This window comes from Euleptes europaea, chromosome 18 (genome assembly GCF_029931775.1).
Source record: "Euleptes europaea isolate rEulEur1 chromosome 18, rEulEur1.hap1, whole genome shotgun sequence".
Taxonomy (NCBI): Eukaryota; Metazoa; Chordata; class Lepidosauria; order Squamata; family Sphaerodactylidae; genus Euleptes; species Euleptes europaea.
Window position 1 is genome coordinate 42,628,586 of NC_079329.1, and position 71,817 is coordinate 42,700,402.

General features: G+C 47.0%; 1 protein-coding gene across 1 annotated transcript; it reads right to left on the bottom strand.

The window, feature by feature from the left end:
* Positions 1-1,488: 1,488 nt before the first annotated feature.
* On the bottom strand, positions 1,489-48,098 carry LOC130490938 (zinc finger matrin-type protein 1-like). Its single transcript, XM_056864740.1, has 7 exons — positions 48,011-48,098; positions 29,160-29,266; positions 26,522-26,626; positions 26,070-26,238; positions 25,384-25,647; positions 23,838-23,937; positions 1,489-2,281 (listed from the first exon to the last, which is right to left on the bottom strand). The coding sequence occupies exons 1-7, from the start codon at positions 48,096-48,098 to the stop codon at positions 1,489-1,491; spliced, it is 1,626 nt and encodes a 541-aa protein (XP_056720718.1).
* Positions 48,099-71,817: the final 23,719 nt, after the last annotated feature.

The following is a 71,817-nucleotide window of genomic DNA, read 5'->3' on the forward strand; positions in this document are numbered from 1 at the left end:
CCTGGTTGCCCCGGTCAAGTGGCGGAGGGAAAACAAGCGGAAACTGAATCCAGACTAAACAGAAATTATTCTGATTGGGAAGGTAGAGGCTGTGGAGGGGTCTGTTTTGTCAGCATTAGTCCAACACCATCTAGTGTGTTTAAGGCTTTTACTGGATCCTGCACTGTTTCAGGGTCACCAAGCACAAAGAGTACTTTGAAATGCAATGGTGGGAACTGGTTCATCACCGGCTGTGCCACCCACACCAATCCAGGCTCTTGAAACTTCCAGGCTGGGCAACTGCGACTGACTTCCCCTTCAGGCTGCCCTTGAAAATGATTTGGAATCTTCAGCTGGTTTCCAATTTGGCTGCTTATCCTGAAACAGTTTCACAGGCTACCCATTTGCTTCCAAGACCAATTTAATCTACTAGGATTGACCTTCAAGCCCTATATGATTTGTGACCTGCCTACTTGAAAGACTGTTTTCCCCGATATAAACCTGTGCTCCACCTCTGGCTCGCCCCAAACCTCCCACTGGGGTCTATACGGCAGTGGCTCCGGCTCTCTGGAATCCTGTGCTGGAAGAAGGAAGGAGGGAGGATCCTTCCCTTGCCCCAATTCTGCAGGCTTTTGATGGACATGAGTCTTGGGGGGAAGGAACATATTAAGTCTATGGAAAATCTGAGGCGTGACTACTGATGTTTTAAGTTGTAGGAAGTTTTTAATTTGCTATCTTGTTGCTACCTTTGCCTTATTTTGTAAACCACCTTGAATTTATGGTGGAAAAGGTGAGATAAAAATGTTTAAATAAGGACCCAAGGTGACATTATGTTCCAATGCAGTTGTTTACCATACATATCTGTATGGTACTTAGAAAACAATTGTAGAAAACTGTCCAAATGGAACAGTAAAGCATAGAGTTAAAGATTATTTCAATTTCCCCAAATCAAAGAAATACAAATTTCCTTCAACAGATGATCTCTGCCTTGAAACAGATTGCTGTAACAACCAAACAAGGTTGCTTGCTTGAAACAGTTGTCCCTTGAGCGTGTGCTGCAGAGTCCCTTCCACGTGTGGTTGCCCAGATTGTCTCTCCAAGCAGTTCCCAGGTTCTTTCAGGAGGGACAGAGATCCACCTAACCAAAGCTACAGAAGAGATGCTGAACCAGAAGTTGAGTCATGGTGACGTTTTACACTCTGGGTAGATCTATTTGAATAACTTAATTTTTACTTATATCTCATTTTCCATTGTGAGACTGAATGAGAAAACAACTGTAAACAAGAACTAGAACAGACCCAACCCCTCCCCCTTCACAGTAATGTTTAAAGCTTTCAGTGACTAGAGATACCTGCACACCTGTACACCTGTACAAATTTTTAAATGTTGGTGAAATGCTAACCCTTCAACGTGCTTTATGGCACACCAGGAGCAGCACTGTAAAAGACTGGCTTTTTAAAGCACATATGCAGCAAATGCCTTTAGTTCAGGTTACAAATGAGCACCAAGTCAGAATCCTAGGACCGACTCATTCCACAGTATCTCCTCATCTATTGGTCCACCGGCTTCTCCCTCCTTTTTCTCTTTCTTGTGTTTTCTACTCTCCTTTTCAGAAAAACCACCTTTATTTCCTTTGTCTTTGCCATGCTTTGATTTCACCTCAGCGGAATCTGCAGTATCTTTTCTTTGATTTTGCTTCTCACTGCCCTTTCTCAAGCACATTTCGTCTTTATAGTACCGTTTCCTTTTGGGCTTTTGAAGGTGCTGGCAAGGGTTCTCTTCTCCATCTTCAGCATATTCCTTCTTGTTTTTCTTTGTCTTTTGACTTTCCCTGGAATAGTTGGGGCTCCTGCCTAAAAACATGAGTCTTTCATCAGATGACCAGTCATTATCATCATGTTTGCAGGTGGTCAACTGAGACCCTTGCTTTTCTGAGCAATGTTCTATACTCAACTGAGACAGAGGTACATTCTCTAGTTTCAGTGGATTCTCAAGAGTTGATGACCAACATGGCAATCTCTTTTCAACAGTGTCTGAAGGGGTACATGTTTCTGCAAAAAAAATGGAATGCTGGTCTGGTTCATACATATGTGAAAACTGATCTTGGTCAAACACAGGGGTCTCCTCCTGACCATTTAAGGCTTCAAGCTCTTCCCTTTGGAATTCCTTCTCTGGCTTTCTAAAATTAGTTTTTGGTTCCAATCCTCTTGCTTTTTGCACTTTAATGTAATCTGCCAGTTCATCCTGGAAAGAAAGATATGTTTTCTTGGCTTTCTTCATCAGACTGACTATCATGGCTTCTCTACAAGAATACAAGATGAAAGAAAATGTTGAAAGAAAAAAAATGAAAGAATTGATAAAAACAACAACAACAAAATATATGAACCAATTCAAATGACCAATGAGTTTTGTGGCAAACTGATATATGAGTAACTTCAGTTTCACTTGCCAAGACTTATTGAATTTTAATGGTGTTTAAATTTTTAGGATTTCAGCCTCAGCCAACCGAGAAATGGACCTTTTATCTTTACAGAACATACCTAAGACCTTAATATACAGGAGCTTAATTACACAGGTACTGCCAGATTCTGTTTTCAGTTTGCTGTGGTGCTGTTTGGTACCATTCTACCCAAGCTAGGGCACCACCACACAGTGCCCATGTAGTTAGCTCTGTGGCCGTGCTCCAGGAAGTACCATCAGAGCTTTCCTCAGAACAGGCCATTCCCATCAACATCTCCCCGGGAGAGGGTAGGAGCCAGCTCATAGGAACTCCCTTGAGCTGCACGGCTCCTCTCCCAGCAGGAAATGGGAGAAACGGGAGTGGAAAGTTAATTGTTAAGAAATTCAAATTCAACTTTCAACATCACTTTGTTTTTAAAATGCACCCCCCCAAACAACAACATAAAGGCTTTCACTTTCAGCAAATCCCAGAAGGAACAGCCTCAGCGAACTGCAGGAGAGCTGCTGCTAGGAAGGGTCTTGCTGTGCTATCCATGCCCCACTGCCAGTGTGGCACAGTGGTTAGAACAGGGGTCTACAACATTTTGGAGCCTGTGGGCAGCGTTGGCCTTTTGAGAGGGAGTGGTGAGTGCCGCTGCAAAATGGCTGCTGTAGGAAGCAGAGCCAATTCCAGTAGCTCTAGTGTTGCCACCTCTGGATTGGGAAATCCCTTCAGATGTTGGGGGCAGAGCCCAGGAAGGATGGGGTTTGGGGAAGGGAGGAATGTAGAGGGGTATAGTGCCATAGAACCCACCTCCCAAGGCAGCCATTTTCTCCAGAGGAACTGATTTCTGTTATCTAAAGCCAAGTCATAATTCTGAGAAATCTCCAACCCCCACAGGTGGGTGAAGAGCTTTCCTCTTTGCTTTGCAAAAGAATTGAATGGCAACTATGCTGAATGCATGAAGCTGCCTTATTCAGAGTCAAGCCATTGATCTGTCAAGCCTAGAACTGTGCGTATTTCATTGGAAGGACGTTCCAGCCCCTGGGAGGACAGCAAGCTTGGAGGAGGGGGTGGGACATCTCCACTCCGGCACCAATCTGGACTGTAAGATTAGAACAAAGCTCCCCCTCTGCTCTGCAAAAGCAGCTCATGGCTGAGGTCTGGCAGGTCACAGACTCCGCTCTTTCACTTTATCCCTCCCTGCCTCATTTGAGCCCATGAGGCACTCTCAAGGTCAGAAGAGTCTCTGCCCTGATTCTTGGTGGCATTCATGTTCACATTTCTCTCAGGCTTCCTATATCAATAAGCCTTTTGGGGAGGTTTTAAACCCCCCCTTTAAAACATTGATAAAAGTTTTTTTCTCAAAGAAAAGAAGGAATAAAAAGAAATGAAGGGATGTCTGGGAGGAAGAGAGGAAGGAAAGCGGAATAAAAAGGAAAGTATGAGGCAAAAAGAGAAGGGAGAATAAAAAGAAGGGAAGCATCAGGGATGGAGAGAGGAGGGGAAAAGGCATTTCCAGACGCCCCGGTGCCAGTCCTCCCCACCCTCCAGTGGCCATGGCCACTCCTGCAGCCATCAACAGTAAGTAGCCTGTTCATTTACATGAGAGTAGCCAGAATAATAGAACCGTAGAGTTGGAAGGGGCCATACACACCAAGCCCCTGCTCAATGTAGGATCAGCCTAGAGCAGGGGTGGGGAACGTCAGGCCCAGGGGCCGTATAAGGCCCGCGAAATCATTTGGTCTGGCCCTTCATGGGTCCTGCTTATCTCCAGCTCAGAAGGATGCTGCCCTGCCTGAATCTCTTGGGCCCAGCTGGGGATGGCAGAGCTCAAAAGCAAGTCACTCTACGTGGCAGACACTTCAAGCCATCTCCGGTGGTGCCTCTTGGCTAAATGTTTGACCAAATATAGCAGGCCAATTTTTAAGTTGATAATTTTGTATGGCTCACGAATGATGTCATAAATATCCAAATGGCCCTTGGCAGAAAAAAGGTTCCCCACCCCTGGCCTAGAGCATCCCTGACAAGTGTTTGTCCAGCCTCTGCTTAATGACTGCCAGGGAGGGGGGAGCTCACCACTTAGGTAGCTGACTCCACTGTCAAACAACTCTTACTGTAAATTTCCTCCCCTAATATCCAGTTGGTACCTTTCTGCCCATAATTTAAAGCTGTCATTGCAAGTCCTATCATCTGCTATCAACAGGAACAGCTCCGTGCTCTAAGTGAGGGGCCTTCAAAAACTTAAAGAGAGCAATCCTGTCCCCCTTCAACCTCCTCTTCTACAGACTAAACATTCCCAACTCCCTCAGCCTTTCCTCATAGGGCTTGGTCTCCAGTAACAAGCCCTGCTGTACAACAACCCCACCCACCTTCTGAAGTTTGGCTGGCATCAGAAGTACTGATGGGCATCATGCTGTTCAGGACCCCTGGGTTAGAATGACAGATTTGTAATGGACTGTAGATCTTCCCACTGCCTTTGACTCAGTTGACAGAGACAGACTTTGGCATAAACTGGCAGATACCAACATTGACAAACACCTTTTGCTCCAGAAAAGGTAACTTCATAGCAACTTGTCCTCTAAAATCAGAGTTGGAATCCCTGACTGATATTATTGTCGTAGTTACAGGCATGAAACAGGGCTGTGTTCTGGTCCCCCTTTTCAATCTTTAATGACATCATTAAGAGGCTCTCAGGTGCTGACTTTTTTCCTCCTTGCCTCAGCTCATGGAAAATATCATCTCTTTTATATGCAGATGACATGGTCCTATTCCCCATAACCTGAATTGGGCTGAGAAGGTCGCTGTCAAGACTCAGTGACTATTGCAAGGAAGAACGTGGTCTATAGATAATTTCCCAGTCAACCAATGGCAAACTTTTAAATACCTGGGAATCACATTTAGTGATACACTTTATTGGAAGGCCCACCTAGAATTTACAAAAGCCACAGCCCTCCTGCCAATGGGCACCAACTTAAAATTCTATCATACCAAAGGGGGCTAACCTGATAGATCTGGTAATAAAGGTATTCCAGAGCAAGTTGATTGCACAGCTCCTATATGGCTTTGAGGTATGGGATTGGAATGATGCTCTTGTAGCTAATCTGGAGGGAATCCAAAATCTGTTTTTGAAAAATATCCTAGCTCTACCTCCTAATACTCCTGGCTGCCTTTTATTGAGAGTGGAAACAGTCTTCCTTCCTTACGGACACGTGCTCACAAAGCCCTGTTTAATTATTGGTACAAACTGAAGAGAGCTCCAGTCAGCCAGCTCCCAGGTACTTATTTCGCATTAAGCCTAAAAGATCCCATATGGTCATCCAACGGCAATAGAATCCTTCAATTGTATGATTTGCCAGATGTTGTTCGAGGGGCTTCCCAAGAGGACTTCAATTTATAGGCCCAGATTTATAGGATAGATGCAGTATCTGACAGGCAAGTAATTCTAGGATCCAAACGTTTACCTTGGTATATATGAATAAAAGTAGATCATTCCAGGGCACACTGCCCGTCTATTATTACATTCTTTAAATTACATTCAGCTTTTATATCAATCGGTTTTCAAACAATGCAGCTATGCTCGAAGGGCGATGTTCCCAGTGACCAGTTGCCCAGCGTATATGTATTTGTGGAGGTTCAGAAGACCTATGCCATCATATGCTGGTTTGCCCTTTATATCTCGCTCCAAGACAAAAATTTGTAGGGACAATTTTGGCCAAGTTAGATCACCTGCCCTGAGGGGCACAACAAAAGCAGAGCAGTAATTCCTCTTTTGGTTGATCCCTCCCTGCCTTTCTTACGATGCAGCACAACAGGGTGGTTGTGGAGTCGATAAAGACATGGGTCTTTCTGACTCCCAAAGCAAATAACAGTCTAGGATTGATACTGTGGTTACTGAATGACTGGCGGGTGGTTCTTTTCACCCTGGTGTGATGCAGCAGCAAGTGGCTGTTTCTACTGTTCCACACACACACCCTTCTCCATTTGTTAGACTGAGCGAAAAGACAGAAGAAAAAGACAAGATATGGCTAAATACAGAACGAGAAGGGAAAGCTGAGGCAAGAGAGTCTTTGTGGGGAAAGAATGCTATGAGAACAGAACAGCATTTTGGATAATCAACAATCAACTTGACTGCATGAGACCTCATGACAGGGAAAAGTTAGTTGTCCATATTATTGTGACATTACTGACTTACATTCAGCATATAGAGAGAACCTTTTCATCACCACGATCTCTGTCTGATTTACGGAGTTGAGTAGACAGTGTCTCTTAATATGTAAAGGGTACCCCTTCACCACTCAATCACAGAGATCACCCTATTCACCTCCAGAAAAACCCGGAAGTGATGTCGGTGCGTCCAGCGGGGATGCGTGCATGTGCATTGCGCACCGTGGTCGCAGCCCTGCAAAACTCTCGCCAGTGGAGCTACAGGGCCTGGCAAGCCTACCTGTGGGTAACAGCAATTATACTTGCAACAAGTATAAGTTGGTAGCCCTACTGTAAGAGAAGATACAGGAACCTGAGCCACGCTTGTCCACACTCCATTTTGTAAAGGAAGGTGAAGAGTTCATGGACAGGATGCATGAAGCATTCTTTAGTGGGCAACAGGAGGAGGAGAGAAAGGTATCTAAAAAAACCAAGGAGCAACCAACACAGCAGTAGGGTGAATGGAAGAATGTGAACCACAGGAGCAGGAAAACCAGGAGTCATTCTGATCCTCTGTTGCTAAGCAATAGTTCCAGGATCTCCCCACAGATATTGATTCTGGACAACTAACCCCCCCAACCCCCAAAGCTTAAAGGAAATTTCTCAGGCCCCTGTGGATGAGAGGGCTCGAGCTTCCTCTCACCAATATAGGAAGAGGCATGATCTGGTAATTGAGGATTCCCTACTGAGAGGGGTAGAGTCTAAAGTATGCTGACCAGACTTGTCATCTCCAGAGGTCTACCAGGTGCACGCATCCAGGATGTGACAGACAGGGTAGGAAGACTCATCAAGCCCACAGATTATTACCCTTCCTTGCTCATTCATGTGGGATTAAATGATATTGTCCAACACAGCCCAGAATGTACTAAAAGAGACTATGCAGCTTTGGGTAAGAAGGTGAAGGACCTTGGGGCGCAGGTTGAATTTTTGTCAGTTATTCCTGTCGAAGGTCATGGCTTAGGAAGGCAAAGAAGAATACTGCAAATTAATGACTGTCTGCATAGATGGTTTGGATTTTTGGACCGTGGCTTATGCTTTCGAGATGAAGCTCTTCTATTGGGAGATTCTTAGCAACTCACGAGGGTAGGAAAAAATTGGTGAAAGCCTTGCAAACCTGATAAGGAGAGCGAGACAAAAACTTAAAGCCTAGTATGATGACAAGATGGGAACAATAAAGATTTGAGGGGAGTGGCACGTATGCAAGGAAACATTAACTTATGGATAAGTACAGAAACAAAAACCTCGGGGCACATAAACCATGGATACCTGTCTCTATACTAATGCACAGAGTATGGGAAACAAGCAGGGGGAACTCAAAGTCCTAATACAGGAAGAGGATTTTGACCTAATAGGCTTTACTGAAACTTGGTGGGATATCACTCATGATTGGAATATTGTCAGGCCTGCTTTCCACAGCTCTAAGCAGCCTGTCAGACTCTGACCGTTTTAGTTTCGATTCTACCAGGTGCCTCTCAAGGCCAAACTGCTAGCTGCTGCATTCCTGTTCCAGTGCTATCTCCCGTGGGAACGACTCCTCAGTGGAAGGGGGGCCGCCTTGACCTGTTGTGACTAATACTTTCCCTTATAGGCCTACCCCATGCTCCCAATTGCCATTCGTGCCAATGTACCTGTAAGCTCTGCAATACCTGTGTGTTTTCCATTAAATCAGCTCTCTTTTAGACTCTGTCTCTGGATGCTGTTTGTGGGACTACCATGGGACAAGTGCTCACATTTTGGCATGAATCCCTTCTCTGTTTTTCCCTGCCTGGCTGGAGCCCTGGAGGGTTCGCCGGGGCCTCGGATTGGAGCAGGAGTCGTGCTCTCGAATGAATTGCCTGTGGCTGGAGTCCCGGAGGGTTCGCCTAGGCCCCAGGTGGGAGCAGAGGCGCCGCTCCCCGGGTGGAGGGTTTCAGACTGAAACCCTGGAGGGTCCTGAACCTTGGTACCCTCCGTTGGAACCGTCGGACGAGTACCCTGACGACCCTTCTTTGCTAGATGACATCCTTGCTGAGGTGCTGCGAACGGATGCTGAGGTCAATTGCCTGATTGTACTCCTCCGAGCTCAATGGTGTCGTCTAGCTGACACGACCCCCTGGACAGACCCCGACGCAGACCGCAGTGCCCAGCACGAACTCCGCGTACTGGACGGCTTGGTGGAGGAAGTTCGACTGGCGCAAGAGGATTTAGTAACTTTGACCCGTTTGCTAGCGGGGTTCACTATACATGAAGAACAACCCAACCAGAACCAGTAGCGGCCCCAATCTGCCCCGTTCTACCCCGATCCATGGCGGGATCACGGGCGGAGGAGACTCGGGCCCCAACCGCTCCTGATGCCAACTTGTGCCTGAAAGAAGCATGGGATGTAGCGGCCCGAACAGCCTTACTGTTTCTGGGGCTGACCTCAGCTACAGCCACGGTGGCTGACCTCACGAAACTTTTAACCCCTGGGTTTGGAGCAGATGCTGCTCTGGCAGTTCGGGTTCAACCGTTATTGGACCTAACAAATTCCTCTGATCTCCTTCTGCTTTTGGAGAACGAAGCTCTCCTGATTGTCACTACGGCGATTGCCACCAAGCTCGAGGCTGACCAAGTGCTCGCAGACCGACAACGGGCCGAGGAACAGTTGCGGGCTGCAGATGCGGCGGCTCGGGCGCGGGCTGCGCAAGAAGAGGAGCAACGTTTGGCAGATGTTCGAGCCCGCACGCTCACAGACGAGAGTCCCAAAGACAGCACCGACTTTGGATTCATCCCCTTATTTTCTCCGAGTTTTGGTCCATATCGCGACACGCAACGCGCACGTCGCCATGCAGGTCGCTTCACTGAGCCGGACTTCTCGAATGAGGAAGACCTATATAGTGAGGAACCTCACTGGGCTACTGATCTCCGAGTCAGTCAATCCCGACGTATGGAGGGGGCTGGGGACGAAATGCGCCTCTTGAGGGACCAAAATCGGGACTTGAATGATCGTGTGGCCCGTCTGCAGGGCCAAATGGAACGGTTGCTTAGTGATAATGACCGTTTGCAACAAGCTCTAACAGCCCAGCCGGCCCAACCAGCGCCAGCCCAGCCGGGTCAACCAGCGCCAGCCCAGCTGGGTCAACCAGCGCCAGCCCAGCCGGGTCAACCAGCGCCAGCCCAGCCAGGCCAACCTGCGCCAGCCCAGCCGGCCCAATCAGCGCCAGCCCAGCCGGCCCAACCAGCACCAGCCCAGCCGGCCCAACCAGCGCCAGCCCAGCCAGGGGCGCCGGTCCCTGGAGCTCTGTTTCCGCTGCCTCCAGGGTAGCCGCCTGCCCCGCTACCTATACAATGGAAGCAGCCTCGACTGAAGGTAACCTACAACGGCGCGGTCGAATCCCTACCCTGTTTCCTGCATCATGTAGACAGTTACATGAGGGAACAAGGACAGTTCTTCCCCACTGAAGACAGTCGTGTTCGATTCGTTGCCTCTCTGTTAACAGGGAAAGCGGCCGATTGGATGGTCCTCCAGTTTGACACTCGGGCCCGATCCATTCGCTCTCTCAACAATTTCATGTTTGCCCTGCGGAGGCGGTTCGAGGATCCCTTCTTGGGAGAAAGGGCCAAAGCCGAACTCCTGCAACTCTGGCAAGGCTCTACTCCCGTTCGGGAATTCGCAGATGAGTTCCAACGACTTGCTAGTAAAATCGTGGATTGGCCTGAAGCCACCTGAATACATTACTTCCGAGAAGCTCTACACCCTGACATTTTGAACTGGGCGTACATGCAACGGGACCCCGACACCCTGGAAGATTGGATTTTACTGGCAGAGGAGGTGGAAAGCCGCCGTCAATTTATATCTCTGGTCCAACGCCGGACCAGAGAGGGGAGTAGTCATCAAAAATCTCCTCCTAAAGTTGCAGCCCCCACCCCACGGAGACCAACGCGGCCCACGCAGGACCGCGAATCCCGGTTCCAAAGAGGAGCCTGTCTCGTTTGCGGAACCATGGGCCACTTTGCTGCCGCCTGCCCGCTTCGACCAGACCGGTTGGTCCCTTCTCAGCAAGATGGACCGCCCCGGAATCGGGGGCGACCTCAGCGCAGAGGCACCGCGGCCAACCGTAGCTCTGCTCCTGGACGGACCGCGCCATCAGCTCTCCACGTCGGAGAAGCGCCCCTCGACCCTGCACCAATGAACCCATCAAGGTTCCGGATTACAAGTGCCCCACTGGGGGACAATTCGCCGTCTTCGGATGAGGACATAGGCTTGGACTCCCCGGCTTTGAATCTCGAATCTCCTCTGGATCTGTCAAAAAACGGGCAGGGTCTGCGGTGAGAGGAGCAACACCGCGGACCCTCACAGCTATTCCTGCAAAACCCAACGCTCCGGTGAAGGTGAGTGAGGTCGAAGAGACTGTATATGTGGACGTAGTGTTACAATGCCATCAAGGCGGCCCCCCTTCCACTGAGGAGTCGTTCCCAGGGGAGATAGCACTGGAACAGGAATGCAGCAGCTAGCAGTTTGGCCTTGAGAGGCACCTGGTAGAATTGAAACTAAAATGGTCAGAGTCTGACAGGCTGCTTAGAGCTGTGGAAAGCAGGCCTGACATTATTAGGATTGAGGGGTACAACTTGTTTAAAAGGGATAGACAGATAAGGAAGGGGGAAGAGTAGATGTATGTCAAAGATGTATATACATGAGGAAATACATGAATCTGACATGGAAATTCAGTCAAGAGTCTATGGGTAAAAATAAAAGAAGAAATAACAGTGATATTATTATTGGGATCTGCTATCAACCACCAAACTAGGCAGAGAACTTGGATGAGACAGTCCTAGACCAGATTACAAAGTTCTCAAAGAGACAGAACACAGTGGTCATGGGAGATTTCAATTACCCAGATATCTGTTGGAAGTCCAACTCTGCTAAATATGCAAGATCCAATAAATTCCTGACTTGTCTTGCTGACAACTTCATTTTCCAGAAAGTGGAGAGGGAAACAAGGGGGTCTGCTATCTTGGACTTGATTCTCACCAACAGGAACGACCTGGTTGATGAGATTAAAATAGTGGGCACCCTGGGTAGTAGTGACCCTGTAATTTTTGAATTTACAATCTTGGGGGAAGGAAAAGCTGTACGTAGTCAGACATATAGGTAGGACTTTAGGAAAGCAAATTTTAACAAACTTAAACTTATGCTGGGTAGAATCTCCTGGTCAGAAATACTTAAGGAGAAGCGAGTTCAAGAGGGGTGGGAGTTTTTTAAAAACTGAAATACTGACGGCACAATCACAAATTATTCCTATGAGAAGGAAAAATGGGAGGAGCCTAAAGATGCCAGGGTGGCTCCATAAACATCTTTTTAAAGATTTGAGAAATAAAAGTCTCATTTAGGAAGTGGAAGGAGGGCATTATAACCAAAGATGGATATAAACAAATAACCAGTGCTTACAGGGAGAGTGTTAGGAAAGCTAAAGCACAGTATGAGCTTAGGCTAGTGAGAGATGCTAAACACAACAAAAAAGGGTTCTTTTCCTATATTCAGAGTAAGAAAAAGAACAAGGACATGATAAGCCCATTGCGGGGACCAGAAAGTGAAATTGTAACAGGAGATGAAGAGAGGGTAGAACTGCTCAATTCCTCAGGGCCAGATGAATTGCATCCAAGGTTACTCAAAGAACTTGCAGATGTAATTTCTGAGCCTCTGTCCATTATTTTTTAGAATTCTTGGAGAACAGGTGAGGTACTAGAAGATTGGAGGCAGGCAAATGTTGTCCCCATCTTCAAGAAAGGGAAAAAGGAGGATCTGGGCAACTACCAATCTGTCAGCTTGACATCAACACATGGATTAAGAAAGGATGGATCTGATTACTAAGAGTCAGCACAGGTTTCTCAAGAACAACTCATGTCGCACTAACCTTATCACTTTTTTATTTTTATTTTTTAGAAAGTTACTACCTTGCTGGATCAGGGGAATGCTGTAGACATAGTTTACCTTGATTTTAGTAATGCTTTTGAGAAGGTTCCACATAATATTCTTGTTGACAAATTGAGAAAATATGGTTTAGATCTGTAACTGGTTGACAGATTGCACCCAAAGAGTGCTTGTTAATGGTTCTTCATCCACTTGGAGAGGAGTGACTACTGGAGTGCCTCAGGGATCTGTCTTGGGCCCTGTGCTGGATGAAGGAATAAAGGGGATGCTTATTAAATTTGCAGACAATACAAAATTGAGAGGGGTAGCAATTATGGCAGAAGACAAAGCCAGGATATAGGATGATCTTGACAGGCTAGAGAATTGGGCTAAAACCAGTGAAATGTATTTCAACAGAGACAAATGTAAAGTTCTGCATTTAGGTAGGAAAAATGAAATGCATAATTATAGGATGGGGGAGACTTGTCTGAGCAGTAGTGTGTGCGAAAAGGATCTAGGTATCTTAATGGATCAAACACTGAACATGAGTCAGCAATGTGATGCGGTAGCTAAAAAGGCAAATGCGACCTTGGGCTGTATCAACAGAAGTATAGTGTTCAGATCACGCGAAGTGATGGTATCACTTTACTCTGCTCTGATGAGACCTCACCTAGAGTATTATGTTCAGTTTTGGGCACCACAATTTAAGAAGGTTTTCGTGCCTTGTGTGGGCAACCAATGGGCAACGGGGGGTGGGGGGTTGAGCAGCTATTTAAGTTAGTTTCAAGATTTCTGAAAGCTGGTCCCTCCTTCACTCCCTGTGAAACAATGGGGGACTAGTTCATCAGTCACAAAACCTAGTTTAATTCTGTTACTTACGTCTTCATTTTGGGTGCTGCTAGAAAATATTATTTACAGTTTTTCCAAAGGGGCCTTTAGATTTGTTCCCCAGCATGAGGCTGCGCTGTAGGGGGACCGGAGGGGGCAGCTCTTCTGCCCTTATTTTAGCCACATCAGTGGAGTAGAAATTATGAAAGAGTTGCACTCTGCTGATCACTCTGCTTCCTATTAGAACCTCCTTCAGAAGTGGTCCAAAATAAATTTGCCTGATAGTTGGCAGCTCCTCCCTCACCTGCTTAGCGAGGTGGTACACCTCAATGTAGAGTATTAGGGCTACAGTCCACGTATGAAAGGCAGCATACTCTCCCCCACATAAAGTATTCGTAGCCTGACATGCAGGCTTTGTAACAGGAAATTCTAAGGGCTACAGAATTTCACTCTCACACTGTGGAGCTTCCAGGCCTCCTTGCAAGCAGGTGCAGAGGGAAATCCCTTGCCCTGTGACGCCTCAATAATTAACATATTCAGAGTAAGGTGGAAGAACGAAAGAACAGGGGACAGTGCATTTAAATTCAGTACTGTAGCAGGCATAGGCACAAAGACTGTTCATTTCTCTATGACAGGCATCAGTGCTGTGGCACGTGATATTGTAGGTAGAGGGGACACCTGAAGATAATTTTTTTATATCCTGCTTTGTCCTCAATGGGGACACAAAGCAGCTTTCAACAGAAATGGGAGAAGGGAAGGCTTCTCTTTCTCTGCCAGATCTTCCACCCATCTCTAGTCTACATTCCCAAGGTCTTGTGCCTCTGGGCATATCCAGGTGTTAAATATCTGTGAGGTGAAACAAACTCAAGTCAGATCTTGTCCAGCTGCCGGCAGCCACTTCCTCCCCTGCCCCTTGGGACTGAGAAGCCCAAAGGGCAGAGGGTTAGAACAGGTAGGTTTGTGCATATCTTTTTCTGGAGTGGCACATACAGAAGTAGTGATGGATCAAGGAGGTGGAGGATGAAGGCAGCCAACCTGGTGTTGATGGTGATGTAGAGGCATCTCCAAATGAATAGTTATGATGTGAAAGCCAGGATGGCTAAAATGAATGACAGTGGTGAGTACACAGTTGTCTGGAATGATAACACACTTCTTATGGATTTAGGTATTAAATTTCCATAGCAGTACCTGCCCCATTCAGATTCATAAGTTTCATGTTTGGTCCAAAGTCTGTCAGCCTGCCAAGAAGAACCTGAGAGAAAAGTAACAAAAGGGGGATGGGGAGAATAACTGTGTTACCCATCCCAGTGGTCATAACTCCAGTCACTGCCAGTATCACTCTGTTCGCATATGAGGAAGAGCAGGTCTATGTGAAGAAAACAAAGAATAGTAGTCGTGCCCGCTGTGTGGGAGGGAGAATGACCACTGGTGTAGGAGTGAGCAGCATAATCTATTTTTCCCTCTGAAAGGGACAATGATTTGTACACTGGATACAGTACTAATATCTGCCTTGACGCCTGCAACTACTCTGAATTGTCCAGGACTGGTTTTAAAGTTGGAAGAGAAGGAGCTTGGCCCAGCTGAGAAAAAAAGATGACCCAACGCTTGTGCTGGGAGTTGGAGCTGCAGATGAAGAGTCATCGTGGTGGTCACTTTATCTTTTTGGTTCCTACACATCAGAAAGTGCAATAAGAACCAGAGCTGCCCCTGATCTTTTGAGTTCTGCTAGTAGGCTCTGAAAAACCCTGAGAAGCATATTTGGCACTTAAAGGAGGAGATCCAATACTGCCACCACAGCTGATCTGGTTCTCACAGGCTGAGGTTCTGCGGTTCAATAGTAGCTGCTGGAGTCTCACCCAAAAGGAATCACAATCACTGGAAGCATGTTTGCTGAAGTTTTGACAGTGGATACAAGAATCTACTCCACTCTTCACATAGGTAGATCAAGCAGAAATCATGCCCAAGGATGATTTCTTGCCTTGCCTTCTGGAATTACATAAGCTGTGTCCTCAAGCCCAAATTAATTTCAAAAAATTAAAAACCAAAAGAGGCAGAGGATAAAATCTCGCTTTGAGAGGAGGGGGCAGGAGTAGCAACTCCCCCCTTTTTTTTTTTAAAAGAATATTCAGAAAGGGAGCACGGCACAGGCACAGCTCGCATGTAGGACTGCACAGAAACCACAAAAACCCTTAAGAAACTCATTTGTTTTCTGCCTTCAGATATTAACTTGAGTAAGAACACAGAATAAATCCAGCAACCTTTCTAGGGTCCAAGTTCAGAGATGCTATGAACTTTGCAAAAAAATGCAATCAACTTTTGAATTTACTTTTCCTGTTTATGTTGTTGCTGCTGAGTTGAACACCTTAGACAATTGCCTTGACAATTTGCTAACAATTCAAAACAAACAGCATTGTTCAACAGCTGTGAAGTATGGCAGCTGGATGGGTAGACTGTGCTGATGCACGCTCACAATTTTCTGGCTGGCTTGGATTACATATGGCCATGCACCACTTAAAATCAACTCGTTAAAGCAGGGTTGTCAAACATACGGCCCCCAGGCCAGATCTGGCCGTTTGAAGGCTGTGATCTGGCCCGGGGAGCCAAGCGAGCCCCCCCTCTCCCCCCTTCGGGCTGCAGAGTTTCTTTGCCTCTGCAGACGAAGAAGCCTCCAGAATGGTTTCACTTACAGTCCTTTCTGGCTGGATTGGAGGTTGTGTTTGTGTGGGAGGGGAGGGGCCTGAACTGTGCCTATGGGGCAGAGGGAGAAAGTCACATTTAGTAAAAGAAGCCTCTCCTGAAAGCTGGGAGAACAAAAAAAACAGAAGCACCTGGGCTGCCCTCCTTCCTTCCTTGCCTGCTGGAAAGCCTTCCCCATGATCAGGTGTTTGGTAGGTTGGCTGCTGTCAGGTTCTGACTGAAGTCACCTGAAGAAGGGCTCTTGGCAGGCCCAGGCCAGGCCCTGGCTTCAGGTCAAGTTCTTGGTTCACATGTCATAAACATTATCCTGTTATTCACTCTGCCTGCAATCCACAGCTGTTGTATTGTCTATCGTGCCCTGAGAACAGTTATCTCGGAATTTTTTCACTTTGTTTTCCTTTCTCCGGCTGGAGTGCTTTTAACCATGTATTCTACCCATGTCATGCCATTAGCAGCCTTGTTCGTTCTATAGACAGTCAGCTCTTTTATTTACCTTATTGCTCCTAATAAAGTATTATTGCTTCAGAGCTACCTGCCTGGATGAATCAGCTTTTGAGGGATGCTAGAGGTAAACGCCTGATTCTGACAGCTGCTGGGCGCAGTATCGGGGCTGAGCCACTTGCAAAGAGGATTGTGGATGTCAATTGTCCAGGTGCATAAAGAATAATAATGAATTGTAATATATATCTGCAAATGTTCATTTTATCATACTGAGACCAACTCTTTCCTATGGTTAATAAAGCACGCAAGTCAAAGGCTTTTTAGAAATTGCTATTCTTGAGCAAAATGATAGATGTGAATTTGTTGTTCAGCACCTGGCATTACATTATAGTATTTATTTATTTGTTTGATTTGGTACACATGGCCCACCCCGATCAAGTGACATTTATGTCATATCCGGCCCTCCGAACAAACAAGTTTGACATCCCTGCGTTAAAGTGTCTGCCATTTCTGTGGCTCTGTGTTGTTTACTGGGTTGCTGAATACTCACAGCTGACTGCAACATAACTTGTTTCCCAGTTTTCCTGTGCAAAAACCAATTAATATAAACAAACATGAATCTGCTTGGCTTTGGGAGTCAGGCAGGGAGACATAATAGACAAGGTTGGAACAGTAGAGAAACAAGTCATGCAGCTTCCCCCATAATGTACCCAGCAAAAAATAAGGTTTAGGATACACAGGACCACAGTGACTCTTTAACAAAGGACGGAGTAAAGTGTCTAAATGTTGGCGCTGTAACTCACTGGACGCATCCCTTAAGCATATGCTTTGGGAGTGCCCAGTTATTCATTTTTTCTGGGAAGAAGTTATTACTCATATCAACTTTGTATTAGAATGTCCATTCACTGTTGAGTATGCTTACGTACTTCTATTGGAGGCTAACCAATGGTCAACAAAAATGGACCCTCCGTGCTCCTGCTACAACTAAAAGACTCTTATTACAGCGTTGGAAAGATAAAAGCCAACCTCTGGTAAATCAATGGATTGAAGACATTAGAACTCTATCATTATTTGAACACATAGCATATAGACGACAATTGCACGAGGACTTATTGTTAGATATTGGGAACTGTTTATAGAGACTTGTGTGTAGATCCGCTACCACTTCTGTTATATTTTTGTCTTTATGTATAGCTTTTTCCCTTAATTTTTTTTCAAAAATCTTATTTAGTTGCTGGATTTTAATTTTTTTTCTCCTTTTTTGGGGGGTGGGGAAGAAATACATTTAAAAATAAAATAAAATACAATGCATCCCAGCAGAATCAAGGCAAAAGGACACTACTTCTTTTATAGCACATGTCAGGTGTGCTACGCAAACAGATGGAGTGGTAGTAAGGGGAATAGCCCTGACAAAATATTTGCAATCTACATCAGCTGCACATTGAACCAGCCAGGCAAGACAAGAAAAGCTAGAACAGACAGAAAAGCTATACAGCTTTTCCACCTGCCCCCAGCAACACTGAAACACTGCTAGTTAAAATTTATTTGAAACATTTTTAACACACATCAAAAATGATCATATATCCCAGACTTATGATTAGGTCTGAGATGATCTCCTCCATGCCTGAGAGATGGTAACGAAGGGGAGAAGATGCAGGCACCCTCAGAAAAGCCTCCCTGAGCTTCCTCACGTCCAAGGTTCGACTGAGCAGACTACTGTGACTTGCTTAAGTAGGAAGACTTGCAAGAGGATGCTTTGCGATACAATCAGAAGATGATCATGACTACTCTGATTATTTCAAAGCCTGGGACCACTGGTGCTGTTTTTGTTGTTTGGCAAGCAAAGAGATGCCCATGAAGTTTGTCGCTGATCTAGATTTCTGGAGTCACTCTAGTATGTCATTTGTCATGGTGCTAAATAAGCTTTTGCCTTCAAAAGGCAAACCTTCTATCTTCATCCTGGCTTCAGATCTCAGAAAGCAGGATCTTAGCCAAGTGTAACATCTAACAGCAACAGCAGTGGGCAGATGCTTGGACATAAAGACTTGCTGCTTTGCCAGCTGAAACACCTCCTCCTTGGAGGTAAGTGCCCTGAGCCTTGCATACTCTAGCAGTTGATCTAGTAGTTGACAACTTTTCCCACCAAAAGAGTTGATAGTCTTACTGGCAGACATGAATGTCCTCTTATCCCATTACTATGAAGTTTGCTTAGCAGTCTTTGGTGGGGGACTTTGTCAAAAGTCTTTTGGAAATCCAAATACACAATGTCCACAGGCTCATTCCTGTCCACATGCTTATTGACACTTTCAGAAAAACTCTAAAAGGTTAGTGAGACAGGACCTACCTTTACAGAAGCCATGTTGGGTTTTGCTCAGCAAGCCTTGCCCTTCTGTATGCTTGACAATTCTATCTTTAATAATGCTTTCCATTAATTTACCTGGAACAGATGCTAAGCTAACCCTTTTTATAAATGGGTGTTACACTGGCGATTCTCCTGTCCTCTGGTACAGAGGATGATCTAAGGGACAGGTTACATATCATTGGTAGGAGTTCAGCAATTTCCCATTTGAGTTCTTGAAGAACTCTAGGATATATACTGTCTGGTCCCTGTGACTTGTTAGTGACTTGTTAGTTTGCAGTTTGTCTAGAAGTTCTAGGACTTCCTGCCTTGTTACCACTATTTGCCCCAGTTTCTCTTTCTCCCCTTCCCAAAACCTCTGTTCAGGAGAAGGAATCTGCCATAAATCTTCAACAGTGAAGACAGATGAGAATCATTCATTTAGTTTCTCAGCAATTGCTTTATCCAGCCTTAGTGTTCCTTCACACACATTGTCATCCAATGGTCCAACCGCTTCCCTAGCTGGTTTCCTACTCCTAATGTACTTAAAGAATTTATTGTTGGTCTTGATGTGTTCTGCAATATGTCCCTCAAAATCTTTTTTTTAATCTCTAATTGTTTGCTTGCATTTCCTTTGTGCAAATTTGTGTTTGCTTTTGTTTGCCTCGTTTGGGCAATCCATCCAGTTTCCGAAGGAAGCCTTTTTTTCCTCTAATAGCTTTCTTCACCTTACCCATTCGCCATGGTGGTGACTTCTTGGACTTAATACCACCTTTCCTGACTTGCAGTATACAATCTCGTTGCGCCTCTAGAATTGTGGACTTGAGTAACCCCCAATCCTTTTCCAGAGATTTAACCCTCCTAAATGTTCTTTTCAACTTCCTTTTTACCAGGTTTCTCATTTTAGATAAGTTCCCTCTTTTAAAGTCAAAGGTAATTGTGTGAGATTTCCCAGGCACTAAGTTGCTGGCAGCACCACAGAGCATTGAGTCCAGGATTGCTTCCCTCTGGTTGGGTCCATGACCAACAGTTCGAGGGCACAGTCATTGAGGATGTCTAGAAATTTTATTTCTTTGGCTTGACTGCAGCATGCATTTATCCAGTCAATACGAGGGTAGTTAAAGTCTCCCATTATTACTATTTCTTCACCTTTGCATGCTTCCCTGATTTCATTTTCCATCTCTAGATCACCCTAAGGTCAGGGGGCCGATAGAAAGTCCCCAGTACTAAATTACTTTTGGGGCCCAGAATCGTCACCCACAAGAAGAGGAAGAGTTGGTTTTTATATGCCAACTTTCTGTACCACTTAAGGGAGAATCAAACCGGCTTGCAATCACCTTCCCTTCCCCTCCCCACAACAGACACCTTGTGAGGTAGGTCAGGCTGAGAGAGCTCTAACAGAGCTGTAACTTGCCCAAGGTCACCCAGCTGGCTTCCTGTGTAGGAGTGGGGAAACAAATTCAGTTCACCAGATTAGCCTCCGCCGCTCATGTGGAGGAGTGGGGAATCAAACCCAGTTCTCCAGATCAAAGTCCACCGCTCCAAGCCACCACTCTTAACCACTACACCACATTGTGGACAAGTCTGCCCTTTTTACGGTTTCTAGTTTATTAGGCACTATGCCTTCCTTGATATACATAGCAACATCCCTCCATTATGCCCTTCCGTCATTACAACAGAGTTTGTAGCCAGGGATGACCACTGGTTCTCTCCCCTCCACCAGGTTTCTGTAATGCTCAGTGTATCTACCTTTTACCTTAAAACCATGCACTCTAACTCCATTTTCACTTGGCGCTTCTAGCATTAGCATAGAAACACCTCCACATTGTCTCTCTCTTTTGACTTGCCTGGCATGTGCCCTTGAGCATCCTTAAGTGGCTATCCCGCTTTACTTTACCATCCCCTTTCATGTCTACCTCATTCCTGTGTGGGCAATCAGAAGCAATTTTCCCTTTGTCTATTTGCATTGAGTTTGCCCGAACCAGATGCTTATCAGCTCCTGTCAGCTTTCCCCCCGGTTCAGTTTAAAAGCTGTTCTGCCATCTTTTTAATGTTACACACCATTCTGGTTCAAGTGGAGCCCATCTCTTTTGTATAGACCCGGCTTGTCCCAAAATGTTGCCCAATTCCTAACAAATCTAAAGCCCTCCTCCCTACACCACCATCTCATCCACGCATTGAGACGCCCAACTGTGTCTGCCTAGCTGGTCCTGCGCATGGACCAGGTAGCATTTCAGAGAAAGCTACCTTGGAGGCCCTGGATTTTAGTTTCCTGCCTAGTAACCTAAATTTTGAATCCAAGACTTCTGGACTACACTTCCCCACATTGTTGGTACCAACGTGCACCAGGACCAAAAAAGGAAGTATTTTTTCACACAACGCGTGGTTAAATTGTAGAACTCCCTGCCCCAGGATGTGGTGATGGCTGCCAGCTTGGAGGGCTTTAAGAGGGGAGTGGAGATATTCATGGAAGAGAGGCTGTTAGTTAGAATGGATACTAGTCATGCTGCATACCTATTCTCTCTAGTATCAGAGGAGCATGCCTATTATTTTGGGCACGGTGGAACACAGGCAGGATGGTGCTGCTGCACTCGTCTTGTTAGTGGCTTCCTAGAGGCACCTGGTTGGCCACTGTGTGAACAGACTGCTGGACTTGATGGGCCTTGGTCTGATCCAGCAGGGCCTTTCTTATGTTCTTATGACCATTGGCTCCTCCCCAGCAATATCTACCAGACTACCTAAATGACGGGTAATGTCAGCAACCTTCGCACCAGGCAGACAAGTCATCATGAGATCCATGCGCCCACCAGAAACCCAGCTGTCTACATTTCTAAGGATTGAATCTCCCACAACAAGAAGCCCCTCTCCCCTCAGAGGCATATCCTCAATATGAAAAGATATCTGTTCACCCACTAAGGAAGGGGTCCCTTCTAAGGTACCACATCACCTTACCTCAGAGAGATGATCTCTTCACCAAGGGCTTCATCATCCATGGCTGGCAGGGAGCTGTCACCCTGGGACTGGGATGCAACTATTTCATCCCTGGAGTCCTTACCCACCTCTCTCTCTCTGCCTGTCTCAGCTCCTCCAGTTGAGCTACCTTGGTCTCAAGGAAGTGAACTTGCTCCCTGAGAGCCAGGAGCTCCCTGCACTGAGCACACACCCATGACTTCTGTCCAGCAGGCAGATAGTCATACATGCGACACTCCATGCAGCACACTGGATAGCACCCCCACCCCTGCTGGCTTCCTATCTCCATAAGTGGTATTTTAATTATTTATTTTTGCTGTTTTAACTTGGAAATGAAAGTGTCCTGGCCTCTATACCCTGCCATCTTCCTATACTGAATAAGAGCCTTGTGCCCTGGCTTCCTTGCCCTGCTGCTAATTCACACCGATGCTTAACTCACTCAGTACTCATGCAGGGCACACAGATCTACTCTGCCCCAATAGCAGGACCCCTATGGGGTCCCCAGGGCAAGAGCCCTTGTGCCCTCACCATTCGGCACATGGCAAAGGCTAGTGCCTCTGGCAAGAAGGAGCATTTGCAATTTAAATGCTCACAGCCCCCGCCTCTCACACACAAGCTCCACCCAGCACAATCAAAACTCCTCCTTAGAAGGCTACAATCAGGCTACAAACACCCACTCTCCCTCAATCACAGTCCTCTCCCAGCAACCTCAGTTAATCAATGTTCCCCAGCAGTTTTAGGAAAGGCAAAAATTAGCACTCATCTTCCCTTGCCAGCACCTCCATCTCCCAGCCTAGGTGATTCACATGCAGCCTCAACCTTCAGGTTGATCTCTATATAGGCTTTCAGGCTACCCTGACCTGGGGATGGTGGTGGATGGTTTGATCCACATTTCTTTTCAACCCCCAGTAGAGCAGGGAAAACAGGAAGCTCAACAGGAGCATGGAATGCAGATTGACTGAACCATGTCATGACCAGGTCATTACACGGTGGGGGCTTTCTGGTGACCTAGATTCTGAGGGCTTTCGTCATTTGGCCCTGAAAACATGCAAGTCTTCAGAGGGGGATCTCATACCGCAAATGTTGGAGATGAGGATGTGGTAGTTGAGAAGACTCAGAATCTTGAAGAGGCTAAGGATGGCTTTTGGGCAGGAGTTCAAAAGAGAAGAGGTCAACTCTATCTATTTGCAAACCTAAGAGAAAACTATTTACAACAGTATCCTAAGAAAAAAAGTATGAAAAATTGAGAAGTGATAGAAACCTCAGAGAAGTCTTCAAGTGAACTTGCCCGCATGGCAGATGGGGGGGAAATGAGCAGGATGGTACAAAATATTGTCGAAGGCTTTCACGGTCAGAGTTCATTGGTTCTTGTAGGTTATCCGGGTTGTGTAACCGTGGTCTTGGAATTTTCTTTTCTGACGTTTCGCCAGCAACTGTGGCAGGCATCTTCAGAGTAGTAACACTGAAGGACAGTGTCTCTCGACACTGTCCTTCAGTGTTACTACTCTGAAGATGCCTGCCACAGTTGCTGGCGAAACGTCAGGAAAGAAAATTCCAAGACCACGGTTACACAACCCGGATAACCTACAAGGATGGTACAACTTCTCTCTTTTGGCGCATGCACAGTCAGAAGCTGTGTTTCTGAAGGGGATATCTTCACACCATTTCTAAACCGTTACTCTGAGCAGGTACAAAGCCCCTCAGTGTGATGCACAGAGACCACAAATTAGTAATGTGCACAGAACCATTTTTATTCAATTCGGAATACTTGAGAAACACACGTTTTCAAAGTTTGAGCATCCTGCTTGCAATCTGCAAATAAACTGCACTCCAAATAGAGGATCCCTGTCAGAATCTCATTCCACTTCCCATGTTCTGTAACAAACTTGACATAGGAAGGGATTCCTACCATCGCTTATGTAGCAAGTAAATTTCAAACTCAAGTTGTAAACTGGATAAACTAACAAAATCAAAATGGATTTAACAGAAAATCTCAGGACATCATCTCCACCCCCCAAGATGCCATTGTAGCTCTAGAACCAGACGTTAAAAGCTGGAAAAATACTTACTTCATATGATGCTTATTTCCCTTCATGTGAGACTGGTACATTTCTATGGATGTAAGGCTGATGCTACATATGGGGCAAATATAGTTTACAGCCCCAACTGCTAGAAGAACAAAGAACAAACAGGTTAAAAAGATACAAAGAAAATGACAGCTTTCCTTTTCTCCTCCCAGCCAAAACGTTGTTCATTTCAAAAAATTTTTTAAAGGTAAGGTAAAGGCCCCTGTGCAAGCACCAGGTCATTCCTGACCCATGGGGTGACGCCACATCCCAACGTTTCTTAGGCAGACTTTGTTTACGGGGTGGTTTGCCAGTGCCTTCCCCAGTCATCTTCCCTTTACTCCCAGCAAGCTGGGTACTCATTTTACTGACCTCGGAAGGATGGAAGGCTGAGTCAACCTTGAGCCGGCTACCTGAAACCAACTTCTGTCGGGATCGAACTCAGGTCGTGAGCAGAGCTTGGTCTGCAGTACTGCAGCTTACCACTCTGCGTAGCTTACCACTCTTACAAAACATATAATGCATGTTCAGAAAATGCAAAAATGATAACAATAATTATGCACTTTGCATAAGCATTTTGTCTCCAAAGGCATTTGGTAATGATTTTTTAAATATTCAAATTGGTAAACTGTTGTCTCGCTTTTAAACTATGCCAGCGTGGTGTAGTGGTTAAGAGCAGCGGTTTGGAGCGGTGGACTCTAATCTGGAGAACCAGGTTTGATTCTCCACTCCTCTACATGAGCAGCGGATGCTAATCTGGCGAACCGGGTTCGTTTCCCTACTCCTCCACACGAAGCCAGCTAGGTGACCTTGGCTTAGTCACAGCTCTTTCAGCCCCACCTATCTCACAGGGTATCTGTTGTGGGGACGGGAGGGGAAGAGAAGGTGATTGTAAGCGGTTTGATTCTTCCTTGAAGTGGTAGAGAAAATCAGCATATAAAAACCAACTCCTCTTCTTAATTAAGGTTCTTCTTAATTAACTCTTCTTCTTCTTCTGGTTATTTTCATCTTCAGGGGAACATGTTTACATTTTATAAATTCTTGTGTTTACTTGTTGCTCTTTTGTTTTATTATTGCTTGTCCTATTTTACTGCTGCTGCTTTTCATTATTTAATTAATGTTATTGATTTTTTATGCTTTTTATTATTTGTAACACATTTTGGCAGCTCATTTACCATGATGGCATAAAAGATTGTGATAAATAAAACGGCTGCTGGAAGGCTAATTACTTTTGAGTACTTTAAAAGGGTACATGATAATGAGTGCTGAAAAACACAATCAGGAGATTCATGTCATTTATCTGTGGCTGGAATGACTACTTCAGACTGTGTGAGGGATTACCTGAATGCTTACTTGCGTAAAATACAAACACATACAGAGTATCACAGAAGAAGTTAGACTGCCCCCATATGCTTGTTTTATATGTGCAAGGAATTCCTTCAAATATGTGGAGGAGTCAAACATGCAGTTGGGTGAAACCGCATCATCATCATCACGTGAGCATGCTGGATGTGTACCTGAGCCAAGTAGCTCCAGGTGGCTCACTTACCACTGGCTTTGGATTCCCCAGGAACCGCCTCAGGCCCTATCTCAGCCACCAGTTTCTTACGTGCTTCATTTCGTTTGTGTTTCTTGCCAACATAGTGCTGATGGGCCATGAGTGGATTGTTGAAGGGCGCCAAGCAAAGCTTGCAATACTTCTCTGGATTATCTAAATCAAAAGGAACACTAGAGAAAGACCGGTCTTCTGCATCAGCATCCTGTGAAGTCTTCTCATGACAAAACTCTGGCACACCTGAAGTTAAAGACAGACCTGAGACAAAGCACAGAGAAGAAAATCAAGAGGAGTTCCTTGCATGATCACTGAAACAGATTTTTAAAAAGGCACAGAATAGCAAAGAATGTAATCCTTGGGGCTCTGCAATCTCACGAAGAAAGACAGAATACTGCCCCGTTTCACATGCATCCAACTCTCCCTTTGGCAACTATTTTTACTGACCAATCTGAATTGGGTCAAAGGTGGGAGGTTGGCAAACAACTCGGATCACTGGTCCCTCCAAATATTACATGCACAGGGGATGGGGGTAAAAGCAGTGTATAAAGGAGCATGAGAAGGAGGCCACTCAACTGGTCTTATTCCATTGGATACAAGGATGCTGTTTCACTGCCTTGATCCAAAAGAGGGACAACAAATTACAGGTTGAATTGAGGACGTATAAAGTGCTGGGGCTTTACCAAGTTCTGGCTGAGTGCTCTGGGTAGAGTGCTGAGCCTGGTCTGCTGAGAGCTGCTTCAGTTTCTTGGCATGGATTTTCCCCAGGTAGTGTGACTGAGCAACAACGGGGGATGTGAAGACCATGTTGCAGAGCCTGCAGTATGTGTTTTTGTCCACATTTGGGTCTGTCTGAAACCAAAATGCAAAGTTGGTTAATCATGAGGGGTAGTCATGTGGTGTTCAGTTGGTGGGCTGCTCCCTTGCTTCCTTGCTTTTCTCTCAAATAGGAGGAGGAGGGGGAGAAGAAGAGGTTTGAGAAGTCAGGTGAGACAAATGGGAATATTTGGCAAAATGTTATGGCTCCTCTGTTGTGCAGGATGTACTCTGGATCTGAAAAGCCATGAACATACTTCTCAATCATTAACTAATAATTAACTGTAATACTATTTTAAGTGTGAAAAGGCAACGTCACCTGGAAATTCACATATTGCCTCTTCTGCTTTCCAGATTCTTGTCCCTCCTCTTGATCACTATGTATTTGCAAATAAAGTCGAACTTTCTGAGCATGCCTTTTCCCCTGGAAAATACAGGTATTAGCATTATATCAGGATGTATTTGGTTTCTACTTGGCAGTTTATTGTAAGCATTTCAGTTCACCAAAACTCGTCATCAGGCTGGATGTCACAAAAATAAAATAAAAAGTGTGAAGGAGCAGGTATCTCAGGTCATGATCTTGTTGGCATCCTGTATAAAATTAACTTAAAATGATCGTGTCAGTATCCTGTGTAAAATGAACTTGAAAACATGTGCCCTGTTGTGTTATTTTGATTTGTCCCAATAAAAATATTTGTTTTTGGATATCAATAACAGTGCAACCTAAGCTGAGTTACACCCTCCAAAGCCTATTGAAATCAATAGAACTGACCTAGAATTTAGGTGAAACTCTACTTAGAATTAATCTGTAAACCCTTTGTGACAATAAACGCTTGTGTTGTGTAAAATATGTAAACCTGCAATAAATCCACAGTGTATGATCTCACATGTAGCTCCAAATGGGCACTGCTTCCTTTAGTCTTTACTAGTATTAATCAAAATGCCTTGCACTACTTTCAGAGACACGTCCAGTTGATTTGGTTTTAATGTTCCTAACTGGGAACACATCATGGGCTTGCATCTGACCCCCTTTCTTATCATGCTCACTCAAATTCCCTCCCCCTCTTCCTTTTTCTTGGCAAATCATGGGCTGACATCATAGCTAAACTAGGCCAGCTATGGCTTCTAGATGAATATATATATATTCATACACACACACACAATCACTGGTGATAGGGGTGAGTGGAGACAGAATGTTTGAGTCTGAGGCTCAGCAAAGCATTACCAGTGAGCCAAGCCCTAGCCAAACCTTGGGATGAGAGCAAAGTTTCAAAGGGGGAGGACAATTCCTGTTTGCACTCACTGTTGAAACCTGGTGCACATCAGCACAAGCAATATGTGCTAGCCATTGAACAGGGTTTCATTATGGAATAAAATGCAGGATAGAAACACGATGAAATACAAACAAAACAAAGATGTATGACAGAAATGGCAGGTGACTCTTCACCAGAAAGCACTTCTGGAGAAGGTTCTTGGAAAGGAACAGCGCTGGCACGATGGCGTACTAGCCCTTTCTAAGAAAGAATAAGATAGGAAAAAGGAGAGGCAGAAGACTTATCAAAAAACTGTCTGAGTAGTTAAACTACACAGCAGAAAGTCCACAAAAAGGTAAGCTATCTTGGTTAAGGAAAAGCTTTTGGCTTAAACAAAAAGAGAGCCAGCAAGATGTAATATCAAGGAGCTCAATCTTTGCTATATTTATTTATTTAATTTATACTTTCCTTTTCTCCCCAATGGGGACCCCCATTCTTCCCTTCTCTATTTTATCCTCACAACAACCTTGTGAGGTAGGTTAGGCTGAGAGGGCCTTAGTGGCCCAATGTAACTCAGCAAGCTTCCATGGCTGAGAGGAGATTTGAACTTGGGTCTCTCAGATCCTAGTCCAACACACCATGCAACAAAGGCTAGATTATTTCAGCGGAAATGTTTCAAATCTCTTACAAGAAGCTTCCCTGTTGGAAAGAGGTGGAGATTTGATACCAGCAGTGTTTGATTCAACAGGGACTGGGAATGGTTAGCTCACTATACAAAAAAGCACTTCATGCCATGTGAAACTGGGTCGTCTGACTTCCTTTTGCAATTTCTGCTCCCTCCTTCCACCACTGTTCTACTTTTAAAGTGCTGGATATAAATCCAACTGAATGCACTAAAAAACTTTATTTGTGCAAACATTGAAGAAAGATGCGCAGGCTTCAATTGTCTTACGGTGCAATCAGTGCTTAACAAAGACAGCAAAACACACAAACCCTTGTGCATTGATCATGAGCTAAAGAGTTATATTCAGCAGAACAAAGCTGCCACTGAACCTCAAGGAGAAAATGCTGGCCATGTAGTTAGATGTGGGATTGTATAGAAAACCAACCAACCAACCAACCAAGACCTTGCAACAGGTTTTGTGTTGCCTTAATGTCATGTATTTACCCTGCTTGAAACACCTTGCCAGAGCCATACAATTACTTCTAAATAAGAAAAACCCTTTCCCTTGAGTTAATGTGTGTTGATCCAAATAGAAGTGAATTTTTCTGTAGCGTGGGATAGCAAACGATCTAGTGACAGCATAAGCAGATTGTTATTAAACAAAAGGGAAGCTCAGTGTTTCTTTAATGAGCAAAAGTTCAAGGATACTCTTACTAGCTTGAGTGGAGGCAGAGACCAGCACTCAGCCTAAGTATGCATTTAAGACTTGGGTTGGAATAGAGCCAGCAGAGGTAGGATTTTGTTGGCAGCAAGAAGCCAGCCTCAAGGGTGGAATGTGTACTTCAGGTATCTCTCCATGCTTGTTTGCTCCCCCATATTCAATTTGCACATTTGTAAATAAAGGGATATTACAAAAATGTTCTAAGTCTCTAGTGATGCATCCTCACAAAGGAACTGTCCTTGGGATGGTTGCCTCTGGAACTCTGCTTGTTTGGGAAACAGAGACTGTAAAATATCATAAGTTACATCCCAAAGCTTACCTCATAGTGCGAAACCCGTTGAGATTCAAACTGCAGGACAGCCCCACACACTTTACAGAAAGTGTCTGTGCAAAGTTCTTTTCTGGCTGCCTCCTCCAAAGTATCATCTGAAGGGAACAGTAAAGGGCGCAGCAGTTAATCAGTACAGACAGGAGACCCCCTATTTATGAAAGTCCTGCTGGACAATTTAAATGTGAGATAATGCTTGACGACTGAACCCAACGGGGCAACTATATTTATGCCCTCCTCCATTTCCTGCAAGGTCTCCTGGCCTTTTAAAGCAAGTACAGCAAAAGTGTGAGCTGGAACGCCCGGGTCCTCCAGGAGGAACACGTGTCCCTTTTCCTTCTTCCCTTTGATGATGCCCCAGCAGCCCCAGCTCCACATGGCAGGAAACAACTGAACAGGCAGGATGTTGTGTGTGTGCAGCAGCAAGCAGGGCAGAGAGATGACAGTTGCTCAATTTGTGCTAAAGAATAAAAACCACACTCAATTGAATGCCACATACACGTTCTGCCATGCAGGAAATAGTAATGCACAAGCAGGTACCTGCAAGAAAGGTGCCCTCCCCCCTTTGCTTCCTTTCCCCCTTCTCTAACTTCTCCCTTTCTTTTTCCCTCCCCTTCTTTGTCAACCTATCCCCTCTCTACTTCCTCCCTTCTGACTATCTGTCACTCTTTCTTCCCCCTCCCCTGATCTGACAACATATCCCTCTTTCTCTTTTGCCCCATCCCTTCTCCTACCCCCTCTCTATTCCCCCCCCAATAGAATCATAGAGTTGGAAGGGACCACCAGGGTCATCTAGTCCAACCCCCCTGCACAATGCAGGAAATTCACAACTACCTCCCCCCACACACTCAGTGACCCCTACTCAATGCCCAGAAGATGGCCAAGATGCCCTCCCTCTCACGATGTGCCTAAAACAGAATCTGCTGCGTCCCTATTCCTTCTGCCAGATGGCCACCTAGACTCTGCTTAAAAACTTCCAGGGAAGGAGAGCTTACCACCTCCTGAGGAAACCCATTCCACTGAGGAACTGCTGTTAGAAAATTCTTCCTAATGTCTAGATAGACGGAAACTCTTTTGATCTAATTTCAATCTGTTGGTTCTCGTCCAACAGAAAACAACTTTGCATCATCCTCTATATGACAGCCCTTCAACTACTTGAAGATGGTTATCATATCACCTCTCAGTTGTCTCCTCTCCAGGTTAAACACACCCAGCTCCTTCAACCTTTCCTCATAGGACTTGGTCTCCAGACCCCTCACCATCTTTGTGGCCCTCCTCTGGACATGTTGAAGCTTGTCTACATCCTTCTTAAATTGCGGTGCCCCAAACTGAACCCAATACTGTATGTGAAGTCTGACCAAGAGCAGAGTAAAGCGATACAATCACTTCGTGTGATCTGGACACTATACTTCTATTGATACAACCCAAGATCACATTTGCCTTTTTAGCCACTGCATCACACTGCTGATTCATCTTTAGTGTTTGGTCTACTAATATCCCTAGATCCTTTTCGCACACACTACTGTTAAGACAAGTTTTCCCCATCCTATAATTATGCAACCTACCTCCTCTCTTTCGCCCCTGTTCTCCATCAATCTCGCTCTACTCTTCTCTCGTCAACATAGCTTGGCCCTCTCTAATTCTCTCTCCTCTCCTTCTCTGACAATCCCCTTCTTTCTACCCCTTCCCCTTGTCAATATTCCTCCCATTTCTCTTTCTCCCTACTCCTCACCTAACTGGCTGTGCAGTTGTGGGGTCAGGAAGCTCCGGGCCCAGAGCCACTTTCCTATCACCCAGCCGGCTGCAGTGGCGGAGGTGTCTGGGAGCTTCTCCAGGCATGGAGAGGCTCCCAGTTGCTGCTGCTGCTGCAGGCGAGCCCTGAGAGCCTCCCCTGGATGTCAGCGCTGTTAACAGCACCAAAGAGAAAAGGGGGAAATTTAACCTCCCCCCAATGTATTTTTAAAATATGTCAGATTTTTCTGCAAACCTGGGCAGTCCCCAAGTTTGCAGAAAAATCTGTTTAGTGTCAGCATGGCCCCAATCCACAGATTTAGAGATCCACAGATGGGGGCCACACTTGAGAAATATATGGATTCAGTGGCCCTTGGACACCCTGTACAAACAAGGTAATGATCCTCATTTCTCTAAAACATTTGAACTTGCCCTAAAGACTTGTACAAGCATCTCTTCAAGATTGCACAGTACTCCAAATCTCGTTCCGAAGGGAGGGCAGGCTTGAAACAAATTGTCTCCGTGCATTAACATTATTGTGGGAAGAACTGGTCAGTGTGCATTCATGTACGACATACACATTCATAGTTTCCACTATGGGAGCAGCCCGTCATGCTGCACGAACACTTGTAGAGCAAAGGCCTGACGAGATGTGAAGAGAGATGTGCAACTGTGGACGAAGGCAGGGCAGCCCCCCCCCCCCAGGTTAACGGTGTGATGCTGCCAAGGACGAGCACCTCAAAATCTCCAGGGTAACAAAAGTCTAAAACACAACGACCCTTGCTAGGACACAGCTGCTTCCCCAGCTTCCTTGCTCCAGCCTACTTAGCTGACAATGTCCACCGGAGAAATGGTGACCAAGAGGCACTTTCAACCTTCAGGAGGCAGCCGAACGCCGTTCTGTTTAGGGCTGTGTTTGGTTACGTTTATTAGCAGCCCTGAACTGGGATTTTAAATCTTATGAATCAAGGGGCCTCCAAAGGGAGAAAGGATTTTAAATTGTGGCTTTATGTCTATAATGTATTTTATGTGTTGTATCTATGCTGTTAGCCATCTTGCGCTCCATAAGAAAGACAGCTAGAAAATGTTTTAAATAATAAATGAATTTCCTATCACAACTTCTTATTTTCTTGGTTGTCCTTTGCAACTTTTGCAGTGCAGTCCTATGCAAGCACACTCTTCTAAGACCACCAAAATCAATGGCCTTATCACTCTTATGGTCCTAATTAAGCAGTATAGCAGACTGGAAAAGCCATTTAATTCAAACCAAAATATTTCATAAAAAGAATGACAGTCATATAAAATAAGTTTGAGGTTAAAAATGGAACTTTGAAAAATGGGTTGGGTGGGGTTTTTTGAACAACAAGGCTACCCTCTGAAAGAAAGACTGTGTTGATGGTGAACCTGAGGGCACTGAGTTCAGCTGTGCCGGACCTGCATAAGCTACACATCTGGCTACTCAAGTCAGCTGGTATGGAGCCACTTGAAGTCCCCTGGTTTTTCTTATTCCATTGAAGGTGCTTTGGATCCAGAAGCAACCACCAAGATACCCCCCCCCACTGGTCCCCACTAAATGAACTTTTGAAGGGGCAGATTCTTGTAGTAAAGCCCCTCCCCTGGAAGATCTCAGGATTTGGGCTAGTTCATATGGGTCAAGATGGTCAGTTTGGAAAGAAGGGAATTAAAGCTAGGCACAAGGTTGAGGTTGGGCTAGACGGGCTACCCACACACTAACGTTAGTATTGAAGATGAAGAAATGGCTAGATGAAGAAAACACATCTGATCACGGTGGCGGCAAAAAAGGAACTGAGGGAAAGGGGAGGCGCCTCCCCAGACCATGGGACGTTTGGACGGGAAAAGACGTTGCCAGCTCCAGGAGGGAGCGCTGCACGCAATGTGGGGCTACACGAAACTGAATATGAACCATCACTTTCTGCACTGCAATGTTCCAAATGTGGCAGTACCATCTATCTAAATAAGGGCCCGTTTTATTTTCAACCCCTTTCCTAATAAATCTTAGAAAATAATTTACCCTTTAAACTGCTGTGACACAGTACACATTTCTCTTGAACTCTGTACAGAATTTTGTGCCTTTTGTTTTTTGTTTGTTTTTGTTGTCGTCGTCGTCCCCCGCCGGGATTTTTTTCATTTCTTTTGCGACCACTTTTACCCCAATTTTTTTCTAGAACCCAGTTCTGAGTGGGCCCTCTTCCTTGTGCATCACGTTTCTGTAATTTTTGAATTTACAATCTTGGGGAAAGGAAAACCTGTACGTAGTCAGACATATAGGTTGGACTTTAAAAGAGCAAATTTTAACAAACTTAACCTTATGCTAGGTAGAATCCCATGGTCGGAAATACTTAAGGAGTTCAAGAAGGGTGGGCGTTTTTAAAAATGAAATGAAAATGAAATACTGAAGGCGCAATCCCAAACCATTCCTATGAGAAAGAAAAATGGGAGGAGCCTAAAGAGCCCAGGGTGGCTCCATAAACAGCTTCTTAAAGAGTTGAGAAATAAAAAAGACTCATTTAGGAAGTGGAAGGAGGGCCTTATAACCAAAGAGGAATATAAGCAAATAACTAGTGCTTGTAGGCAGGGGCGGGGAACCTTTTTCCTGCCAAGGGCCATTTGCACTTTTATAACATCATTCGGGGGCCATACCAGGTGTACATCTCCCAATGGGGGGGAATGGCTAGGGTTGCCAGGTCTCCGGCCACCACCTGGAGGTTGGCAACCCCAGGGGAGGCCACGCAGAGAAGGCCTGGAGGGCTCCCCCGGTCCTCCCCACCTCCCAGGCGGGAGGGCAGCCAGTGGTGGGCCTGAGCAAACGAGGTGCCAGGGAGACGCAGCCCGCGGTCGATCGGCAAGGGAGGAAGGAAGGAAAACAAAGAAAGAGGAAAAGGGAGAGAGGGAGTAAGAAATGGAAAGAGGGGAAGAAAGAAAAGGACGGAGGGAGACAAAGAAAGAGACAGAGAGGGAAAGAGAAAAGCCTTCCCCCCCCCACACACACCCGCCAGCCCCAGGCTTCATGCCCTCCCTGCCCCAGAGTCCACAAAAGGCCCACAAGCCTGATAGGCTCCTGCGCGCATGCTCTGCCGCCAGGAGCTGCAGGCCTCTTACCCCCTCCTCTTGCTGCTCAACAGCCCACAGGCAGCAAGAGGGGCTTACAGTGTGCAGTGGCATTCCTGCACGCTGCGGCTATAAGGGGCAACTTTGGGGGAAGCGTCCCTCCCCCTCCTCTCACCAATCAACAGCCGTCAGTTGGCGAGAGGAGGTCCAAAGGGCGCCGCAGCACCCCTGCAAGCCGTGGCCCCAGGAACACCCTCAGGGAGGGCCGCCCTATGCTGCGCCTCCACGGCGGGGCCCCAGAGCTCCCGAGGGCCACAAAAAATGTCCTTGGGGGCCACATATGGCCCCCAGGCCTGAGGTTCCCCATCCCTGTTGTAGGGAGAGTGTTAGGAAAGCTAAAGCTCAGTATGAAATTAGGCTAGCGAGAGATGCTAAATGCAACAAAAAAGGGTTCTTTTCCAATGTACAGAGTAGAACAAGGACAAGATAAGCCCATTGGGTGGACCGGAAAGTGAAACTGTAACAGGAGATGAAGAGAGGGCAGAACTCCTCAATTCCTACTTTTCCTCAGTCTTTTCTCATGAGGGAAGTGGTGCTCAACATGGCATAAACAGAACATGTGATGAGGGAAGGGATTTGCAGCCTAGAATTGGCATTGGGGTAGTGCACAAACACCTGGTTTCTTTAAATGAAACAAAATCCTCTGGGCCAGATGAATTGCACCCAAGGGTACTCAAAGAACTTGCAGATGTAATTTCAGAACCTCTGTCCATTATTTTTGAAAAGTCTTGGCAAACAGGAGAGGTGCCAGAACATTGGAGGCGGGCAAATGTTGTCCCCATTTTCAAGAAGGGGAAAAAGGAGGATCCGGGTAACTACCGACCCATCAGCTTGACTTCTATACCAGGAAAAGTGTTCGAACAAATCATCAAACAGTCAGTCCTTGAGCATTTAGAAAGGATGGATCTGGTCACTAAGAGCCAGCATGGGTTTCTCAAGAATAAGTCATGTCAGACTAATCTTATCTCCTTTTTTGAGAAAGTTACTAACTTACTAGATCAGGGGAATGCTGTAGACATAGTTTATCTAGATTTCAGTAAGGCTTTTGATAAGGTTCCACATAGTATTCCAGTTGACAAATTGGGAAAATGTGGGTTAGATCTTATTATTGTTAGATGGATCTAACAGCGATTGAGAGTATATATACTCAACAAACAGCTAGACTTTTGATTAATGGGGTATTATCACCGCAATTAGAAATTCAAAAGGGCACCAGACAGGGATATCCTCTTTCACCTTTATTGTTTACTTTAGTTTGAGAAGTTTTACTTAGACAAGATGATACTATTGTAGGTATAAGAATTGGGAGAAATCATTATAAGATTAAAGCATATGCGGATGACTTAGTGTGTATTCTGACTAATCCTAATTGTCAAATGGAAAAATGGAATAATATTGTAGAGGTCTATGGAAAGCTTGCAGGATTCAAAATAAACAGGGGCAAAACGAAAATTTTGGTAAAAAATATGACTCTATCACAACAAGCAGATTTAACTAGTATTGAATCTAAAGTTATCTAGGAATACGGTTAACCTCAAATAATCTTAATTTATTTCAGAATAATTATGTAAAAATCTGGCAACAAATTGTTAAGGATCTTAAGCATTGGGAAAAGATACCGTTGTCATTATGGGGACGGATTTCAGTAATTAAAATGATGGTATTACCAAAGATGTTTTTTTTATTTCAGAATCTGCCGATTATAAAAGAAGTAAATATTTTTAAAGTTTGGAAGAGGGTAATTGTGAATTTTTTATGGGGTAAAGAGAGACATAGGATAGCTTATCACAATTTAATCCAATTAAAAGAAACTGGAGGCTTGGGTCTTCCAGATTTAAAAATGTATTATGAAGCAGCCTGTTTTGGTTGGTTAAGGAATTGGATATTATTAGAGAATCCCAGATTGCTTGAAATGGAAGGATTTAATATAAGATTTGGTTGGCATGCATATTTATGGTATGATAAAGATAAAGTAAATAGAGATTTTAATTCTCATGTTTTAGGAATAGTTTATTACAGATTTGGAAAAGGTATAAAAGATGTTGGGAAACCAAAACCCCAGGGTGGATTAATCCTATTTATGAAAAGGGGAACCCAGCTTAATTTGGATATAGGTAGTTACAGGGATATTATTCAGGATAGTGGTGACTCTTGGACTCTTAGAACAAGAGAAGAATTTAAGATTGGAGATTGGTTTATGTATTATAAATTAAAGGACATATTTCATAAAGATAAATTAATAGGGTTTTAATAGAAATAAATCTAAATTGGAATTAATATTAAATATGGGAAATAAAGGTCAGATAGCGAGGATATATAAACTCTTAATTGAAACAAATTTAGAGCAAGAAAGGATTAAATCAGTAATGATAAAATGGATGAGAGATTTGGGTTATAATATTAATCTTGAGGTTTGGGAGAAATTATGGAAAACAATTTAGATTTACAATTACTAATGAAATAAGAGAGACTTTATATAAGATGTTTTATAGATGGTATATTATACCAGTGATGGTTAGTAAATTTAAAGAAGGAAATACTGATTTATGCTGGAAATGTGGATTGGAAAAAGGAACCTTTATGCATGCCTGGTGAGTTTGTAAAAAAATTAAAATTTTTGGAGAAAGATAGTAAGGGAGACTAACAATTTGATTAATATTAAAATAAAAATTGATCCAGCTTTTTGTTTATTAGGCATCCCTAAAGATAATATGAACAGAAATGATAGAGTTATATGTCAATATAGTTTTGCAGCGGCAAGGATTATTACTGCAAAATCCTAGAAGCTAGTAAATAGACCTCTAATTAAGGACTGGAGAGAAAAGTTATGGTTATATATGTGGATGGCTAAAATAACAGATTCCCTTCATGGGAAGGATGTGGAAGAATTTAAAATGATGTGGTCAAAAGCCTTCGCATATTGGGACAAGCTGGCAAAAATGAATGTTACTAATATAGTGAACAAGTTGTAGATTTAATTTATGGTAGTCTTGATTATTGTTAAAATATTGTATTAATAAACTGCTTAGACACTTCTCCGGAAATCGAACACGGTGGTGGGAGGGATTAAGGGCACATTGGTGGAGGGTGGTGGGAAAGGGTAGAACAAATGTAATAAGACTGTAAAGAATGTATTTTGGTTTTTTTAATTTTTTTACATATATGTCATTCTTATTACATAGCTTTCTATATTGTTATACTTTTTTTCTTTTTTCTGTTTGTATTTTTTTTGTTGGAAAATATAATAAAAATATTAAAAAAAAACCTGGGAAAATGTGGTTTAGATCCTATTATTGTTAGGTGGATCTGCAACTGGTTGACAGATCGTACCCAAAGAGTGCTAGTTAATGGTTCCTCATCCACTTGGAGAGAAGTGACTAGTGGAGTTCCTCAGGGATCTGTGCTGGGCCCTGTGTTGTTCAACATCTTTATAAATGATTTGGATGAAGGAATAGAGGGGATACTTATTAAAATTGCAGATGATACTAAATTGGGAGAGGTAGCAAATACGGTAGAAGACAGAGCCAAGATGCAGGATGATCTTGACAGGCTGGAGAAGTGGGCTAGAACTAATAAAATGCACTTCAACAAAGACAAATGTAAAGTTCTGCATTTCGGTAGGAAAAATTAAATGCAAAATTATAGGATGGGGGAGACTTGTCTGAGCAGTAGTGTGTGTGAAAAGGATCTTGGGGTCTTAGTAGACCAAACACTGAACATGAGTCAGCAGTGTGATGCGGTAGCTAAAAAGGCAAATGCAGTCTTGGGCTGCATCAACAGTAGTATCCAGATCACGCAAAGTGATGCTATCGCTTTACTCTGCTCTGGTTAGATCTCAACTAGAATACTGTGTTCAGTTTTGGGCACCACCATTTAAGAAAGATGTAGACAAGCTGGAACGTGTCCAGAGGAGGGCAACAAAGATGGTGAGGGGTCTGGAGACTAAGTCCTATGAGGAAAGGTTGAAGGAGCTGGGTATGTTTAGCCTGAAGAGGAGAAGACTGAGAGGGGATATGATAACCATGTTCAAGTACTTGAAGGGCTGTCATATTGAGGATGGTGCCAAGTTATTTTCTGTTGCCCAAGGTCGGACCAGAACCAACAGGTTGAAATTAAATCAAAAGAGTTTCAGTCTAGACATTAGGAAGAATTTAGAGCGGTTCCTCAATGGAACAGGCTTCCTCGGGAGGCGGTAAGCTCTCCTTCCCTGGAGGTTTTTAAGAAGAGGTTAGATGGCCATCTGTCAGCAATGCTGATTCTGTGACCTTAGGCAGATGATGAGAGGGAGGGCATCTTGGGCATCTACTGGTCACTAGGTGTGGGGGGGAGGTAGTTGTGAATTTCCTGCATTGTGCAGGGGGTTCGACTTGATGACCCTGGTGGTCCCTTCCAACTCTATGATTTGCCTAAGGTCATAGAATCAGCATTGCTGACAGACAGCCATCTAGCCTCTGCTTAAAAACCTCCAGGGAAGGAGAGCTTACCACCTCCTGAGGAAGCCTGTTCCACTGAGGAACTGCTCGGTTAGAAAATTCTTCCTAATATCTAGTTGGAAACTCTTTTGATTTAATTTCAACTCGGTTGTGGTCCAACCTTCTGGGGCAACAGAAAACAACTCAGCACCATCCTCTCTATGACAGCCCTTCAAGTACTTGAAGATGGTTATCATATCTCCTCTCAGTCTTCTGCTCTTCAGGCTGAACATACCCAGCTCCTTCAACCTTTCCTCATAGGACTTGGTCTCCAGACCCCTCACCATCTTTGTTGCCCTCCTCTGAGCAACAGAGGATCAGAATTACTTCTGATTTTCCTTACTCCTCTGGGTCACATTCTTCCATGCACCCCCCTCCTGTGATGGTTGCACCTCCATTTGTTGAGATTCCTTTCTCTCCTCCTCCTGTTGCCCCCTAAAGAGTGCTTCATGCGTTCTATCCATGAACTCTTCACCATCCTTTATAAAATGGAGCGTGGACAAGTGTGCCTCAAGTCCCTGTGTCTTCTCCTCCAGCAGGGCTACCAACTTACACTTGCTGCAAGTGTAATTACTGTTACCCTCAGGTAAGAATACAAACATGCCACAGACATTGCATGTTACTGCCTCAGCTCTCCCACGAACCCCGCTGCTGTGACCCATTGCTGAAGTGGTTCAGTTTCTTTCCTGCATTTCCCTGATAGCTCCCCTGACAAACTGCCTCTCAAGACTCCCTGCGTGAAGAAGCAAAAACACTCAACACTAGGGTTGGCAGGTCCCTCTTCGCCACCGGTGGGAGGTTTTTGGGGCAGAGCCTGAGGAGGGTGGGGTTTGGGGAGGGGAGGGACTTCAATGCCATAGAGTCCAATTGCCAAAGCAGCCATTTTCTCCAGGGGAACTGCTTCAGATGGGAGCCAGACAAAAGTTAGGCTAGTGACTGGCTGAGGAGAGAATGAGAAATGGAAAGGTAAGAGGATATGTGGGTTGCCAGGAAAAGGCGCAGGGGAAATAATGTAGGGAGGGGGATACAGGCAGAAATGATGTGCCCCCCTCCCCCACAAGTCCTTGAGGATCCTCCACAATGTAAGTGGGCTTGGCCCAGCAGCCAGAACTGCTCAACTGGACCACAGTTTTCCCAGGTAGAGGCTGCTGGGAGGGGGGAGCTGAAGACAGAGGGGCAGACATGGGTAGAATGGCTGTTGGGTGGAATGAAAGATGGAAGCAGGAAGGGAGGCTATGGGGGCTTTCAGGGTAGGCTAGAGGAAATAGTGAGGGAGGGGAAATGAGACCCCCCCCCTTTAAGTGCCTTGTGGGTTCCTACTTGTACTGTGAAATATTAAACTTCTTTAGGCCTTAGATTAAAATTAATGCAAAAAAGATTATTCTCTGCAATTATTGGACATCCAGTAGATTTCTTACATTGGGGTTATCAAACTGCCGCTTTGGCTAGAAATTTATAGGAACTAGAACAGGGGTGGGGAACGTCAGGCCAGGGGGCCATTTAAGGCCCGCGAAATCATTTGGTCTGGCCCTTCGTGGGTCCTGGCAGATCTCTAGCTCAGAAGGATCTAAGACTGGCGATCCGCCCCCCCCCCCCCCCCCGTGGACAGGAATAGCCTCTATTCAAGGCAGACGTGAGTTTGTTTTGCCAAGAAAAGGAACCTTTTCCCCCCCTTGCAGAAGAGTCATTAGCTATGGAGCTGCTAGGACCGCCCAAGAAACTGTATTAACCCTTTCCCACCCGGGCCGTGGAGAAACGTATTCCCTCTGTACTACAAGAGGGCTGGGGGCAAAAGTGGCGACAATGGAGGGGTTAAAGGGGGCAGGGCCAGAATGTGCGGGGGGGGGGCAAGTTCTTAGCCAGTGTGTCCTCATGTCACCCCTGCAGGCGGAGGTAGCAGGAGCCGGCTGTAGAATGTGGCCCAGACCATGTGGAGCAGGAGCAACTCCGGCGTGTGGCTGGATGGCTATGCCCGGTTGGTGCAACAGACCATCCTGTGCCACCAGGTGGGCGAGTGCGCCACCGGTTAGATGCCTGCCTGCTTGCCCGCACCGTGGGTGTGTGTCATCTGGGACAGCTGCCTGCTTGGGGCTTGGTTGGCTAATTTTTAAGTTGATAATTTTGTATGGCCCGCGAATGATGTTATATATATCCAAATGGCCCTTGGCGGAAAAAAGGTTCCCCACCCCTGAACTAGAATGTTTACTGTATCTTTATCTGCAGTACATTACTTCTTCCAGGAACCCCTCAAAAGGACAGTGTGGAACTTACAATCTTTGGAAATAGCTACATGAATTAACACTTAAAAATGGAAAATAATCACTATGCATTTTTATATTAACATGTGTGTGCATTATGTTGTTAACAGTATGGGGTTAGCTGGTCGCTTCAGGACTGAGAGGAATTTTTTTGGGATTAGAGGTCGTGAAGGAATCCTTCTTTGCCTCCTTCTCAGTTATCAAGCGTCTTTAATTAGACCGGCTTAGAGCAGACTAATAAGACCTGCCTGAGGGGGCAGGTACAAAGCTGGAAGTCGCTGCCAGCCATGTTCAGAAACAAGTTTTAAAAGAAATAATAGAACTTAAAAATATGACTTGGGCAGGACAACCTGGCGAGCACCTTGAGGCATCTATGGATGGAGTTCACTTAAATCAGGCAAAAAAAGAGAGAACACACACCAACATACCCATGGCAGCCAAATACAGTACTTGTATAAAACCGTACCCAACAATTCAGAAAATTCAACACCCTGTAAAATCAACAAAGTGTAACTTTAGAGGAACAATTTCTATGGCAGCTGATTTCAGAGAGCAAAGAGATGCTGGAAAAGGACATCTTTACACCTGCTTTCTAAATACTGCCCTCTGCACCTGCCCTCTGTACCTTAGCTGGCAATCCCTTGGAAAGAGAGGGCAGAGCTGCCGATCAGGTTGTAAATCCTGAGTCTGGCAGGCACTCCTCCCCAGAAGAGGGCACATTTATTTGTTTGATTTATATCCCACCCCTCCCCTGCAATGCTGGGCCCGGGGCAGCTCACAACATTGCACCACATTAAAACATACATTTCCAATTAAAAATTCCAACATCTTAAAAGTTCTAACAGCTCTCTGAATCATTCCAGTGGTGGGCGAGTAAGAATAGAACAATCCCAGCAAGGAGGGGTCAAGGCTAGGGTAAACACAATTGATAATATAGCCAAAAAGCGGTACAGGGGAGGTAAAGGAAAGGGGAAGGGAGGGGGTGGGAGGCCAGCTAAGATGGAAACGGTTGCTGCCCTCAGCCATAGGCCTGGTGGGACATCTCAGCCTTGTAGGCCCTGTGGAATCGCATCAGATCCTGCAGGGCCCTGGCCTCCTGAGAGAGAGAGTTCCACCAGGCCAAGGCCAGTGCCGAGAAGGCTCTGGTCGAGGATAGCCAGACACTCTTTGGGCTGGGGACCACCAGTAAGTTGTTTCCCATTGAACGTAATGTTCTCTGGGGGTATATCGGGAGAGACGGTACCATAAGTACGATGGCCCCAAACGGTTAAGTCAGACCATTAATGTCAGCATCAAAACCTTGAACTTGATCCGGTATTCAACTGAGGGCCAGTGCAGCTGATGTAGCACAGATGTAATGTGTGCTTTCCACGGGGTCCCTCTAAGGACCCAAGCCACCACATTCTGGACCAGTTGGGAATTTCCGGGTCAGCCAAGCGAGTTACAGTAGTCTAACCTGGAGGCGACCGTTGCATGGGTCACTGTGGCAAGGTCAGGCCAAGACAGGTAGACACCAGCTGCTTAGCTTGGAGGAGATGGGGAAAAGCTGATCTAGCACACCTGTGACCTGCGCCTCCATAAAAAGGAAGCATCCAGGATCACACCCAAACTCTTTGACGGTTGACGTTGGTGTTAAAGCCACATCAAGGGCTGGGAGTTGGCAACTCAGTCCCTGGTCGTCTCGACCCACCCATAGGACCTCAGTCATCAATGGATTTAACTTCACCTGGCCAATATATATGGGGTGGCATCCAGCCAGCCGCCCATCAATAGATACAGCTGGGTGCCACCTGCGTACTGGTGACAATCCAGCCCGAAACTCCAGACTAGTTGGGTGAGGGGGTGCATATAGATGTTTAATAACATTGCGATGCTGATCTCAGCTGGCAGGAAGGCCTCAAGCGGTCCAAGTATGTGGGTCCCAGGTTGCAAATGGCTTATATTGCCATTCACAATATAGTGGAGGAGCCAGTGTGGTGTAGTGGTAAAGAGCAGTGGTTTGGAGTGATGGACTCTAATGTGGATAACAGGGTTTGATTCCCCACACCTCCACATGAGCGGCGGACGCTAATCTGGTGAACCGGGTTGGTTTCCCCACTCCTACACATGAAGCCAGCTGGGTGACCTTGGGCTCTTGGGGAGCGGAAGGGAAGGTGAACGTAAGCTGGTTTGATTCTTCCTTAAGTGGTAGAGAAAGTCAGCATACGAAAACCATCTCTTTGGTCATTTATGCATGGGAGTTTTACACCTGAGGTTCGTTGTTTGCTGGACCAACACTTTCCTGTTGCAAATCTATGAATCAGCCGTCTCCAAGCTCAAACCAAGTAGTATTTGAGTCCCTGTCCCTTGAAATGCTGCTTTGTAGTGCTTACTGTGAGAGAAGAGACACCCCCCCCACAGAAGCCCAAATGTCATGTTAAAAAGCATTTTAAAACCATAACGGAGCTCTCTAAAAGGAACTGGGGGGGGGGGAGAGAAACCCAAGCCTCATTTTAAAAATCCTTTATTCTGCTCAGAAAGAACTCTGAGAAAGCAGGAAGCATTTGAATCCCCGCCCCTTGGCATGCTGCTTTGTAATTGTCTGTAGTGCTTTCTGTGAGCGAAACGTCACTCTCCCCAAGCTTCCGTCTCCCGTGCTTTGCCTTATGCATGGTGATTTCACCTGGGCTGATCTCAGGGGTGATGGAAGAGTCGGGTTATTAGGACAGGAAGTCCCAGGATTTGCGAGGTCTGGCCGCAAGGTCATCTCTAATGGACGGAAAACTCATGCATAACCCCAAGGAACAACCGAGACAGACCGGGGGGGGAGGGGGAGGAGGAAGAGAAGAAGAAGAGTTGGTTTCTATATGTCAACTTTCTCTCCCACTTAAGAAATAATCAAACCGGCTTACAATCACCTTCCCTTCCCTCAACAGACACTCTGTGAGGTAGGTGGGGCTGAGAGCTCTAAGAGACCTGTGACTTGCCCAAGGTCACCCAGCTGGCTTCATGTGTAGTAGTGGGGAAACCAACCCGGTTCACCAGATTAGCATCTGCCACTCATCTGGAGGGGAATCACACCCGGTTCTCCTCCACTCCAAACCACTGCACCACGCTGGAAAGTACTCATGCATAAACGATCTTCTTCTTCTATGCTGGGAAGGCTGAGGCAGCCCAGCTAATTTTCTGCACTGCTGGTGGACATGCTCAAAAGTCAGTTTATTTTGGGACAAGATCTTGCAAAAGAACTAAGCACGCAATACAAAGTCCCTCATGATGCCTTGTCTTACTACAAAAAATTGATATGCAACAACTCTCTACCCAAAAAAGGGTATCCCTGCTATCCCTGACCTGGATGGCCCAGGCTAGCCTGATCTCATCAAATCTCAGAAGCTAAGCAAGGGTCAGCCCTGGTTAGTATTTGGATGGGAGACCATCAAGGAATACCAGGGTTGCTGTGCAGAGGAAGGCACTGGCAAACTACCTCTGTTAATCTCTTGCCATGAAAACCCCCAAAAGGGGTCGCCATAAGTTGGCTATGACTTGACGGAACTTTACACACATGCACACAGACAGCAAAATTGCTGATTGCCTCTTACTGGAAAAAAGCTAAGATGCCTTCCACTGGGCAGTGGTATGAGAAGGTGTTGAATCTTTAAATTTTAGATATCTACACAACTCAAAGTAACAAATAACTTATCTTACTCTACAAACTTTCTAAATAGATGGCTGCCTTTTCTAGAATATGTGGAGATGGGGCATCACAAAGTAAACGATGCCCACCAAACTATTTTATGATTTACATTTATTAAGTTCTGCTAAGTGAATACAACAAATGGTATGATTTCTGTAATAAGCACCATAATAGACCGTATTAGAACATATCTCAAATGAACAAGGATGTTTAACCTACTGCTGTTGTATTTTTATTTTGTTGTTGTTATTATAAACAAAAGTTAAAATAAAAAGTTATTTTAAAAATTCTAATAGATTTGTTTAAAAACAAACAAACAAACAAATCTTTTTTCATCTTCTCACTCCTCTTTAGGAATAAGCAGTTCATTTCAGGACAGGAAAAAGATGGAACTTTTATTATATTGACAGAATTGCACTGTACCATCTCTGCTTTTCTGCCACCTCAAATGAGATAAGACTATATACATCCAAAGAAACACTGTTAACTGTGGTTTGGGTTAAGAAAAACCAATTTTATTAATCTGTAGCTTATTAATCTATAACTTAGAAGCCATATGAAGACCTGGCTTTTAGCTGACCTCAGCTCCAATTAGGATCTTGACCCTAAAGGGCATAGGAGATGGCATTGCTAGGAGCTAGTCACCCAAAGCACATTAAGTACTCCAAATCATGTTCAGAGTAACAAGTTCAATAAACCTATATGCTTTACTGCTACGTGTGTGTGGTCTGAGACTGTCCTAAGTACATGGTTTGTGTTTTCCTATTACATTCTCTGGCTTTGCTTTGGTAAGCAGCAGGCAGAGGAGACCAAAAAATAAAGGGCTCAGAGGTAAGAGAAAATGAAAATTTTCTCACCACATTAACTACCAGTGCAAAAGTGTTTTTGTGAACTCTAAAAGGCTGTGCATAAGAATTAACTGTCAACTCACAAGCTGTGTCAATCCTTTTCCTTTCCTTTCCTTTTATCCCTTAGAAGCTCCTTGATCAATTGATCTTGAGCAGCATATATCTAGTGTTGGAGGGATATAAGGACTGAAACAAATCTTGCCACTGACTATGTAGCCTTGGGGTCCCTATCGCTTAGTAAAAAAGGCATTATGTCAGTCACAGAGGCATTGGATTTGTATATTAAAAGGGAGGAAATATAGTGCGATCGAAGTTCCTCGTAAAAGCGGCATTCCAAAAGGGCATGGGCTAATGAGTCAATAGAGCCAGAAGAGCAAGGGCAGATCCTGTCTGAGTATGGTATATTCAGAATTCTGCCCTGCATTACCATAGAAGGGTTAGCATTCAATCTAGCCAAGCAAAAAGCTCTACAGAGACGAGGAGTTGTTAGATAATATGTATAGGCAGGCAGACCACGTGGAGGGGGTACTCCGAAGAACTGGGATGAACAGACACGACGAGCACGAAAAGTAGTGCTGTTATAATCGAGCTCTTTAATGCGCTTTTTAATTTTGGCAAAAGCTTCAGTTTTCCCAAGATCTGATAACATATCCTGCGAGAAGCCCAACAATGCCAGTTTCTCATCATCAGCATGAGCAAGACTGAACATGTCTCACTGGAATACACAGGAAAAGGACCCTCTTTCCCCCGAGATTTAACAGTCATTAGCTATTCATCTGCCATTTCACACTTTTAAAGGAGGGGGGGGGGAGAGATAAAATTAATTTCTTCTTGACACAATAAAAAGTTGCCACGTCTGTCATGCAATTCACTGATCTACTTGATAGCAGATAACGCATTATCCGCTTCTCAGAAAGTGCCATTAGCTATTTTATCCAGGCAGTGATATTTATTTTGTGCAATATGATTTTGTGAACCTGCTAAAACAATGTGGGCTAGGCCACACCTGGAGTCCTGTGTGCAGTTCTAGAGGCCTCACTTCAAAAAGGATGTGGACAGAATGGAGTAGGTGCTGAGGAGAGCGACGAGGATGATCAGCAGCCTGGAGACCAAGCCCTACGAGGAAAGGCTGAGGGAGTTGGGAATGCTTAGTCTGGACAAGAGGAGGTTGAGGGGGGACACGATTGCTCTCTTTAAGTATTTGAAGGGCTATCTACTTAGAGGAGGGCAGGGAGCTGATCCTGTTGGCAGCAGAGGATAGGACTTGCAACAATGGGTTTAAATTACAGCTGGATATTAGGAAAAAAGTGTTTTACAGTGAGAGTTGTTCAGCAGTGGAACGGGCTATCTAAGGGAGGTGGTGAGCCTCCCCCTCACTGGCAGTCTTCAAGCAGAGGCTGGACAAACACTTGTCAGGGATGCTCTAGACTGATCCTGCATTAAGCAGGGGGTTGGACTAGATGGCCCGTACGGCCCCTTCCATCTCTATGATTCTACTTGATCGGAACAAAATGGGCATTTGCGGTCTTCTGCAAGAATGTTATTGTATCTCCCTTGTGCCTTGCCTGAGTCTAAGGCTTTAGACCTTGTCAGTGGGAAAGCGCATCTAAATTTATAGATTTGTAACCAGCGGAAATAGTCAGGCAAGGAAAAAGTACTGTTAAAGAGTATCTGGAAGAAGACCGTAAACACTAGGGGCCAATCCTCATTTAAGATCTTGCTCTATTGGGAGGGGAAATCTTTTGTTTAGCCTACTAGACCAGGTGGACATAGAGGTATCTGAGATTAACAACGGAAACATATCAGGAGTGCAGAAATTTAATGGCAGGTTGATATCTGATAGATTATAGGTTTGGGATCTCCAATTCTAATCGTAAAGTGGAGGAGGGGATATATCATGGAATACCCAGCAAATTTCTAAAAAAAATTAACTTGAAGAATACCAAGTTTTATATGACCAGTGTACCGAACTGGAGCAGCACCCCCCCACCCCCCCTGCCCCCCTGAGAAGGACCCGTTCCGACCTGAAGCTGCAGCACCAAACCAGAAGAGGAAAACGTGGATGTGCTTTCTTGTCAAATCCAAGCAAAAACCATGAACGGCTTTCGAGATGACGCGAATGGTTGAATGCCCGGGGCCCTGCTGCCAAGTGGGGGGAGGGGGGGAGGTGAGAGAGGTCCCCGTCCTGTGTCTCCCCCCCCCCCGAGTGCGGGGGGACGAGAAGGCCCCGCCTGCCACTCCCACCTCCCGAACTTGGGGCGCCTTCTCAGGTTTTGGCCTGCCTCGCGGGAGGGTTTTTCACCAGTCGGGAAATTCTGCTGCAATGGCGAAGGAGCCGCCGGGCGCGAGGCTGAAAACCAGGGGGGCGGGGGGGGGGAGTTTCCCCGGCACCTGCGCCTCCCCCCACCCCCCGCGCTCAGCCTCCAGCCCCCCACCCCCGGACGCCTCCCACTCCCACCGCCTAGAGGGAGGGAGGGAGGGCGGGTCCCCTGCGGAGAGAAGCCCCGCCCACAGTTCCTGGGGGCAGTGGGGGGTCCAGATTGGTGGGCGGAGCCAACTCGTCTGCCGGCGACGCCCCCTTCCCTCAGCAGCCCTCGGAGGGCCCCCCCTCCCTCCCGGCCGCCGCTCTCGCAGCAGGCCGAGGCGCCTGACGCAGCAGCGGGGGGGGGGAAGAAGCGTCGGGGGGGGGGTTGGTCGCCGCCGAGGACACCCCGCCCCCCCCCGCACTCACCTGCTCTCTGGCCGCGGGGCGCGGGCGGCCCCTCCCCGCCCCCCCTCCTCCTCTCCTGCCCCGGGGCGGCCTCGGCAGCCACCGCCATCGGCGCGCGCACCGCCTCCCCCCACCCCACCCCACCCCGCCCCCCGCGGGCCCAGCAGCCGAAGCCCCCTCAGCACAGGCCGCCGCCGCCGCCGCCGGGGGAGGGGAAGGGAGGGGAGGGAGGGGGGGCGGCTGCTGCGCCCCGGAAGGGGAGGAGGCGTGCGTGCGTGCGTGCGTGCGTGCGGGGGGCGGGGTCCCCTCTCTTCCCCGCCCACTGACGGCGCCGCTCGCTGTAGATCCCTGGGCCGGTGATTGGGCCGCCTCGGGGCCGATGGACAGATCCCCCGCCCAATCAAGAGGCCGGTCTTCTGTCTCCGCCCACCCTCCTCTGGCTCCCGCGTGGCTCTCGACCCCCCGGCCTCGGCCTCCATCGCCCCCCGCCCGGGGCCTGGCCGGGGGGTGTGTGTGTGTGTGGGGGGGGGGTGGTGCGCATCGGGGCCTCCCGCGGCTCCCAAGAGGAGACGGAGGAAAAGCGGGGGTGGGGGTGGGGGCGGGGGGGCTTGAGCGGTTCTCTTGGTCTCCGGTTGCAGTTTCACTCTCCTGCCCCTGCAGTGGGGCCTCCCGTGTTGTCTTCGGGCTCTTTCTCTTACTTTGAACATAACAAAACAACCCTTTTTTGTTGTTTTGAGCCTCTCTCGCTGGCCTAAGGTCACATTGAGACTTTTTGTTTACAGTCTTCCTTGGTCATGAGGCCCTCCTTCGATCTCCTAAACGAGTCTGTTTTAATTTCTTAAATCTTTAGAAAGCTGTTTCTGCAGCCCCCCTGCCTTCTTTAGCCGCCTCCCATTTTTCTTCTCATAGGAATAATTTATGAGTGTGCCTTCAGTATTTCACTTTTAAGAAACCCCAACCTCTCTCGAACTCCCTTCTCTTTAAGCATTTCTGACCACCGGATTCCCCCCTGCCTTTAGTCCGGCCCTTCACGGGTCCTGGCAGATCTCTAGCTCAGAAGGAAGTAAGACTAGGGATCCGCCCCCTCCCACGGACAGGAATAGCCTCTGTTCAAGGTGGATGGGAGTTTGTTTTGCTGAGAAAAGGAACCTCCCCCCCCCTTGCAGAAAAGTTGTTAGCTACGGAGCTGCTGGGACCGCCCAAGAAACTGTGTTAACCCTTTCCCACCCGGGCCGTGGAGAAACGTATTCCCTCTGTACTACAAGAGGGCTGGCGACAATGGAGGGGTTAAAGGAGGCAGGTCCGGAATGCAGGGGGGGGGGTTCTTAGCCCGTGTGTCCTCGTTTCATCCCTGCGGGCAGAGGTAGCAGGAGCCGGCTGCAGAATCCGGCCCCGACCATGCGGAGCAGGAGCAACTCCAGCGTGCGGCTGGACGGCTATGCCAGGCTGGGGCAACAGACCCTCCTGTGCCACCAGGTGGGCAAGTGCACCACCGGTTGGATACCTGCCTGCCTGCGCGCGGGGGGAGTCATCTGGGGCAGCTGCCTGCTTGGGGCTTGGTCGGCTAATTTTGAAGTAGATAATTTTGTATGGGCCGCAAATGATGTTATAAATATCCAAATGGCCCTTGGCAGAAAAAAGGTTTCCACTCTTGCACTATAATGTATGTACAGGCTTCCATTTTGTGACTGGTTCCACCCAGTGAGCCTCCACTTTGTTCCTTGTAACTCCAGAAGTTGCTGGAAAAGAATAAGTTAACCAAAACCATAAACCAGAATATGGTAATGGTTATGAATCCAGAGAAAAGAGACCTTGGGCTTTCTTTTAACTGGCAGTGACTAGCATGAGGTCTGGACATCAGACATATTCACTTCAAAGGCACTAGCTGTGCAGTCCTGAAGGGGGGGGGGGCTGAAGCGCCTCAGGACCCTTGTCCCTAAGTTGCATCATAAAAGGTTGTGGTGGTTCATTGTCCTGTGATTATTTTTTGTATTCTCTTCTCTCTGTGTTCTGAAAAGAAAAAGAGAGCAGAATGATGTCGCGAGAACTGAAAAGTTTCAAAAGGAAAGGCATCAGTGAAGAGCATCTCTATTGCATGTGCGGTTGCTGCTTGTATAGAATGGTGGGTTTGCGGAGCCTCAGGCATTCGTAGTCTTGAGAGCAATTTCCCTGTTCAGAAGTTACTGTAGAGCTCTGTGCCAGGAAGCACAAGGTGCGCCTGCGTGCCCCAAGGCTGTGCTCTGCTGCTAATTGCTCCATAATAGTTTTATACATATATTTCTTCATCTAACGACAGTGGGAGTCTTTTCTTGGTGTGATGGTGCAATATGCTGTTTGGGGAGGGGTCAGTGGTAGGGCATCTGCTTGGCATGCAGAAGGTCCCAGGTTCAATCTCCGGCATCTCCAGTTAAAGGGACTAGGCAAGCAGGTGATGTGAAAGACCTCTGCCTGAGACCATGGAGAGCTGCTCCCGGTCTGAGTAGACAATACTGACTTGGGTGGACCAAGAGGGGTCTGATTCAGTATGAGGCAGCTTCATGTGTGTTCATTTGAGGCAGCATGACCCGTACGGTGGTGTAAGTGCCACTTGCGCTGTCCAAACTGGCAGGGCCCTTATGCTGGCGCTGTGGAGTGGCGCATCAAAACAATGCAAGTTTGGCACAGGGGCCTGCATGGACACCAAAAGGGGTGTTCCAGGGGGTGGATGCGCCACAAGTCAGATTCCCTAGGGTTTTCTCTGGCGTAAATTTATGCCAGGTGAAATTGTAGCGCATCCCATAGAGCCGCATAATAGGCATTTCCTCAAACAACCACCCCCCGCCCGGCGCAGCCATGCCCCTGGCCCGTGGTGGTAGTGGAAGCTGACCAAGTGGCTGGCCAATGGGACTGGCCTGGAAGGGGGCCAAGCCCCCCTTGGCGGCGCCCAACAGCAGAGCCCCCACCCCCTTCACAAGCACTGGTCTCCCTGCACACACCTTCCGGCAGGTGAGGCGCACTCAGGGAGAGCTCTTTGCACAGCAGGCTGGCACTCTGCACAAAATCCCATCCAGGAGAGCAAAGTCCACACACTGTCTCCGTGGCTGAGCTCTCCCACTCAAGTTCCATTTCAGGTACAGCAGACGCACACGCAGGACCCCATGGGGCTCTTGCACCATGATGATTGGGCACCTTTGCCACCTTTTTGCTTCCCTTCCCCTCTACTGGGGTCGGCAGCCCTTACGGGCCAGGTGCCTCTTGTGCTCATCAGAGCCAGGCAGTGGCAAGAGCTCTGGAGACCCCATGTTGCCTTTGCCCCCATTCCTGCCAACGAGGGGGTGCGATGCACTGAGGCGAGGGCAGAAGGGGGTGTCTTAAGCTGTGGCCAGCACACCCTGATTCGGGGCTTCCCACCTTGAGCCCCACGCGATGCCCAAGCCTCCCTAGGCCTGCTGGGCCAAGGTCAAGCCTCAGAACCTCCTGCCAAAGGAGCCACCCAAAACACCACTGTAGCGTCGGAGGGGAAAGCCACTCCACTCGCCTGGCTCAGAAGACCTCACTCAATCCCAAGACAGCAAGTATGGAGCTGGGCGACGGGGCCACCGAGAAGTGGTGGTATCAGGCGCAGAAAGCCCCCCGAGCACTTCGCCCAACTGCCAGCAATCACAGCTGCATCCCCTGTGGACCACATGGACAGCCGATGGAAAGGTGGGGCGAGGGTAGGATGACAGGAAGGCCTGGGACGAAAGCCCTTTTCTGTCCTGGGAAGGGTGGGGGCTTGAGGAGGAGGGGGCGGAGCCTCCCCCCATAAATTGGGAAGGAAGGCTGGGGCTGGGGAGGAAGGCAGAGCAGCTGCAGCTCAGAAGGCCAAGAGAGGCGAGAGAAGCCTCAAGAGGGCAGAAGCAGCGATGAAGCTCTGAGGGCTGGAAAGGAGTACAGTTAACTCCCTCCACCCGTTCTGAGGCCCAAACGGCCGTTCAGAACCGAGGGTGGGTGAAGAAGGCTGACCCAACGTCACCTGTGGGAGGCTGTGTGCTCCAGGAACAACACAGACCCGCTGCCAGAGCGGGAGGGGTTAGGAAGAGTGTCACGGGGAATGGGATGGATGTGCAACTGCTTCCCATCCCCTGCAGTAATGGTCACAGAGGGAGGGCTTTGGGTGTCATCAACAGAACCCAACACTCACAGGTCTATGCCTCCCCAAAGACAACTTGCACCCTTTATGTTTCAGAGGAGCACAGCCCACCCCACAAGAGGACAGCAAGCTGGACCCGTCAATGAGCTCTGGCATTTGCAGCAGCACCAAGCAGATGGGGGGGGGGGCGATGTTGAATTGGCGAAGCCACAGGGGGGGGACTAGAGGTGCCAGTGCCACAGACCCTTCCCCGACAGGCTCCTGACTGGACTGGTGGAACATCCCAGAGGATCCATCAGTGTACCCACCAGGATGCCCGTGGCGTACTTCTGTGGCCATATGCATGCTGTTTTTTCTTAACAGACCGCTGCGGGAAGCCATCCAGCAGGTGAAGCTCTGCCTGCGACTGACACCCCTTCGCTCCACCCATGGGCTCACCCACTAACCCAGCCTCTGTTCATAATGGATCTGGCTCTTTCAGGTGGCTTCTCAGCCTTTATGGAAACCTGCGGGAGAAGCATGTGGAATGTGAACACGGAGCTGGCCCAGAGACACTCCCATGCCCGATTCCCACCCAATAAAGTTATTTAAAAAAAAACAATTATTATTTTCCATAATACCATAATCAAACATTTCAACAATTGATAAAGATGATCAACAAAAGGAAAAAAAATATGTTTCAAATTAACCATCATACAGTAATTGCAACTTTTAATTATTAAGTATTTATAATAAGAAATGGATTAGATCAATGAATAACCTTTGAGCGTCCCCATTTGAAATTCATTTTCACAGTAAACCCTCCACGCCTCCCATTCACCCATAAATTGTACATTGTCTTTATGGTTTATCAATGCAGTAAGTTTTGCCATTTCCATCAGTTCTAGCATCTTTTGTCTGGAATTTCCATGGTCTTCCATTTAGCTGCATATATTAATCTTGTGGCAGTGGTGGCATAAATAAAAAATGATCTTTGAGTTAAAATAGAATCTGGTATCATGCTTAATAATATCATCTCAGGCGTTTTGGGTACATTTTTCTGTATAGTCAACCTTATTTCATTGTAGATCATGTCCCAAAAAATTTTCGCTTTATCACAAGTCCACCACATATGATGAAATGAACCTATTTTGGTGTTGCATTTCCAGCACTTCAGGGATATTGATTTGTAAGTCATTGCCAGTTTTTTAGTTGTTAAATACCACCTGTACATCATCTTGTATATGTTTTCTCCTAATGATTGAGAAAGTATGAGTTTCATATCTCGTGACCAGAGTCTCCCATTTATTTAACAGTATATCATGGCCCAGGATCTGTGCCCAACTAATCATAGTGGGTTTTATTCTTTCCTGCTCGCAGTAAAGTTCTAACAATAACTTGTACATCTTGGATATTAAATGATCATTTGTATCCAATAAAAGTTTTTGAAATATTGATTTGTTTTTAGAAAATCCTGTTTTGAAATCCTGAAGAAAGACGGAGTTTATCTGATGGTATTGAAACCAGGTCAAAAGATCCTTAACTTCATTATAGTCCTTTAGTGAACATTTATTACCATCCCACTTTAGAAGATCTTGATATGTAATAAACTGAGCTGGCCTTAGTGGACATAATGTTAACATTTCTTGCGACGAAACCCATAATGGAGTCTTTGGTTCTAAAAGATGTTTATATTTTTGCCATATTTTAAATAAAGAGGATTTAACCCTATGTTGTTGAAATTATGTATGTATCTTAATTTTGTCATACCACAAATATCCGTGCCAACCACTTCTATTATCAGGATCCAGTAGATGTGTATTAGTTCCATCCAATCTTTTAGCCATACTAAAGCAGCCGCTTCAGCATATAACTTAAAATTAGGAAGTGCAAAACCAACCCTATGTTTTGAGTCCACCAAATATTGATAAGCAGTTCTTGGTTTTTTCCCTTGCCAGATGAAATTCAGTAAGTCTTTCCTCCAAACACTGGTACTTTACTTGGGAGATTATTGGTAAATTTTGGAATAAAAATAATAATCTCGGTAATATGTTCATTTGAGTTGTCGAAATACGACCCAGAAAAGAGAGTCTTTTATTCATCGAGTTTACCATATCTTTTTTAATTGTTTCCCAAAGTTTAAAATAATTGTTGGTAATCATTCTTTATTCTTAGTAGAAATCCAAATTCCCAAATACTTTATTCGCTTTCTCCCATCCTGTGGTAGTTGTAAAATCTTGCTGCTCTGCTCCAGAAAGATTTTTAAATATTGTGTTTTCTCTTGGTTGATTTTAAATCCTGAAACACGGCCATATAAATTCAATATTTCCATTTCTTGTTTGCAGATTGATTTGGGTCATCCAGAATTAACAGAAGATCATCCTCAAATGCTCTCATTTTAAATTCATGTTTATTTATTTTTAGACTATGGATGTCTTCCGATTCTTGTATTTCACAGCACAAGGTTTCCAAGACCAAAATAAACAGTAAAAGAGAGAGCTGGCATCCTTGTCTTGCCCCTTTTTGTATTTTGTATTGTCTGACATTGATTCATTAACCAATATTTTAGCTTGTTGCTTCGTATAGATAGCTGTTATGCCCCTTCGGAATCTTTCACCAAAGTTCATTTTCTCTAAGACCTTTTTCATGAAGTCCCAAGAAACCATATCAAAAGCTTTTTTAGCATCAAGGAAAACAAAAGCTGCTTTATGTTGAATATTATGTTCATAGTACTCCAATGCATCTAGGAGAACTCTTAAGATTATCCTTAATTTGTCTTCCAGGAACAAAACCCGCTTCATGAATGAAGTCTGTAATTAGTTTTTTATCTCTATTTGACAAAACAGAGGCGTAGATTTTGTAATCCAGATTCAATAATGAGATAGGTCTATAGTTAGTTACTTTTTCAGCGTCTCTTCCAGTCTTGTGAATCAATGAAATGAAAGCATGTGACCATGTTTCATGTTACAAACCTTTAAAAAGGGATCCAGCAAATTTGATTTAAATGTTCTGTAAAACAGAGCCATTATTCCATCTGGTACAGGAGTTTTGTCTGTTTTTTGTTTGGTGATGGCATCTTCTAATTCTTCTAAAGAAATTGGAGCATCAATAGTCTCTTGTTTGGCTGATGATAATTTTTTAATATTTATAGAATGTAGAAATGTCTCCATCTTCTTGTCTGAAATATCGTCTTTTTGATATAAGCTGGTATTGTAACCTACAAATTCTTTCTGTATGTCTGTTGTTGTGTAAACCGGTCCTTTTGTAGTTTGTATTTTGGCTATACTTTTTTGAAAGGAATCTCTTAGTTGACTAGCCAAAAATTTACCTGGGCGATTTGCATGTTCAAAATATCTTTGTTTTGCAAATTTCAAGTTTTTATTCATCTCTTCTGTAACCACCAAATTTAACTGATGTTTAAGGGCATTTATCTTCCATAAGATAATAGTTCTCTGGCTCTCTTGAGATTCCGAAATGAGTTGCTGTTCTAATTTTTGTAAATCCCAAAGTATATTGTTTGTCAACTGCAACTGTTTTTTCTTCCACGCTGTATTTTTCTGTATCATAAAGCCTCTAATTACTGCTTTAAAGGCATCCCAGATTGTGTTTAAGGTGGTTTCTCCATTCATATTTATTTCAAAAAAATCCTTAATAAGAGAAGATAATTCAGTCTGTATTTTCTCGTCTCTCAAAAGTCTATCATTTAATCTCCATCTAAATGCTTGTCTATTGTTCCATTTGAATGAAACTGGATTATGGTCAGAGAATGTTCTTGGTACAATGTGTACTTTGCGTAACTGTGTAAAAATTGATTTACTTGCCCAAATCATGTCCAATCTGGAGTGTGAGTCATATCTTGCTGAATAAAAGATATATTCCTTAGCTGTTGTGTTCATCGTTCTCCAAATGTCTTGCAATTCAAATTCCTCCATCATTTGAAAAAAAGTTTTTGGAAGGCATCCTTCTTTATCATCTTTAGCTTTAGTCTTCTTGTCCAGGGCAGGGATAGTAACTTCATTAAAGTCTCCCATCAACAGGATCTGTTCTTCAGCATATTGGAGCAAGGTATCATGCAATTGTTTATAAAACTTAGCTTTTCCATCATTTGGCGCATAGATTCCAACTACTAATGTTTTTTGACCCAATATTTTTGTTCTGATTATCACTATTCTGCCTTCGTCATCTTTGTAGATAAGTTCAGGATTTAGATTGGGATGTGCATATAAGACTACTCCTTTAGTTTTTGTTTTAGACCAGTGGCTCCCAACCTTTTTTGACCAGGGACCACTAGGACTTTTTTGTTCAGTGCAGGGACCCCAAGGTTCAAAATAAAAATTCCAAGAATTTGAAAATAAACTTTAATCATAACTGTTAGTTAAACATTAAACTTAGAATAATATTTGAATATATTTTTTATAATAGAGAACTTTTAATTGTAAATCAATGTGATTTTTGAGCTTGCATCCTTTTTACAAGCTGGGCAATTCTGGGGCTAATACTGTTCCTCAGAGCTACGCGAATATCATCACTTGCTTCCAATTGATTTCTGGTCTTGTTCTTAATTATAAGCAAAGCAGAAAACCCTTGTTCACATAAATAAGTTGTGGAGAAGAGCATAAGATATCGCAAGGCGAATCCCCGAACTGTAGGATATGAAATTGCTTTTTTACACCAGAACTCTTCAAGATAAACTGATTCAAATGCATCCTTACAGTGCCTATCATTTTGGAATTCAATGAGCTCTTCCTGGATTTCTCCTGCAACCTCTTCAACAGCAATACCAAAAGGATTGCGAATCAGCTTTTGGGTATCTTTTGATTCTGTCTGGTTATATTCCGGGAAGTAACGGTGGAATTCATCGACCAGCATTTGCAGATGACTTCTGATGTTGTCTTGTATATTTGCGGGGATCATGTCATCTTTACTATCATTGACCAGTGCTTTTAATGTCACAAACGCAGAATAATTGTTTTTGCCTACCCATAACTGAAGTTTGCAAATAAAGGCACACAGTTTGTCTTCAAACATAAAAATGTTTCCCACACTTGCTAAATTTATGTTTCCAGAACCTTGCAACTGTTTAGTTTATTCAAATGTGAGAAAATATCCACAAGATAAGCCAAATGCATCTGACTTTTTGAATCAGAAAACAGCTCTAGTAAATCTTTAATTTTCTTCTCGGCTAGAAACAGCTCAACCTCTTTTCTTAGTTCAAATAACCTTCCCAGCATATTGCCTTTCGATAGCCAACAAACTTGGGTGTGGAAAAGAAGAGTCTCATGATTGGAGTCCATTTCAGTGCACAGTTTTTTTTTAAAAGGCGTGTATTTAAGGTGCTCCTTTTAATAACATTGACCACTTTTATGGCCATTTCCATGGTATTAACAAGGCTTTTAGGAAGAGTCTTGGAAGCTAACGCCTGACAATGTATGATACAATGAGTTGTTATTGCTGAATGATTCTTCTGCTTTATTAATGTTGCTAGACCGGAGCGTGATCCTAACATGGCTGGAGCGCCATCCGTACAGAAGCCGGCAAGCTTTTCCCACATAATGCTATGTTTCTCAAAATACTCCGCTATTATATTCATGACGTCGATACCTTTTGACGTCGTTTCCAGTTTCCGTGAAATCAATAATTCCTCTTTAATAGTGTTGTCATCGTCTAAAAAGCGGACAAATACGAGCAACTGACTGCAATTAGAAACGTCTGTCGATTCATCACACTGCAAAGCGAAACATGGCGAATTTTTTATTTTCGAAACAAGCTGCTCCTCTATGTCATTTGACATAATTTCAATTCGAGCTTTTACTGTGTTGTTCGATAGAGGTATTTCTTGTATTTTCTTTTTGGCTTCCATCCCTAAAACCTCTTCGACAGCTATCATCAAACAAGGTTTGACGAGTGTTTCTCCTATTGTGTGTGGTTGTGAGGCTCGCTTGCACCCTCCCCGGCCTCCCCGCCCCAGCATGTTCCTTACTTGTTGCGCGCCGCTCCCGCGAGTCACCACCGCATGCCGCTGCGCTCTGCGCCTGTAAGCCGTTGCCATGCCGCCCACGTAAATATTAATTTATTATGGGTTTATAACTTTGTTTCACGGACCCCTGGTTTAGTTCTGATGGACCCCTGGTGGTCAACAGACCCCTGGTTGGGAACCAGTGTTCTAAATCAAGGTAAGATCAAAAGTGTTCTTGTGACTTACTCAGATTTTGGAGGATGAGGTTTCCTTCCCTTTATATGGTGCTTTAGTTGGTAATAGATAGAGGAGATCAGAGCCTGATGCCAAAGAAGCGTTTGTGGCGATGTAGTATCCCCTCGATGCCAGTGAGACAGCGTCCAAACCTCCGAGGGACTTAAAAGCTCCCTCAGAGGGTATGGGAGTCAACACTGCTCTTCACGGCTGCAAGGGTATTCCTGCTTCCCAGTCCACTAGTTAGGAACTGGGGTGGAGTACTTTAATGCACCCCAAATTAAAACGTTTCTTGGATTCCCTCGGGAGAGTCCCAAGGAACCTGGCGCTGAGATCAGCTCTCTACTGGAAGTCCCACCCAGTAAAGTTTTTTTGGCTTTGACAACCATGTGTGTGCATGGGGGGTGGGGGAGTGGGTTGGTTGGGGATGGGACTCTCAAGGAACACCTCCAACAGGCTTGACCCTGCAGGCTGTTTGCGGAGTTCATTTCCTCCCCCCCTCCCCGATGGTTCCGAGCTGGAAGTCCCTGGGTGACAAGCCTTCACCTGAGGTTGGCTAACTCTCGGCTGGGGAATACTTGGAGATGGGGGGGTTGCCTGAGGAGGTTGGGGGGAGGGGAGGGGAGGGTCTTCAATGGGGTGGGGGTTGTGACATAGGTTCCACCTTATGAGGCGGCCAGTGACTCCAGTGGCATTACTCACTGGTGCTCGGAGATCATTTGTAAACCCAGGAGGCCTCCGGCCACGGCCTGGAGGTTGGCTGCTCGACCTTATCCTCAGCACTGTGCATGACCCCTCCGAAAGAGCCTAGAGATGGCCAAAGCCCCAGGAGGGTGGGTTCGCATCGGGGAAGCCCATGCATCCGAAGACGGGGAGGGGCTGTGGAGCAGAATAAGAAGCATCCGTCAATCAAGTGGAGCTGCCACCTAGAACAGTGGTTCCCAACCTTTTTTTGACCAGGGACCACTAGGACTTTTTTGTTCGGTGCAGGGACCCCAAGGTTCAAAATAAAAATTCTGAGAATTTGAAAATAAACTTTAATCATAACTGTTAGTTAAACATTAAACTTAGAATAATATTTGAATATATATTTTTATAATAGAGAACTTTTAATTGAAAATATTAATTTATTATGGGTTTATAACTTTGTTTCATGGACCTTAGTTTAGTTCTCGCGGACCCCTGGGGGTCCATGGACCCCTGGTTGGGAACCAGTGACCTAGAATGACACGGGGCCACCCTGGGGGGAACAGTTGCCCCCTCCAGTAGGGCTGCCCAGTCCCAGCCACCTGCCGCTCTGGGGCTCGGTGCCTTCTGAGCTAAGGGGTCCTTGTTGCAGCTGTGAGTGGCCCGGTGTGCACCGATGGTGGGTCTCTCCCCGTCCCCTGCATGGCTCCAGCCCCTCCCCTCCCCCACTTAACCCGCTTTGCCCTCTGATATTTTAGGGGTGACGGGTTTTGGGGATTGTACCTGCTGCACGGGGTGGGGGATCAGAACTGGCAAGTGCTGTGCAGTCACAGGCCCATCCCCCCTGGCGGCTGCCGCTGTGTGCAGGGCAACTAGTGTTGAGCTGCTGTGATCCTCTGCTGTGAGGCCAGGGCAACTTACCTGCCCCCAGATCTCTCCCACCCCCTCCCAGCCTCTGCCGCACTCCTTCAGCGGTGGGTGGGTGGGGGCCATCCTCATCCTCTTTTGTCTAGTCTTGCCCCTCTCCCAGCCTCCAGTGCTTTCCCTCCGGAAGATTCCAAATGTAAACAGGTGGGATCTTTCTATCACTGTTGGTGGCAATGCCTCGCAATCCAAGGGGTTTGGGAACAAAGTTGTCATTGTGATTCATAACATCTGTGATGTAAAGTTAGAACTAGATCCCAAATGGTGATTGTTGGATCTATCTTCTGGAAAGAATATTGTTACTCCAAAGTTTTAATTTATTTCAGCTTTATTGGCAAGGGCGCGTTTGTGTATAGCAGCTAATTGGAAGAAAGATAAACCACCATTTCTAACACTGGAAACTTAAAAACTTGGGATCTTATGGTGGTGGAGAAAATCTTTGTATTGGTTAATTGTATGGACTTACACTCTTAAGTTACCTCACTTTCTGGACAAACTTTGGTGCCTTTCATTTCTTATTTGGAGGGAATGAATGTGCTCTGGGTCCGTTTAAATCTTTCCTGTTGGAGGCAACGTGGCTCCGCACTGGCGCCCTGGGGCTCTGCAAGGCTCCCCCGTGCGGTTTATGCAGTCTTCATGCCAAGCGGTTGTGGCTTTGGAACGGGGTCTCGCTCCACTCTCCCTGAGACTGCTGCAGAGATCCTGGGCCAGGGCCTGAGGGCATTGGTTAAATAGCCCAGGGTCAACCAGCTGAAAGGGACAAGACAGAGGTAATGCTTGTTGGGAAGGCAGAGGGTTGTGCTCCCCACATTTGATGGGGTTCAGCTGACCCTTGCTGCCTCGGTTAAGAGTAAGGGGGGGGGGATTAGACCCGGCCCAGTGTCGTTCCTGGGAACGCCAGTGAATTCAGCGATGACAAGTGCTTGGCCTGGAGGATGGCCTCCTCCCTGGAATGGCCAACCTGGCAGCAGGGATGCATAGGCCACCGTGTCTTGGTAATGGTGCCGTACGTGGGTCTGTTCTTGAAGGCAGAATGTGTTGGTTTCTTTGGCCGGACCTCCTCGAGTGCCCCTTGCCATCCGTTTCGCATCCGCCGTTCGCCAAGGCCCCTGCGGGTCCACGAAAAAACCGGAGCCTCGGCGCTTTGCCCCGCGCCTCAAGCGCGCCCCCCGCCCCCGTTTTGTTTCTGCGCTGAGCAGGCAGCCGCGTCCCGCCGAGGCCCCCCGCGGGCCCGTCCAGCTGCCCACCTTGGGGGGCGCCCCTGCCCGTTCCTCTGCCGAGGCTGGGGGAGGGGGGGCGGGGCTTTTCCGGCCTCGTGGCCCCTCCCCTCCGGGCCCGAGCGGCTGGTACTGGGGGGAGGCGAGGGGAGGGGAGGGGAGGGGAGGGGGTCTTCCTTCGGGCCCAGCTGGGGCTGGTGGGCGGGGACATCTGCGGGGAGCCGCGCTCGACGCCCTCCCCGCGGCGGGACTCCGTCGCCAGCCAGCCAGCCAGCCAGCCAGGCGCTCGCTGCCCCCCGCGGGTGGGGGGGTGGGCGCGGGGCTGGGCTGGGCGGGGGGCGCGGCGACGCCAGGGAGATCGGGAGGGAGCCAATCACGGGCGGGCAGCGCTGCGCTTTGTGCGTCCAGAGGCCGGACAGCCCGCCCGCCCGCCCGCCGGCGCCGCGACCCTCTCCGGACCCCCAGGCGGCCCAGGGCGGCGGCCAGACAGGTGAGCGCGCGGCCGGCGGGCGGGGCGCGGCGCTTTGGGCGGCCGCCGGCGGGCTGCGGGTGGGCGGGGGGGGCTCCGCGTGGTGGGGGGGGGCTGAGCTTTCTGCGGGCGGGAGGGGGCCGTGTCCTCCAGAGGCCGGCTGGCGCCGTCGGCCTGGCCGCAGGGCTCGCCGCCGTGCGTCCGGGGAGCCGGGGCTGGCGAGGGAGGGAGGGAGGGGGGGCCCGCTGGACCTCGGCGCTCTCGTCTCCCCCCTGGCCCCGAGAGCGGGCTCCGGAGGCGGCGCGGCTTCCCTTCCCTGCGTGGCCCTGAGCTCCAGCAGCGGCGCCGAGCGGGACTTCAGCATCCCGGAGCCTCCCGGGCAGGCGGGCGGGGAGGGGAGGGGGGGCTGCAGCCTTTGGGGTTTCAAGCCGAGGGGGGGCGGTGGCTGCTCATTCCAGGTTTGCTTCACAAATGCCTGCAACAACCCGGGCCGGGGGCCCTGGCCTGGGCCCTGGCAGGCGGGTCTCTCCCACCCCCCCCCCCCGCGCTTCTTCTGAGCATCCTGCTCGGGGCTGCGTCACCAGTTAGTTTAGTTGATAAGAAGAAAGTACAAATTAAATATCTTGCTATAAAAGGCCCACGTTTCTTTCTCTTGCGTGGTCGACCCCAACACGGAGTCCGTTTTGACTGCCGCTTACAACGGACATAGGCAGATGGGAGCTGATTTCTCTCTCTCTCTCTCTCTCTCTCTCTCTCTCTCTCTCTCTCTCTCTCTGGGGAAAACTCAATCGAATGACCCTCGGCCCCTCCTCCTCCCCGCGCCCCCCACGATGTCCTGTGTCCCAACAAAGTATTGTGAGTGGCCCAAGTAGTCGCACAGAAATTCCTGATGGGGGGCCAAGAACCCATGTTTGCATTACCAAAGGGGTTCTGCTTAGTGTGTCATCATACCTTTCTGAGCCCCCGACTCAGGGGAACCCCCGTTTTGTCCCAACCCAAATGCAAAAGGTGAGCACCAGAACTACCGGCAGGAAACCCCGGGACGAGATGGAATTGTTCTTCCTAAACCCACGAGAAAGCGAGGGGACGCCGGCCTCTCTTTGAGGGCTGCGCTATCATGGAAAATATTGGCTTGACAAATGCCATTTGACCTCTCTTCCCATGCTAAGTTGATACCGTGGAAGAACACAGATCAGAGCAGGGGTGACAAACTCATTTGTTACAGGGGCCGGATATGACAACAACGTCGTTTTGTCGAGCCAGGCCGTGTGTTCCATAAAATTTAATGCCGGGTACCGGATATACAAACTTTATAGAGGATGCAGGCAAAGCCAGTTAATGATATTATTTTTACTTAAAATACAAACATGCTTAAAACAATAACACTCTTACGGTAGTTTTTTTTTTAATTTAAGACTCTTTGATCATTGACACCTCTTGCTCCGAACTACTGCATCAACATCTGGAGTCAAAGTCTGCGCTGTAGAAATTTTGAGTATGCTATTCAGGTGTGTCTCTGTAAGCTGAGAACATACTTTTGATTGATTAACATTTATTGCAGAGAAGAGCTGCTCACACACATATGTTGTCCCAAATATTAGCAGCAAAAACTTTAAGTTGAGGGTTATTCGGACCCCCAAATTGGCAAAATTTACTAATGCCAACTTTGGAAACTTTATCCTTGAGCACAGCATCACACTGCAACCACCAGTTGCTTGTGAGTGAAGCCAATTGTTCAACTCACTAGGAAGAGCAGTACGCCTCCAGGCCCCGCTTTGCCCCCCCCCCCAGTGTTCTCTCTGAAAGAGGCAAGCAAGCAGGCAGCAACAGGAGCCTCCCCCCTGCCAGAACTAACAGTAGCTGCCTGGAGCTGGCCCTGCTCTTGAGTAAAGCCTGCTGTTCTACTCATGAGCAAAAGCAGCATGCCCCCAGGCCTCGTTTTGCACAACCCCCACACACGGAGTTCTCTCTGAAAGCAGGTAGGCAGCAACAGAAGCCTCCCCCTGCCAGAACCAACAGTTGCTGCGTGGCGCAAGCCCTGCTCTTGCTCAGCTCTTCTACTCTACTCGTGAGTATTCTCAACACAGTCTAAAATGCCTCTGTGTCAGGCTTGTATCCCAGTTGCTTTTGTTTCCTTTCGATTCTCACTGATCAGGCTCAAGATCTCAAGGACTGTTATGCATACATAAATGTCTTTGAAGCTGTGTGAACCACAGTACTGTTTGTGTTCTGTAATCTCTTGCGTTTTTTTCATGCTTTTATATTACCAAGTTCAAGCCAGCAAGGGTCATTGCTGTCACCTTTTCCTTTATGCTCTGTTAACCTATTTTGACCAGTAAAAACCAGCTTCTTTGGACCTGACTGTCTCTGAGGTGGTTTTTGGGTTCAGATTTGGGCCAAGAGCTTACATTGTGACAGCAATCGACCTCTTCCTGTCAGGCTGGAGCCCCGGAGGGTTCGCCTGCCACTCGGATGGGAGCGCGGAAAACGCTCTCCGAGTGATTCGTGGCTGGAGCCCCGCGCGGCTCGCCCCAGACCCGCTGGATTAGGTCCCCGGGTAGCGGGTTCCGTCTAAGAACCCTGGAAAACGATCCCGACCTCGCACGGGATGTGGTAGCGGAGCTACGTAGGACTGGCACGGAAGTTAGTCGCCTAAATGGATTAATACAGGCTCAGTGGCGTTCTTTAACGGCGACCCCCTGGATGTCCGACGTTGAGGATGACAACGCCTGTTTAGACTTCCATGCCCTGGATCGGTTGGTGGAGGATGCTCAATCGGCGGCTGAGGGTTTACAACTGCTAACTGACTTGTTGGACGAACTTATTGCTTGCGGAGCCCTTCCTGATCTGTCCGTGGGCCCAATCCGTCCTACTAACATGGCGACCCCGGTCGCACCAGCCCCCGAACTGTGTCTGGTTGAAGCGAGAGCGATAGCCGCACGGGTGAATGACCTTCTCCGGGGCCACACTGCGGCAACTATCTCGGTGGCGGAACTTACTCGACATCTCACCCCCGATTTTGGCTCCACTGCTGCGGCCTTGGCGGTACTGATCCAGCCGATGCTGGACCTGAACGATGACCGTCTGGAGCTACTCTACACTTTGGAAAAGGAGGCGCTTCCTCTCGTTACCGCGAAACTGACCGCTCAACTGGCAGCCGAACTGGAACTAGCTGAACGTAAAAAAGCGGAAGACCAAGCACGAGCAGCGGCCGAAGCCGTAGCAAGGGCCCGGGCAGAGCAGGAGGAGAGGGAACGCCTCGCCCGGGAACAGGCGCACAGTGGTACGCGTCCCCGACAGCCCAGGGGTTTTGACTTGCCTCCCCCGTTTATCTCAGCCTACGTTCCGTCGCGTAGTGTTCAATGCACCCGCAGGCTGATGGGAACTTTACCCGAGGACACTTCCGATGAGGAGGACTTGTATACCGAGGAACCTCTCTGGGCCAGCGGGTTGCGATCCAGCCAATCCCGCCGGATTAGTGGCTCGGACAACAAGATATTTTTGCTACGTAACCAGAATATGGACCTTTTAGAACAGGTAGCACGTTTGCAAGACCAGGTGACTTTACTACTCTAAAACAATGACCAGTTACAACAGGCTCCCACTGTGCCTGTTGCTCCCGCTCCTGGGATACCGCCGCAGCTACCGCAACAACCAGCTGCCCCGGTTGGAGGCGGGGGTCCAGCCGGAGGGGGTCCTGCCGCACCTGCTGGAGGCGGGGTCCCAGCCGGAGGGGGTCCAGGGGCGCCTGTAATACCGGGCGGAGGTCCGGCGGCGCCTGGAGGGATTCCCGCTGCCCCGGGGGGAGAACCTATCGCACCCCTGTTTCCAGGAGTCCCAGCTCCCCGATACCCCCAAATGCCTCCATGGAGACCGCCAAAACTGAACATTACCTATGACGGCTCTGTAGAAACCTTACCCCGCTTTATACATCATGTAGATAGTTATATGCGGGAGCACAGGCAATTCTTCCCAACTGAAGAGAGCCGCGTTCGCTTCGTGGCCTCCTTGTTAACGGAAAAGGCGGCCGACTGGATGATTCTCCAATTTGATACACGGTCTCGTTCCATTCGTTCCCTCAACAACTTCATGACCGCCTTACGACGACGCTTCGAAGATCCCTTCATGGGAGAGAGAGCCAAATCGGAACTTTTACAACTCAGGCAAGGCTCCTCTCCAGTTCGGGAATTCGCAGATGAATTCCAACGACTCGCTAGTAAAATTGTAGACTGGCCAGAAGCGACTCTTATCCATCACTTTCGAGAAGCCTTGCACCCCGATATTTTGAATTGGTCATATATGCGAGGTGATCCTGACACTCTGGAAGATTGGATCTTACTGGCTGAGGAAATTGAAAGCCGCCGACGGTTCGTCTCGCTCGTCCGGAATAGAGCGAAAGAAAAGGGGGGACAAAAACCGCCCACCAAACTAGAAACAAGGAAATGGTAATATGATGAATAGTTGTATTATAAGTGGCACCTCCACACTGCACTGGATAGGAAACGCTGTGTGTATCTGTGTGCAGACAACACTTGTGCCTTGGAACATCTGATAGTTGAGCTCGAGTGACAATTATTGTTGCCCAATTTGCATGCGCACTAGTTGCCACAAGCAGGCATGCACCGAATCAGAGAATACTACAGTGTGGCGCATCGTCAACTATCTAGGGAAAAGTGATCGTTCTAGGAATCCTGTGTTGATTTAATTAGTGTTTCGACATTTTTTTTCTCAAGAGATGTAAGGTGGGAGTGAAAGCTGTTCTAGGAAAGCTGAGGGCGCGAGAGCAATTAAATCACCAATTAATTGCAAAAACTGGAGATTCCTGCAAATCACTCCCTCCAACCTAGAAGTTATCCCATAATACTAGGTAGCTAGATGTGTGCAGTAACTGTGTAGTAAGTGAAAAGCACTCTGTACAGGTGCAGCGGTCTCATCATTCAGAAAAAGGCTTATTTTTGCCCAAAATTTATTTAGACCTTTCCAAATATCTTTTCCATAGTGAGAGGTGGGGTTTAACACAGCCTCAATATTATGCCCCTTCAGCCTTCTACTGAGAAGAATTGCCTGAGAATTATATGTCTTCTGTGATGGGGAGAAAATGGGTGCTTGCACTATCTAATTGTGTGTGTGTGTGTGTTAAGTGCTATCACGTCACTTCTAACTTATGGCAACCCTATGAATTAATGTCCTCCAAAACATCCTATCATTCAGCCTCCTTGCACAAGTCTTGCAAACTGAGGGTCATGGCTTCCTTTATAAAATCAATCCATCTTATGCTGGGTCTTTCTCTTTTCCAGCTCCCTTCAGCTTTTCCACTAACTCTTGTCTTCTGATAATGTGACCAAAAGTGCAATACCCCCAGTTTAGTCATTTTAGCTTCAATAGAGAGTTCAGGCTTAATTTGATCTAGAACCCACTGATTTGTCTTTTTGACGGTCCACAGTATCTGTAAAACTCTCCTCCAACATCACATTTTAAATGAATCAACTTTCTTCCTGTCAGCTTTCTTCATTGTCCAGCTTTCACACCCATACACAGTAGTGGAAATACTATTACATGAATTAACTTGATCTTGGTTGCCAGCAACACATCATTCCACTTAAGAATCTTTTCTAGCTGCTTCATGGCTGCCTTTCCCAGTCTCAATCTCCTAATTTCTTGGTTGCAGTCTCCTTTTTGATTGATGTTGGAGCCAAGGAATAGAAAATCTTGAATAATTTCAATTTCTTCATTGTCATCCGTAAAGTTGTGTAATTTCCCAGCAGTCATTACTTTTGTCTTCTTGATGTTCATCTGACATCCTGCTTTGGCACTTTCTGCTTTAACCGTCAGCAGTAGTCGTTTCAAGTCTTCACTATTTTCTACCAGTAATGTGGTATCATCAGCATATCTCAAATTGTTAATGTTTCTTTCATCAATTTTCACTCCACTTTCATCTAAATTAATCCTGCTTTCCTTATTATATTTTCTGCATATAGATTGAAGAGATAGGGAGATGAAATACATCCTTTTCTGACATTTTTGCCAACTGGAAACCATTCTGTTCCTTCATATTGTGTTCTCACAGTAGCCTTTGGTCCGGAGTACAGGTTACACATCAAAACAATCAGATGTTGTGGCACGCCCATTTCTTTTAAAACCAACCATAGCTTTTCATTATCCACGCAGTCAAAAACTTTGCTAATGTCATGCCTACTTGCTATGTCTCAGATAGTTTCGTTTTCTCACAGACTGCTCAAGGACTGTTTTCCCAATACTGCATTCCTGCTCCCTTTGAAGCTAGCAGGTGCCAGTGGGAGTTGTGGCGCCTCTAGGCTGTTGAAAGTGATCTCATGAGACTCTATTACTGAACCCTTTTTTCTAATGTTCATATATTATCAAGTGCATGCCATATTCCCTCCATTGCTGTCTTTGGACCTCTAAGCTCTGCTTCCCTATGTTACCAGTAAACCTACTCTTTTTGACTACTGAGTCTCCTGGTATGATTTCTGGTTTTCTATGGACCAAGTGCTTACATTAAGACAGCAATCCATCTCTCTCGTCTGTCAGGCTGGAGCCCCAGAGGGTTCTCCTGCCACTCGGATTGGAGCTAGGACGGAGCTCTCTGAGTGACCTACCCGTGGCTGGAGCCCCGCGCGGTTCGCCCGGGCCCGGGTGAGAACGGATCTTCTCCCCGGGTAGTGGGTTTCTACTAGGAGCCCAGGAAGGCTTCCATCCTTGGTCCCTTCCCTTAGGAACAGCGGCTGACAACCCCGAGCTCGTACGGGACGTTATAGCTGAACTACATCGTACTGATGCGGAAGTTAATCGCCTGACTGGACTTGTTCGTGCTCAGTGGCGTTCTCTAGCCACGACGGTCCCCTGGACGTCCGACATCGCGGATTCCAGCACCTGCCAAGACCTCCACACCCTCGACTGGTTGGTGGAGGATGCTCGATTGGCGGCAGAGGATTTACAATTGTTGACTAGCCTATTGGCCGGACTAACTGCCAGTGGAACGCGAATGACTCTGACTGCGGTCCCGATCTGTTCTGCGAGGTGTTCGGACATGGCAACCCCGGCCACACCAGTCCTCGAGCTCTGCCAAGCAGAGGCGAAAGCGGTCGCCACACGGGTGGCTGCGCTTTTTCAGGGCCACACTGCAGCCATTATCTCGGTGGCTCAACTCACAAAGCATCTGACTCCTGACTTCGGTGCTGATGCAGCGGCCTTGGCGGTACAGATCCAGCCGATGTTGGATCTGACAGATCGCTCTGAACTCCTCTACACTTTGGAACAAGAGGCCCTTCCTCTCGTTACCATGGCACTGACCGCCCAGCTAGAAGCCGACCAGGCCCTGGCCGAGCACAAAAGAGCAGAGGAGCAGGCACGGACAGCGGCAAAAGCTCGAGCTGAACAGGAGGAGAGGGAACGCTTAGCTGCCGAACGGGCGCGGGCCAGCGCACGCCCCCGACAACCCGGGGGCTATGAATTGCCCCCGTTCTCCCCGTCTTTCATCCCGTCGAGCAGCGTTCAACGCTCCCGCAGGTTGGCGGGGACTTTGCCCGAGGTGCTAGACAATTCTGACGAGGAGGATTTATACTGTGGGGAGTCTCGCTGGGCCGCTAATCTGCGGGTCAGCCAGTCCCGCCGTGCCGGCGGCACAGGCGATGAGATGTTTTAAATACGAAACCAAAATCTGGACCTTATGGAGCAGGTGGCGCGCTTACAGGATCAACTGACCCTGGTACTCAGAGACAACGACCAGTTACAACGGGCTCAACAAACTGCGCCCGTTGCCCCAGCTCCCGTGACGCCGCAACAACCGCCACCGCAACCAGCTGCGCCGGTGGTTCCTCCTGGCGGAGGACCCGCAGCTCCTGGTGGGGGTCCCGTTGTTCCTGGCGGAGGCCCCGCAGCGCCCGGCGGAGGACCCATAGTTCCTGGCGGAGGCCCAGCAGCACCCAGTGGAGGGCCTGTTGCACCTGCCTTACCCGTACTACCAGGAGCGCCGGGGTTACCAGGAGCTCCTGGTCCTGGATACCCGCCTATACCTCCAGTTCCTGGATACCCGCCTGTACCCCCAATGCCGTGGAGGCAACCGAAGTTGAAGATTACTTATGATGGCTCAGTCGAAACTTTGCCCCGTTTTTTAAATCATGTGGATAGTTATATGAGGGAGCAAAGACAATTCTTCCCTACCGAAGATAGCCGCGTTCATTTCGTTGCCTCCCTGCTAACGGATAAAGCGGCCGATTGGATGATTCTCCAGTTCGATACGCGATCCCGATCCATTCGCTCCCTCAACAATTTCATGTTCGCCTTGAGAAGGTGCTTTGAGGATCCCTTCATGGGAGAGAGAGCCAAAGCGGAACTTTTGCAACTCAGGCAAGGATCCTCTCCAGTTCAGGAATTCGCAGATGAATTCCAACGACTTGCGAGTAAAGTAGTGGACTGGCCCGAAGCTACCCTTATCCACTACTTCCGAGAAGCTTTGCACCCGGACATTTTGAACTGGTCTTATATGCGAGGCGACCCAGATACCCTGGAGGATTGGATTCTACTGGCCGAGGAAGTAGAAAGTCGCCGACAGTTCGTTTCCCTGGTCCGAAATCAGGCCAAAGAGAGGGGCAGTCAAAAACCTCCCCCCAAACCTTCGACTCCCAACCCGCGGAGACCAACCCGACTCCCTCTGGATGGTGAGTCCCGATTCCAGCGAGGAGCCTGTCTCGTTTGCGGTGTTATGGGCCACTTTGCGGCGGCTTGTCCTCAACGTCCAGAGCCCACTCGGCCGGGCGTACCGCCTCGAACTCGGGGACGACCTCAACGCAGAGGCACCGCGGCCACCTACAGCGCAGCGCCGGGAAGACCCACACCCTCTGCACTTCACGTCGGAGAATCGTCTAGTCTCCCTGCACCCATCGACCCCGTAGGGTCCCAGATTACAAGTGCCCCAGTGGGGGACAGTTCTTCTTCCGATGAAGATCATCAATGGAATTCCCCAGCTCTAAATCTGGAATCTCCTCTCGGCCTGTCAAAAAACGGACACGGTCTGTGGTGAGTGGAGCGTCCCCACAGACCCCTTCAGAAACCCCTGCAAAACCCAAGGCTCCTGTCATGGTGAGTGAAGTCGAAAATACTGTGTATGTGGACGTAGTGTTACAACACTATAAGAAGGGCCCCCAGTTACGTGTCAAAGCCCTCATAGATTCCGGCTGCGGGCGCTCTTTAATCAATGAGGCCACATTTGCAGCTCTACAAGTCAAGTCCGAAAACCTACCGGTTCCCGTCCAATTCGCCCAAATGGACGGTAGCCACTTTAAGGTGGGGTCGGTCGACCGTTGCACACGGGAGTAGCGATGGGCATCGGTTCCCATTGGGAGCAGATAGACTTTACCATTTCTCCAGTCCGATACGAAGTCATTTTAGGAATTAACTGGCTCAAAGGGCACAGTCCTTCCCTAGACTGGGAGGCTGACACTATTGCCTTTACCAACCCTAAGTGTGACCAACATCGACACGAGGTCACGGTTGATCTTCCACCCGCCTCAGCCTTAGCCTCTGATGCCCTACTGTCGACCCAATTGCCCAAGGCATACCGAGACTTTGCGGATGTTTTTTATGTAAAAGAATGCGATGCATTACCTCCCCACCATACTACGGAATGTGCGATTGAAGTAGTGGGAGACTGCAAACTGACTAAAAGCAAGATTTACCCTATGAGCATTTCCGAACGCGCCGTGCTGTGAGACTTTCTAGACAAAAATCTTGCTTGGGGGTTCATTCGGCCATCAGCTGCTCCCAACTCAGCCCCTGCTTTCTTTGTCCGTAAGAAGACGGGTGACTTGCGCTTGTGCATTGACTTTCGAAAACTCAACGCAGTCACCCAAGCCAACGCCTACCCCATCCCGCTGATCTCGGACATCTTGGGACAACTAAGGGAGGGGCGGACAACTAAGGGAGGGGCGCATTTTCACCAAACTGGACTTGGTTGAAGCGTATTACCGAGTCCGGATTCGTGACGGGGACGAACCCCTCACAGCCTTTTCTAGCTGCTTCGGAATGTATGAATTTCTGGTGATGCCTCGGGAGTCTTCATGCAACTCATTAACGAAGTCCTCCATGATTTATTATATCGGGGCGTGGTAGTTTATGTCGATGATATCCTTATTTACTCTAATTCCATGGATGAACATATTACTCTGGTCCGCGAAGTGTTACAATGTCTCAGAAACAATCAGCTCTATGCTAAATTGTCTAAGTGTGAGTTCC

What these genes read in the sequence shown, in the direction of transcription:
- LOC130490938 (XM_056864740.1), bottom strand. Translation starts at nt 48,098, where the DNA reads ATGGCGGTGGCTGCCGAGGCCGCCCCGGGGCAGGAGAGGAGGAGGGGG. An exon ending in GGCAATATGTGAATTTCCAG is followed by an intron (nt 26,239 to 26,521) that starts GTGACGTTGCCT and finishes TTTTGGTTTCAG; the next exon opens with ACAGACCCAAATGTGGACAA. An exon ending in TGGGGAATCCAAAGCCAGTG is followed by an intron (nt 23,938 to 25,383) that starts GTAAGTGAGCCA and finishes TTGTTCTTCTAG; the next exon opens with CAGTTGGGGCTGTAAACTAT.